The 65,638-nt window shown below is 46.4% G+C and overlaps 1 long non-coding RNA gene across 1 annotated transcript; it reads right to left on the minus strand.

Annotated features, from left to right (window-relative positions):
• Nucleotides 1-47,928: 47,928 nt before the first annotated feature.
• Nucleotides 47,929-51,328, minus strand: LOC144145315 (uncharacterized). The gene is made up of 3 exons (XR_013317474.1): nt 51,215-51,328; nt 50,203-50,289; nt 47,929-48,988 (listed from the first exon to the last, which is right to left on the minus strand). It is a non-coding gene; the product is annotated as an uncharacterized LOC144145315 (long non-coding RNA).
• Nucleotides 51,329-65,638: the final 14,310 nt, after the last annotated feature.

The raw sequence follows: 65,638 nt of genomic DNA on the forward strand, positions 1-65,638 counted from the left end.
CAATTCAATTCAATTCAATTCAATGGCTTCAATTCAATTCTCTCTGGTTTTATCCTTCGCCATTGTAAGACCTTCTTATATACTATAAGCGCAAACATCTTTTGCTCTTTGAGTAATTATCATGCTCAAATTACTGTTATGGTCATCAGTACATATATCAAACATTTTTATGTCGAAGGCTGCAACACAGTTATAATGGTCTTCCTCTATGAGATAGAGCCCAAGACTTAAAACTTTGACTTTTATTTAGCTAGACCTGGAGATGACCCGTGGTGCAGGGGATGTATTGTGCTCCTATTCCATAGGCTGCGGCTTGGAATCCCGCACCCAACTACCTTTTATTGACTTGTATCCTCTTTGTGCCGTCTGCAGTTTTCGGAGCCATCGTTTGGTCACGGCGACGTTACAAGCTTGTTAATGCTTTCGCAATTACACGACCAACTGTGCGGCAGAGGTGTATCGTTGAAGATTGTAAACCCGCATGCACAGACAGTGGGCAGGAATGTACAAGTAAGCGATCACGGGTGCAAAACAACTTCTTTTGAGAGCAACAAATATGTTCACTGCACTTGACTGTGCACCATAACGGCAGAGTGTAACACTTGCTGAACACGCTGCGACCTCTATTCGTTGGTGTCTCACTGTTATATTTTGTTCGGATGTATAAAGGTTTACGCTCAGATTTCAAGACCGGAATGAAAGCAGCTCTTAATTTGCAAGAATTGGGCTTTATTCACATCGTTGTTGGGGCACAGATGTTGAAGATAGATGTGGTCGTTGCTAATGCGGCAAAAGATAACGGTACAGCAGGGGCTGCGCTATGCAGACACAGAGGACGCTGTCGGCTTTTGCCTTGTCAGCCCGCCTATGCGGCACTTTTTTTCTATTCTATCCCGGAAGTACACAGTATAGACACTAATGCCAAGGCCATTTAGAAATTCCGCAATACGGAATAACTGGAGCCATATTGTCACGGAAACAAACACCGACAACGGATGTTATTTGAACACGTTGAAATTATCGCTAATGTAAACAAGACGTCTTGCTCTTATTATCCCTCTGAAACAGAAATTGAAAATAATCAGAAAAAATGGAAGAGATGAAGAGAAATGTAAAGGCATTTACGGCGATAATAGTTTGTTAGAAACTTTTGTTCCCGTCGAACAAGCCTCTGCAACTATTTCCTTACTGCAAGCAGGTTACTAGCGTGTTTAACGTATACAACCTGTTTCGGTGTCTGCGCTTGTGTCGCGCGGTGGTGTAGCTGCGAGCTAGCACGTCAGGATGGCTAGGTTCCGCGTTCTCACCCTTCGTAACACGCTCCTCTCCATTTTTTTTCTCCCCACTCACAGCTGGGCTACAGCGACGGTGCCACTCTAGTCCGGCCGTGGCCGACGCTGCTGCGTTCGGGGCGCCGCCCCCGCAAATTCCAGGTAACGGCTGGCCGAATCTCTGGTTTTGCTCTTTGTGGAGCCACGTGTGTGAATTCAAGTGACGTCGCATGTGGAATTGTTGTGGGGGTCGTTCACAGCTTTGCTTTCCGACCACGTTCACAGCGTGGATAGGAGCTAGTGTTTTTTTCTTATTACCTATAATAACTTGGCTGACTCTTCTGTCACCTTTCATTAGCCTTAGATTTTCCACCAGTGGGGCAGACGCACAGGCACGTGCAGCCTATAGCCTCAGGTAGGCGTCGTAAGAAAAAATACGTCTTGCATTTGCGCTAGTGTGGACCTACTTTGACTTTATAGACTCTAATAAGCTTTATACACTCTATAGAAACTAACAAAATAAAGTCACATTCTTCAGTGCGCAAATATTTTCGGGGCTGAGTTCGAACTCGGCGAACGAATGGCGACGACCCACGGCCGCCGGCCCACTGACTCAGCCTGAAGGTAGACGAGGGGCGGAGTAGGGACAGTCAAGCCAAGCCCTCTAGAGTAAGCGTCATACGAAACGATACAGGAAACCGGCAACCAGGAGGCAGAGAGGAAGACAACAATTTCTAATTGATTTTTCTGCTACGTAAAGTCGCGCAAACGCACCTAGAGGGGGTTAAACATTGCACAGGCACTCCAGACTACAATTTGCGCAAGTAATACCACAACATTTACAAATAACTTCCGCGTCCCTTTATTAAGGACGAACGAATCGGGAGCTTTACGTTCACTTAAAACTTATGTGATCCTAGAACGAGGTGCCACTTAAAAACAAAAAACTTTAAAGGAAAACCCACAAGGAATACTTTTTCGGCGATCTGTTTCCTTACGCTCCCGTAAAAAGTTCCCGGGAGGACTGAAAGAAAATAAACCAGTCTCTTGGACTTCCTCCAAACCTTCAAACCTTACTAAACCTTCTTCTGCAAAACTACGCAAGCTCCTGGCAGGAAAACTTCTTTGACATGAATTGAAAAGCTTATTAGTGTCGCTCACACTGTTATACTTTGATTCTGACACACCTGGCGGAGACGCAACGTGTCTAGAAAGCGCGTCTAGAAAGCGCGATATAATAAATATATTCGAAAACAGAAGAATGTGAAAAGCTTATGCAGTTGACCGCTTCGAAATAACATCGTCTGTATACATGGCCAATTTTTCGCGGATAAATTACTAGGTTACATCATCTTGTTTGGGGTACAACATCAACATGGGGTACAACCTTGTATGATGTACAACATCAGCAACAAACTTAAAGTGTCTCTTCCTACTTCAGAAAAAAGCAATTCAAATAATTTCCGACAGAGTGTAGGATTTTCCCACAGAATAACTTTTCAGTGAGCTCAGGGTATTAAAACTTCTACACTTATTTGTTTATCGTTTGGCATTACTGTACAATAGGGAACAAAAGAATAACCTGAACTAGATTTGTAATATAGCTTCTCTGGAGCGTCATAATATTTGCTACAACACACTATCTCCTGATTTCTGGGAAATTCCCCAACCAAAAATAAACTATTGAGTACAAATGCTACGCCACAGATTACAAACCTTGTTAAATTACTTTATTCATCAAAACGTAAATCCTGGTTCGCAATCAAACCCCCTGGCATTTTACCTTCAGCAATGAGGTATACTTCGTCTGTCATTATATTTCTTCCGATGTATTTTTTTTTTTCAAATCTTACTTCTGCCACTTTTTCCTGCTGCTATGCGGTGACAAAGGTGTCTGTTTATATTTTACTACATTATAGTGGTGATTCTTGTTTATATTTTGTTTTTGTGGTGACAAATATGCCAATTTTATTTGATTACTTTGTACTGGTGATTCTTGTTTATATTTTATTTTTATTTCTTTCCTCTTTTCTCTTTTTTCTTTTTTTCTTTTTTTTTTTCCTTTTCTCGTCCCGCTGTCTTGCTGCCCTGTGTGTTCACCGGGCTTTTGGGCTGGCCAAGTTGCCTGGAAGCAACTTTTTCCCAAAGCGTTCGTCGCAATGTTTTTGTCAATTTTACGAGAAATAAATTCATTCATTCATTCATTCATTCATTCATTCATTCATTCATTCATTCATTCATTCATTCATTCATTCATTCATTCATTCATCCTTATGGCTGGTCGTTCAGACCTGGTGTGTTTTCACAGATCATACTGGTCCCTAGAATAACGTGTCAGACGTTTCGCTGCAGTTTTCAACAGGCTGAAAAATTCATTTGCAACGTTCGTGTCGCAACCTCATAAAGCCAGTCGGCTCACTCAGACGGTCAATACGAGGTTTAAAAAACAACAACGTGGGTTCAATAGCGGCCGCGGAGGCCAGTTTCTGCTGGAGGCGGAAACAAAAACGCTCGTGTGTCGACATTTTGTCGCACTTTAAAGATCTCCAGGTGGTCTAAATTATTCCACAGCCCCCTACCATGGCGTGCCTCCCGCATGAGTCTAGAATCGGGAATAAAACCACTCAAACATTAAAATGGGTCTCAACAGCAATAAAAAACGCACACATAAAGAATTCGAAGAACGTTTTCGTCTAGCTTATACATGTGGAGATGTTTTCTAATGCATTGCTATGGACACGGGGTCATAAAAGTGCGAGAGGCGTTGGTCTTTCTTCAATCGATTCATACCTTAAACGAATACAAGCAAGCCTCACTAGCAATGTGAATTTTTAAAGTGTACTACCTCAGTGGAAACAAAATTTTGGAATGTTTTTTGTTGTTTTCTCAACAGTTGTTTAAAGTGCCAGAAAAAAAAAGAAGTGAAACGTTAATATTTTGTTATTATTATTAATATTACATAGCATTATTATTCAGGACAATTGATATAGCCAACACCACGAGTTCTTCGTACAATATTTTTTTTTTCTGAAACACTATCTGGGAACAACACTGATGTTGCGAGCAATTGCACACACAAAAAAGTATGAACGATTGAATGTTACCCAAGAGGCACGTTCTCTTAACGATTGAATGTTTGAAGAGGCACGTTCTCTTAGTATATCTACAAATTGTCCTACACCAGGCTCCCCATTAGTCGAGATCTAGCTACTGGAGCATGTGAGATTGCAAGTATAGGGTGGCGCACACATACCGGCTTATACGTCCTGCGGTGGCGCAGTGTACTTTTCGTTTCTCGCCTGTATAGAACAGTGCCAATGCACCTGTCAGCTAGTCAATATATGTTACGTAGTCAAGAAGGACACAAGATTCTTGGAGTAATTCAAGTTTACTGGAGTGAACTTCTACTCCACAGGCAACTGCAAAGGAAGATCTAACGTCGAAGAAGTATTAAAACAAAGTTACGAGATACATGGCATTCGATTTGCCAACGTTCGGAGGCCCAGCGTTGGTAAATCGAATGCCGTGGCATCTTGTTCTGTAGGCACAGTTCTCTTTAGAACGATTTAGTAAGGCCGATAACGCTGCCTATGAGAGAAGAAACGTCTAGAAAAGTAAGGAACGGATCACACTCTTTCCTATGAAACGAGATAGCCGCTAATGGCGTAACGGAACAGAAGTTGACAACAATAAATTTTAACGCGGCAAGAAATTTACGTCGTCCTTGACTACGTGAGAATATTTCAAAAGTAGTCGTGAATGACTTTGATCTTTCGCACTCTTCTTAGATCTGCAGTGTGGTAGAGGAAATTTGTCGTGTTAGGTAAATGTTTTGAGACTGTGCTTTTCTGACCACTCAAAAATTGCTGATTCGCTCTTCTATTGGCTGGTTTGAAATGTAGGTCTTTCAGTGTGTGGCCGATAAACCTCTAGGATTGCGTAATCTGTACCTAGCACATGATCCGCCTGCTCTTCGCGCTATATGATCTCTTACAATTTTTCTTAACCCGTTTACCGTTCTCAAACCTAGAAGAGTCGTTCCGGAGAACTTGTATTTTGTGAAGACCAAAAGTTTAGCTCGCATATTAAACTAAAAAATGCTTTTCTGGCACCCCAATTAATTTATTGTACTGGTTTTGCAAAAATACCTGCTATGGAATCACGGAGGATGGCTTCTAAATCTTGAAATTGTTTAGAACTGTCTTGGAAATATGACACTCAGCACAAACTTCACTTCATTCTCTTGGAGAGTGACATGGACAAACTCTGTGAACTTCAACCCTACCTACGCCAAATATCTTGCATAACGCGCAGGAACTCCGGATTAATCAGTCCCCTTTGTGGTCTCTACCTCCCAATATTCATAACTTAGGCCTTACACTAGGCGTGCACTCCTCCGCACTGCGAGAAACCACAGTGGGTTCGAGCCCTACTGCGCCCTACTGCGCCCCTACTGCGCAGGTGGGGTAGGGGGCGACAGAGGAATATGCCGAGTGTACAGAGAGAAGACTTTTCCTTTACGCCATGCAACCTCCCAGCTACATGGGTTACATGCACGTGCTTCCCTTTAGGTGAGAGGGCCGAAGGGTGATGTGGCGCAACGAGGAAGTGAGCGCGTCGCAGCTAAGCAGTCAGAGCGAAATCCGGGGCGCGGCGCATCCATGTGCGCCCGCATCGCCGCGCTTGCCCGATTGGCTACCAGTAGCGGGAGGTACGCAGTCCGTTCGCTCCCAGTCGCGTCCCGCACGGCGTGATCGTCAAGTGTTAGGTACGGCCTATATGTAACCGTCAGGACAAAGTAAGCAACCTAGGCACGTGCCAGCAGCCGGAGAGGCCGGCGAGCTTTCGCCGGCGCAACAGATGTGCTGCCTGACTGTAGGGAAATCGTTACATACCTAGGCGTCTTGGAGAGCGTCTCCGCGATCCGTCTCCGGCGGAAGGCGTGCGTTGCGCGTCCAGGGGAGAGGGGCCTCCGGTACCGTTAAGAAAGGGCCAATGAGGTGAGGTTAACTACGAACTAAGGCGGAGCGGGCGTCGCACTGGCAGTGTTTAATCGCGAAATAGCCGCCGGATCTCACACCTCGGTAGGAATTTGAAAGGTCTGGCTCGCAGTGGCGCAAGAGCGAGCTCACCCTTAGCGAAGAGGGGGGGGGGGGGGGGGGAGTCGCCGCGCGACTGTACCAAACGGAACGATCGCGCAATGGCAGCGGACGCCAGGAATCCAACAGCGTCAAAATAGTGTTGCCCACGGAAGCTGTAAGTGTCAGTATATCTCATCTCGCAATGCAAGACAAAGCAAGAAGAGAGAGAGAGAGAAAGAAAGCTCTTTATTAGAGGAAAGCAGAGAGGTCTGCAGGCATGTTAACGTCGACATGCTACCCTGCGGGGTATGCCATGGAGCAGAGAATAAAGTTGCTATAAGAAGAAAGGCAGAAGGGACAGAAGAAAGAAGAAAACAAAAGTAAAAAAAGGAGGTAGCGTGTGCGTTGGCGACCGTCAGTGCGACGCGTGAAAAGTCTATAGACGGTTGTACAGTGCAAGGATGGTCTGGTCCTATATCAGCTCAGCGACGCCGATGTCATTGAGGTATTCAAGTAATGCGGTTAGCACTTTACGCTGAGAGGAGGGAGATGTCCATGGTCCCAGAAGTGCTTTTAAAGCCAGGGAACTGTGGTTGAGGCACTCGATCTTCTGTGCGAGGTCGTTCCTTGCTTGACAGTATGTAGGGCACTCCAGTAAAATATGCTCGACGGTTTCTGGTGAACCGCAGTTGTCACAATAGGGGTTCCAGGTTAGGCCAAGGCGACAGCCTTAGGTATGTGTTAGCGCCACGTTGAGACGTAAGCCATGGAGCAAAGTCTCTAGCCGACGTGGAAGTCGCTCCGGTAAGCTCACTTTTTACTTGGCCACAACTGTGAAGTTAACAATATAGCGCGTATACGTACCAACCGCGGTGGCTTGTGGCTGGGGTTTCGTCTTGCTAAGCACAAGGCGTCCAGTTTGATTCCAAGCAGCAGGAGTCCTTTATTAGGGAAAGTGAAAAAGAAGGGAACGCCATCCTGTGTGCCGTTTCGGACAACGTTCAAAATTCCTACGCGGTCAAAATAATTCCGCCGCATTCCAGTGCGGCGCCTCTCGTAGCCCGGGTACTCACAAAGTGCTAACGGACAATTTGAAACCCTGGGAATTTTCTATTATGTATGACGGCATAGTACGCGTGGGCGCGTGCTTGTCGTGTCTGTTTCAATAGTCCCTGTATTTTCTGCACTGTTTCCATTATAGTATCAACTTGCCAATATGACTGCCCTTTAGAATTTTTTTTTATTTTGTTGGACTATATTAAAATCTACAATAGTTCGGAGTCAGACCTGCATACTCCTCCCAATTCGAATCACGCCTTTGCCTTTACCACCACAGTGGCTTTGAGGGTCAGTAACAGCAAGAGAAATGCACATGGCGGCGCATTTGGACGCGGCGGGAAGTGATACGAGGGCAAGTGTGCGGGCGAAACGCGATGCTACAGCCGCAGCAACCTCGGACCAAAAAGCATTACTGTCGCGCGTTGGCCGTTGCTACGGTCATCGGCCGATAGCAGCTCGGGTCATCGCTTTTCATTATGGCACCCGCGCCTTGACTCAAATTGATTGCCGTCTACACTAAGGCTTTGCTTTCTCAACTCCTAACATAAACCTCCACGGTAGCTGAATCTTGATCTTTCCCCGAATGAAACGAACCCGTCACGGCCAGTCCAACCCATGCCGCGAACGCTGGTGTGGGTTTTGATTTTATTTTTCTGGTTTTTTTTTATGTTGTTGTTTTTTGTGGCGGAAGGTTGACCAAGGGTAGATGGTGAAGTTTTGTCACCGCAACCATACACTCGGATTGGCCAATGAGGGGATCGAACATTTCCTTTTGAGGAGTTCCTAAAAATTCCCTTCTTTAAAGCTTTGGGGTGCGACCCGAAATGGCTGTGATGCCCGACTGGCGGTTGCATAGTGCCCTAATTTATTAGCCCACTGGCAGTTTTACGCAACTGTACTCATCGGCAATCTCCCTTTTAGTTTCCTGGATACTGGTAGGGGAAAAGATGAGCACAGCCCAGCTGGGAGCAGGAAACGCCTAGAAGGCCAGATGAGCACCAACTGACTTGACTCCGGGGGAATTACGCAGGGGGAATTACGCAGGTTGCCGACAATGCCCACTTCCAAGAAACGATCCCCCCGGCGATAGAAAAAGGCTCAGCCTACGCTATTCTCCTTCTCTGCATGGTGTATCAAGACAAGCTGCCCCAGGTTTCTCACCACCGTGATACCTGCATTAACTCACACGTACATCAGTTTGGAAGTCTCAAAGACGATTTTAAAATAGAAATGACGAACGCATCCCACGGTGGCTGAAGGGCAATATAAGAGGTGCTGAAGAACGAAACCCTCGTGTTTTAACTTGTTATAGCGATGGCAGTGATCGAAGCGAGAACGTCTTGTTGTGAGAGAGAATTATGTGTCTTTGTGTTCATTTAATCACAGATAACGCCGTTATGATAGCACAGTAGAGACATGGCGGAAAATTTTAAAATCACGCCTCGGGAGAGAAGCGCAGTATTATCCGCATAACGACAAGGCAGCGTTTACATACTAAATTACGCCGGTTAATGATATTGTAGCGGAACACAGGTGGGCAGTGCGTCACAGCGCCTTGAACCAAGAACGATGACGACGATGACAACTGTCTGGCGCGCGCCTTGCCCGAGCCCTGTCAGGGCCGCTACGTACATAAGGGAAATAGATCGCTTCCCCACATCTCATCGTTTGTCTCATCTTTGTCCTGTCTCCACGTAATATTTTGGTGGAATGTGCGTGTTCGTCCCCATCCTGGCCTCCGCAATGCATCGTCTCCGCTTGGGCGAAATCATAGAGGCACCATCGGCCGTTTCGGGCAGCCCCAGCCAATTGCAACCAGCTTTCGACCACGTCCCCCACCCTCTGTCCCCAGCCCGTCCCCAACCAAACCAGCCGTTTTAAGCTGAGAACAGGCCTACCGAAGATACCGTGTTCTTGGCACTCTCGTCCGACGTGGTTCGAGTTCGTCAGACGGTCCGCTTCTGCCTTCAAGACACTGTTGAAGGGCCAGGCATCATCAAGGCATCATCGTCATTTGTGGCGGCAGGCACATCTTCACTGTACGTTTTCATCGCATTGCTCATCCGCATCGCCATCCTCACGTTGCCTCGGCCTCACGTTGCCTCGGATGGTCGTCCTCGACCCGGGGGGTGATGTTACGGAACCCAGGTGGGCTTTGAACCCAGGTGCGCCTTGAACCAAAAACGGTGACGACGACGACAACTGCTTGGCGCGTACCTTGCACGAGGAATGAAACCAATGAAAGACTGGTAAACTATCACGTAAAACAAAGGCGTTCGGTAAAAAACGCACTAATATGACATCCAACGAAGGAACGAGTACAATTGGTTGAGCTTACCGAATTGATGTACAGAGGCAAAATATCTGTTCAGACAAAATAACTATGTTCAAATAGCAATCAACTGGGAGGTGGGATATTTGAAATCAACCAAGGAGAAACTAGCTTTCGGCACGGACGCTTTGTATGCAGTTCGGATTAAAGGGAAATACAGCAAACGGCACATATCATATGTTGGGAATAGGGATACGTTTTATACAATTTTTGCTTGTTCTAACTACACGTCAGAAAACATATTTACAATGACTCCCAATGTATCTGAGCCTCGAACCATACTCTTGTATGGGGGACCAAAAAGCTCCATGGCCCGAAAAAAATGCAGTGTTCGTCCACTACGTGAAGTCTGACCAGTGACGCTAGGTGCCTGGCACGAAGTGGACGAAACAAAAGAAATATGTTTGCAATTTGCGATTGAGCATACCTCCTAGCTCATTAGCTGAATAAAACTTGGAAGGCCTAGCTTTATCCTAGCGGGCAAACGTATGACTGTCAGTTGCCCTCCAGCGTCGTACACATCTAAGTGTCACCAATCCGAAACGCTCGACAACAGCGGTCAACAGCCGCGTCACACCAGGCCGTCAGACGTTCACGTTGACATCTCCCACCAGCACAACCGTCATGTAATCGGTGAGCACGCCCTCCCTCCTCTTGCACCCTCCTTCCAAATCCCCACCCACGCACGTATAAAGAGGCAGCCGGTAATGTGCGCGTACTTGGAGTTAAAAAGACAGCGACCAAAACGTCGCTATAGAAGCCCTTCAAGGTAGGCGGGATAACGCGCAATTGAAACATCAACACAGGACCCCCTGACGAAGGAGAGGAATATAAACATCCCGGCGTCGAGGCGTTGTTGTGCCAGACAGCACGGCACAAATTCGCTGCACCTGGCGATGCGCCGACGGCGGGGACGATTCATGCCTTACACGAACGGCCCGCGGCAGACACGCACCGACACGCCTGGGAACGCCGCCGCTGAGTCGCCATCCCTTTCCCTGTCGCGATGGCTTCGGCTAACGCAATCGCTTCGCCTCCTTTCGTTGGATTGAAACTACGGCTAGATAAGAGTCCTGATTGGAAGGATTCGAACTGCTCGAGACACGAACGGTCACCCGGGGGTATAAAACCAGCCCGGAAGAAGCGGCGAGGGCGGCACTCATCGGAAGCACCAAGTTGAGAAATAATGTCGCTTTTTGCGAGCCATGTAACTTTCTATTACCTTTGTACATGCTGTGTATAAATCAATATTATAACTGCGCGGTAACACGACGACACCGAAACAGGCACGTATAATACACGACCCGGCGAAGGTTAACAACTTATTTATTATTCAGGAAATATGTAATTTATAGGAACAGCCAAATCCTCGCGCCTGCGCAAACTCACCGCGTCGTACACTCAAATAAATAATGAAGTTCAAAATGTCACTCTCAGCACAGCTGCCGAGCTTCGTACGCGACAGTTATAATATGGTTCAATACCAACTCGCCCAATTCACTGTACTCCTATTTATATAAATGTTGCTTCCACTCACCGTCGGCTTTACAACTTCGTCGCTCAGCTCTGCGCCGCGCTGGCAGCGGCCTTAGCAAGGGGAATCACAGTAGTGACTGCGCTCGGATGGCCAGTCCCAACTGTGGATGGCAGCTGCGGGATCGACCGGCAACGACTATCTGGTGTGGTAAGCGCTCAATGTTTGCCTTCAGTTCGCCAGGCTCCTCTGACACATGTTATCGTAGTTTAGAGAAGGGCTGCGTGAAGCACTGTGGAAAGCTTTGATTGTTTCAAGCCCAGAGAGTGTGTTGAAGCCAGAGCTAGTGCTGAGGGTGTAAACAAAGCACTGTAGGGAATTAAGTTCGTGTACCCTACTATTGGCTCAATAGTATGGGAACGGCAAGACAATGCTAACGTGGGCAAGCAGCAAGAGGCCAGTGCAAACTATGGAAGAGCTTAGAGGGCAGGAACTCATCGAAATTTGTGAAGAGCTAGGCCTTGCCTTCGGCCGTGCAAAACGGAAGCATGACATGAATTTCTTGAGATTATGGGGGAAAAGAACGTAATGGCTGAAGAATTAAATGAGGACAGGGCTGAAATCAAATAGCGCCTTTACCGCGAAGAGGCGGAAAGGCAGGAACGGAGAGAGAAAGCCACAAGGCAGGAATGGCTCGAGTTGATGAAGTTAGAGTTGAAGCTGCGGCAGTGCGTAGCTTCTGCCGCAGCTTCAGCGTAGCTTCTCCAATGTTTCAGGCGAGCGTTCCAAGAATTCGGACCAACTGCCGCCGTTCGTTGTTGACAAGTCACGGCCGAAACATGGAGCGTCTCAGGTTGAACGCGAAGGGACCGCAATCGTATTCTTGGATATTGTAACGGGTCAGAAAAATGGGACGGGCGCAGGGGAAGAACAGCAGCCTCATAAGAAAGCTTTTGAAATGCGCAAATAGTCTGCGAGTTGTGACGAGCGCATGGAACTCACGAGATTGCAAGTGGGGAATGTCTCGCAGAAACGTGACACGTCCCCATCGTGCGAGACCCAAAAGGACGCCGAGTAGCGTAGGCCGAGCTGCGAGACGACGGAAAACTCTCGCGGTGGCTAAGTCGCGCCGACAGTGTCTGAAGCGGGTTGAGTCAAACCTTTCGGTGAAGAAACCCAGCCGACGCAGTCGGGCGAGACGAATGATACGTTGTCCCCTGTCTTAGATCAGCTGTTGCGCGAAGACGGGTTCAATGTCGAAGCGCTGCCGAGAAAGCAATTCAGTAAGCTCGTAGCGAAAGACGCGAACAGGAAGAGTACCGCCACCTCGGAGAGCAATGGAGTACCTAAACGAGATAACGTACTAGCTCACACTGTTGAGAGAGGGCCGTACGATTCCACGGATTGCGATAATGTCTCGTCCTCGGTTTCAGCGATCGCGGCAGAACGCACAGAATCACGGGAGGCTTTGGAGACGGCTCCAGACCGGTACATGCGCAGTGCGCGAGATAATGAGGATTCCCGCGAGAGTGTGAACAATCTTGCAAGCCAGACGAAGAAGCACGAGTCTGCTGAAGCAGAAGGTGTTCTGCGGGTGCGAGCTCAAACTGTCCCGCTCAGCATGCGAGCGGGACACAAACGACGAGCGAGTAACAAAGCCGAGCGGCGAGAGGACCGAAAGCCCAGGCCGTAGCTTAGACGAACCGCCAACGGCCGAAGCGGGTTACGTCATCGTCATAGGCTGGGAAGCCCAGCTGGCCGCGCCGTGCGAGAACGTTACGTTCTCCCCAGGCCTCGATAGCTGGCGTGAAATCACTGTGGGGCCTGATGATGATGATGATGGTTGGCGTTTTTATGGCGCAAAGCCAACTGGGGTAAAGGGTGCTAAGGGGAGGGGGGGGGGGGGCAACTCTTAACTTTTACTCCCATTGCAACCCAGTAGAGCGAATGTTCTCAGTGGGAAAGCGGAGGTTGATAGCCCCCTGCTTTGAGCGAAAGGCGATTGGGAGGCATATCGTGCCTGCCGCTATGTTCGCTTTGAAGTCAGCTCCACACGAGAGTACGGGCATCAGCCCTGCGAAGCTTGTATACGACCGAGGACGAGGAAGCGGCAGATACTCGGCCCTCTGCGGACCTCAAGTGAGGCATTTCAGAACTCCTGCCGGAGCAAGTGAGGGTAGAGCCTTTCTAAGCGAAGCGCAAAAGCAGGAGCATATAGAACACTTACAAGTCGTGCTGATCAGGCTCAAAGAAGCAGGCCTAACAGTCAAACCGTTTGTCACCTAGGTTGTGCTGAAGTTTCGTATCTAGGGCATGTGTTGGGTAGTGCGGCAGACGCAGACCGTCAGAAATCAAAGTAGCCGCCGTCGTTAACTATCGCGGCCAACCCCTAAGAAAGGGATAACGGCTTTTGGGGCTATGGTTCAAATTATGTGAAAGATTACTCCACACTCGCTAGTCTTTTAACTGGCGGTCTTAGAAACACTGAGCGAGTAAAGGTGGAATGGGACTCATGGAAGGGGGACGCGTTTCAAACGTTGAAACGAGCCTTGAGCGAGGAGCCAGTTCTCATGGCCCCCGACTTTTCAAAAGGTTTCGTGATTTAGTGTGATGCGAGCGATCGTGGCATGGGAGCTCCACTAGGCCAAGAGCATGCCAAGAGCATGTTTTGTACTTAAGCCGCAAGCTTACTTGCAGAGAAGAGGCGTACAGTACATCCGAAAAGAAATGCGGCTGCATCGTGTTGGCAGTGCCGAAGTTGACCTGCTATGTAACGGGTTCCCAGTTTGTTGAAGGAACGGATCATTGCCCGCTAACCTGGCTAAATAATACGCCGCCTGAAAGCGGTCGGTTGCAAAAGTGGAGTGATACTGCAGCAGCACAATCTTATCGTTCGCTATAAGAAAGGAAAGTTGAACGCTAACGCAGACGCACTAAGCCATGCGTTCTAAGTAATGCTGCCTTCGGCTTCCCCGTGGCTTCCATTTCGTCTGTTCGTGCACAGCTTAGCAGGTAGATGAGAGCAAAATTATTGCCCTTATTTGCTGTCCTTCTTTATTGTTTGCCCACCGCGTTATTTTAAGTAATCAACCTTAGTTCTGCTCATTTTATGTCATGTGTTACCTTTGACGCATAGTGTTAGTTCTTATTATAAGAGTCTAGCGCACCACATTGGCCTATTGGTGTAGACGGTCCAAATTGGAGATGGACACTTAGCTAGGAGAGTTTATTATATTTTGGAGTCTGCTGATCTGGCGGAGGATAGAATGGGATTGCTTGCGCTGGGCCTGCTGTCGGTCGGTTCAATGCAAGCTGCAGAACGATTAACTACCGGTACTCAGAAACGGAACCGGAAGAACCAGTCGAAGCTGGTCGAGACACCTGGCAGCACGACGATGTACCTGTGATCCGGGCCTAGCAGTTATTACCTGTTCGTGGAAGAAGTGCGGACCCATCTCTTCTCTGGAATACTGGAAGAGAACCTGGAAGAGTCTGGCTAACGAGTGCGCCAGGCATCCGAGCCACGAAGAAGCAGCTCGTCTTCCTGGCGCATTTTCTGGCGTCAGGGGTGCCATTGTGTCAGAGCGCCCGGCATACATTCACTTCACCTGGTGACGCGCCGACGGCGGGCCTGATTAATGCCTGGGACGAACGGCCCGGAGCAGAGACGCACCGACACGCCTGGAAATGCCGCCGCTGAGTCGCCTTCCCTTTCAACTTAGCGGCGGCTTTGGCTAACGCAATCGCTTCGCCTCCATTCGTTGGATTCAACCTGCCGCTCTACGAGAGTCCGGATTGGGAGGATTGGTACTGCTCGCGACTGCAACGGACCCCCGGGGGTATAAAACCAGCCCGGAAGCAGCGGCGAGGGTGGCACTCATCGGAGGCACCCAGTTGAGACGTGATGTCGCCTTTGTGCGAGCCATGTGACGCTCTTGTTATCTCTGTACATATTGTACATAAATGCTGCTTCAACGAACTATCAGCTCGACAACAACCTCATCGCTCAGCTCTGCGCTGCGCTGATAGCGGGCTGAGCAAAGGAACATCACAGAAGTTGTGACAGCGGTGGGGTGGCCGTGTCGCAACAGTGGTGACTGCGCACAAATGGCCAGTCTCAACGGTGGTGGCAGCGGTTGGATGCCAATTCCCAACAGCCTGTTAGTGTGCACAATATTCTAGCACTTCTAGATTACTTCAGTCGGCTCGCACAGTCTGCTTCCGGTGAAAGTGAACATTCTGTTTCGTCTCAGCCCTTGCTTACACAATTGCGACATGTGCCCTCAGAGGGCTATAGCGATCTTACTCTCCCAATGATCAGTAGTGGAGGCGAGGAGGTTCTGGGGAGCGTGAAGCGCGGCTCCTCACCTCGTCCTGATGGTCTGCCGGCAGTATTCTACCAGGCCTTTCGGGATTTAATCATACCGCATCTAACAAATGTCCTCCAGCACTACTTTCTACACAGTGAACTCTTAAAGTCATTGCATGTTTAACGCACCGTCTTAATTAAAAAGAGGCGTATTACGTCCCTCACCAGGAGGAGTGACGACCTATCACTGTTGTTAACCCAAATTTCAAGGGTTTTGCGGGGCTAATAGAACGAAGCATGCGACCATTAGTAGCATCGTTAGTTTCTTGTCGTCACGCCTATTTTATTCCCTGGTGCACCATACACCTATTTGGCACGCTAACAGCGTTCGGATATTCAGCATCCTTTCTAGATTTGCTCTGTAGCATGTTCGCAGCCATAACGAGCACTCTCTTTCTAGATGGCGTAGAGAGTTAAAAATTTTGCGTTACCCGTAGCCGGCGTCAAGGCTGCCGGCTATCGCCTGTTCTGTTTATTCTTGCCCTAGAGCCCTTTTTGCAGGCCGTATTGAGGCATCCTATTCTGAGAGGCCCTCTCCTCCCACCCAGTAATATGGTAGAAGCTGCAGTCTATGCTGATTATGTAATGCTATATATTCGCAATGAAGATAGCTTGCGATCAGTGTTGCAGAATGGGCATTCTCATTCCATTCCATTTCCATTCCGAGGAATTAGAATTTTCCGCGATTCCAGTCATTTCAATTCCTCGGAATGGCAGAAGTTAACCCATTCCCACTCCTGGAATGAACGGGAAGTTCAATTCCATTCCTTTAATTCCTTAACGTAAAAACAGCCTGAGGTGTTTTATCGAGTTACCGGGGAACACAACATCAATCTGACGCTATCACACACATTGAAAGCTGCAAAAGTATGCAAAATGTGTCACTTGTCATCGAAGTTGCGAGGTAGTAGTAGGTTGTTTACCTATCTCGTTCAGAACAACTACCCAATGCAGAAAATTACCGTCTGTTCCTAAAGCGCGAAAGCTAAAAGTGCGTCTAACGTTCGCTAAAAGTGCGTCTAACCGATGGCTAAACCTTCAAACACCCCATTGGCAAGGGGAGAACGAACACGATTTTTCGCGCACAAGTAAAGGCAACTACGAACTATCTAAATGTACACCGTTACGTGGTTTATGAAGTAATAAGGTTTACTTTTGTACTCCTTTTTTTTATGATCGACGCGTGTGTTGTCTTATTTAGCACCGTTCGTTTTTTGCGATTTTTAAGTAAGCGTTTTGACGCAGTAGAAGCCCAGTTTCAGAGAGACAGAGAGACAGACTTAATCTGCGATCCCCGTTTTCGCGCACGCGCCGGGTGTGTAAAGACCTTATCAGAGCTTTTGAGTCCAGCAACCGGTCTAAGGGAGAATGCATTAGTTTTCTGAAAGAATTCCATCGGTCCCACGAAAACAGCTGTCTCTTTAAAAATACTATTAAGTTGATACCTGCTTTTTCCGTTTTGTTGCACAGTCTGTGGCGTGCTATCTCGCTATCTGCTTTGCCTACCGTCATACCAGCGTAATTAGTATACTGTGGATAACTCACAGGCATGTCGCGCGGAGCTTGCTCCCATTTTCACGCATTCTAAAGGCTTATTTAAATTATTTCAAGCGAATTCACAGTATTTTTCACTAATGCTACTGTACCAAAAAGAGAGACGGGAGGGCAGCATCACCCGTTAAGAGTTTCGAATTCACCGGGGGAAAGTTGTCCCCGCTTCCACGTTGACCTCCATTTCGCTTATTTATTGCCCTGGCCCTACCTCAGCCCAATTCGTTCAATTCAAGACATTGTTAATGACCCCCCCCCCCCCATTTAAAGTGACAGAACCATATCGTGACGGGGTACCTGTCAAAACAAAGTATGGTCAGACAATTTGTTTCCATGAACGCGCAACCAATGTGCACCAGGACCTTCTCAAAATTTTGAAATGAGACCTTCCTGCCTGAATGAGAAATGAGACCTTTTGAAATGAGACCTTCCTACCCTTTGGTTTGAAGCAAAGCACGGTGTCGCACTGCTGAGAGCTGTCAAAGCACTCGCAAAAAAGGGAGCTATTAAGTCGGAACTGTTAGAAACAAACTCCTTTCCGCAGCTGTGTGTTCTGCATTGTCTTATATAATATCTGTAGCGTAATCGTATATCCCAGCTGCCCACTACTGTAGCCGCCGTAGCAGAGCGTGGAGGTAGTAAGCTCAGTAACATATCCGAAGCTCGCTTGTTGCGCTTGTTGCGGGGGCCGGCCAAGCAAATCCCTCACCCGAAATTTTCTGTTTGGTGTCTTGGTCTTGATTTGCTGGAGCCCTAGGCCCCGCTGCAACACACGGACTGTGTGTTGCAGCGGGGCCGACAGGTTGGCGCCATATTCCCGCCAGATACCAGGTTGGCTTACAACCTACAAGGCTATTCGCAGCGCGCCGGGTACGGAGGGTGAGAGGAGAACACCAAGGAGACTCGCTGTTTCATGTTTCATGCGAGAACGCTTTATATCGTTAGCTCCAAGATTTCGCAGCATCAGCTTGCGGTGAGAAACGCCGCGGCTTCAGATGCGCGCCATTCGTATCCCCCCATGCTATTCCACGTCTGTTGGCCTAGCGACGCGGCGCCCACCACTGAGAGAGCTAGACGCCGTTCTGCCATCGGCGCCACGGACAGTTGTACAGAGAAAGCTAAGCCGCAAAAAGCCTGCCCAAGTGCAAAGAGCCGACCTTACGGTGTCACCGGCCAGACGCGCTTGCACCGCTCGAAGTTCATTTTCACACGCCCTGCGGCAGGCTGCGCGGATTAAGTAGCTCGAAATGCCGGTTATGCGATGTCGTTTTCGTTGCCGGTGCTCCTTTTGAGATATACCGACGCAGTCGTCGCCACACGCTAATTCAGTAGCCTGAAGGCGCCACACGTGGTGACGCCGTCTTCTAAAAATCCCCATTCAGTTTTCATTCCATTCCGGGCAAAATGCCCTTAATTCCACTCACATTCCACTCCTCCAAGCTTGGTCATCATTCTATTCCGGCATCTCGAAAAACTGGAATGAATCCGGAGTCATTCCAATTACGGAGTGTTAACTCCGCAACACTGCTTGCCACATGCCTTAAATATGGTAACTTCTCTGGAGCTCTGTTGAATTTGTCGAAATGGGAGTACCTGTCTATAGGCTCCTCTAGTACCTTAATATCCGCTTCTTACCCCCTACACCTACGATCTAATGTATATCTATATATATATATATATATATATATATATAAGAGAAGAAAAACTTCGAACAAGGTAAAAGCACGATTGTGGCCTACGTTTCAGCAAAGAGAACTTGCTTTCCTCAGGGCCTGAGGAAAGCAAGTTCTCTTTGCTGAAACGTAGGCCACAATCGTGCTTTTACCTTGTTCGAAGTTTTTCTTCTCTTGTGTTCTCTACCATCTTCAAAGTTATATATATATATATATATATATATATATATATATATATATACATATATATATATATATATATATATATATATATATAATATATATAGGGCGTAGTAGAACTTTGAAGATGGTAGAGAACACAAGAGAAGAAAAACTTCGAACAAGGTAAAAGCACGATTGGGGCCTACGTTTCAGCAAAGAGAACTTGCTTTCCTCAGGCCCAATCGTGCTTTTACCTTGTTCGAAGTTTTTCTTCTCTTGTAATATATATATATATATATATATATATATATATATATATATATATATATATATATATATATATATAAGGTTAGTGGAGACAGAGACAAACGAGAAAGACGTAAAGACGTAGAAAATAGAAAAAGGTTTACTGACGTGTCAGGGAGAGATACTAACCTTATTTTTTTCGCGCTCTGTGTGAGTTTTTATCTTTTCAGACTATATATATATATATATATATATATATATATATATATATATATATATATATATATATATATATATATATATATATATATATATATATATATATATATATATATATTCTTGGAATATAACACAGCTCTGGGAATGACACGTGGGACGTGATTCTCGCAGGAATTCTCCAGAATGTTCAGAACGCACAGAGTTTTGCAGTGTCATAGTTGGACGGACGTTATCTAGTACAGTCGGTATATTGTGAGAAGTTAAGTCACGTATGCCAGATTACCCGACCACTTTTAGAAATGTTAACTAGCATTTAATCTTCGGTCTGTTTTTTTTATGGGGCGTTAACACAGCAGTGGTCAATAGACAACCGCAGGATCGCGGAGGGTTCTCATTCCTTTGAGTATCTGTCTTCTATTCTGCACTTTGGTTCCAATTTTTGCTGAGCACACTTCAAGGAGACGCTTGCCACGCGCGTGTTTTTGCAGAATACTTCTTCGGTACACAGCTGCGTGCATTCATGCCTGGGGCAGCTCTGATCCGCCGGCCACAGGCTGAATGCATGCCGGTGCTCTATAAGGTATCTGTAAAAGAGTCGAAAGTTGGGCAAGTTGGTATTGACGCATTTTAAAAATCCAACTGCGCGCAAATTAACGAGGACGTGAACACACTGAAGACACCACAAGCGCAGACTCACAACTGGTTTATTGTTACAAAAATCAGAACATTAAATACCCAGGCGCCCCACATACGTCACATTCTCAGCGCTATCGGCTGCACACACAAATAAATAAAAACTCAGAAGCACACGAATGACAGATAATTCCGCGACGATAACACCATCACACATGAAATATCCTCCCCCTCTTCACCACGCATGCACTGAAGAGGCTTCAAATTCATGTTTAGTGCCCATCTATGTAAGCGACTTCGCGACTAAGCAAGGCAATAGATGGGTGACTAATACAATCTGAACCAGCTTTTAAAATGTGTCTGGCCTCGACAATTTCTCTTGTCTGCTGATTCTTATGCCTGAATAAAATGGTTGTGCGCTCAAACACAGGGGTACATTCAGGAGTACACTCAGGAACGCATGCGCGGCAATGGGAAGACATGTGGCTCAGGTCCCGTTTTTCTGTCGAATAGTTATGTTCCTTAAGTCTTGTATTTAAACAACGCCCGGTTTAGCCAATGTATACCTTGCCGCATACAAGTGGTATGGAATAAACAACCCCCGTGGCACATTGGACGAACTTCTTTTTGTGATTAATACCACATGCTCCTTGACGTTTTCCTGGCCTTTTGTTCACTTTTGGGCAGATCTTACTTAACTTACTAGGAGCTGAAAACACTATTTTTACGTCATACCACCCGGCCACTCGTTTTATACCGTGTGACATCTTGTGAACATAGGGCACCACGGCAAAGTTTTTCGGCTTTTCTTTTGGTGGTATGGCCTCCCTATCCGACTTTACCCACTTTACCAGTTTTTCACTTGCTCTAGAAATAACATGATCAGGGTACCCGGATTTTTTTAGCTTCTCCATCTGCTGTAAGACACTATCGGGCATAGAATGCTCACACGATTTTGAAATGGCCGACTTCAAGCAGGAAAGTGCAATACCCTGCTTCACCACTTTCGAGTGCGCCGACTCAAAGCTTAAAAGGGCTTTTACAGACCTGGGAGTGTACGCGTAGCACATGTGCCCTTCTCCGAAAGTCATCCTTAAATCCAAAAACTGGAGCACTCTATCTCTAGGTAATTCGAAGGTAAATCGAAGACCCTGACCGCACTCTTTGAAAACCTTTAGTACGTCGGGGCAAATTCTGAAGGAGGGCCTGTCTACCACCACCAGAAAATCATCCACATACCGGAACACTTTTACAACAAGCTCCTCAAGCTTCTCATTCAGACACCTATCCACACCTCCCAAAAAGATATTACTGAGAACAGGGGCCACTCGGGACCCTATGCACACGCCACTCCTCTGAATAAATGCTCCTCCTTTCCACTCGACCACAGTGGAGGCCAGGTAGAAGGACAACAGTTCTAAAAAGGAATTCAGCGACATCCCGCGCCTACCAGCGACATCCCGCACCTACTTAAGTCTTGTTTAAATACAAGACTTAAGGAACATAACTATTCGACAGAAAAACGGGACCTGAGCCACATGTCTTCCCATTGCCGCGCATGCGTTCCTGAGTGTACTCCTGAATGTACCCCTGTGTTTGAGCGCACAACCATTTTATTCAGGCATAAGAATCAGCAGACAAGAGAAATTGTCGAGGCCAGACACATTTTAAAAGCTGGTTCAGATTGTATTAGTCACCCATCTATTGCCTTGCTTAGTCGCGAAGTCGCTTACATAGATGGGCACTAAACATGAATTTGAAGCCTCTTCAGTGCATGCGTGGTGAAGAGGGGGAGGATATTTCATGTGTGATGGTGTTATCGTCGCGGAATTATCTGTCATTCGTGTGCTTCTGAGTTTTTATTTATTTTTGTGTGCAGCCGATAGCGCTGAGAATGTGCCGTATGTGGGGCGCCTGGGTATTTAATGTTCTGATTTTTGTAACAATAAACCAGTTGTGAGTCTGCGCTTGTGGTGTCTTCAGTGTGTTCACGTCCTCGTTAATTTGCGCGCAGTTGGATTTTTAAGAAGGTATCTGTAGCTTTTCATTGGCGCTTCTCATCGGTATGCCGCAGAGAAAATGTTTAGCAAATGCGCGTGGTTGATATCATGGTCGCTCTTTCATTGCCACTAGTGTACCCTTCTTATAACAACGAGATGGGTAAGGCAAGTTGGGGCACATCGACCTCACCCTTCTAACCTGGTAACTTGCGAAATTACATGTGGCGCCTGCTATGGGGGGTCTCCCCCAGAGCTAGGGTGTAACGCGCAGCTCAGTGTGCCCCCATTGCCCATTCCTGGAAAATAAGCATGTGTTCCAAAAAGGCGTCGTGGCACAGTAATCCGGCGTGTTGTGCGCTGCGGACTTCGAGGCCTAGGAAGCGGGCATTATATAAACGAACGATACTGTCCCAGAGGCCGCTTTGCGTGCCCTCTCGTACAGAGGCGAGTTCTCTTGCGTTATGGCGAAACCGCTGCGAAATGGTCGATAGTAGCCGCCGTTGTCAAGTTGTGTGTTTCATTGTAAAGTGCATGCGACGGGAAGTTCTGCCTTGCCGGTCAGAGGAGTTTTTCTTCTTTTGAGAGGAGGAGTTCCTCAGGATGTGGTCATGTGCTTTTGTTTCTCTACAGGCAGGCGAGTAGCCCTAACTTTCAAAACAGTGTGGCATAGCTGAATCGTCTTTGTAACATTTATTCGAAGTTTTTTGTATATAGCTATGTATGTCATTGTGTAGTGTTACAATAGCATTCACGTACTGCCCATAGTTAACGTGATTGGGCTGATTATTCTCAGTGTCTGTATATACCTGTATGCATCGCACATGAACACTCTCTTTGCTGGTTTGTTGTGTATGGTTTTGTGTGTATTGTCAAATAAACGTTTTGTGAAAGAACAGCTAGGTCTTGGATGCGAAAAACTATATTTCTACACGGATTTGTCCATGCAGACCATGTGTGGAAACTCAGGCATATACAGCTTCGCTATACAAAGGAAATCCATGAGGTACGAATAGAGTGAATACTTATCTACTACAATGTGGTGGAGAAATTGTATGGAAAAACTCGCCAAATTACTCTTACAATTCCTGAGAACTTAGAAAGTACTACTAGACCGAAAAGCGTGAACTTCGTCGCAATCCCCAAGAAACGGTGATAGTGAAGGAGCTGAGGCCTGCAAAATTACAGGCCAATTAGCCCACGGCCTTTTGCATATACGTTGCTCACTGAGATGAGAGTTATTAGCATAGCTGCATAAGTTTTTATAACAGAAAGATCATGCCGGCCCTAAGAGGGCCACGAGGACGAAATACATTTGTTTTATTCGACAGACTGGGTGGTTTATAGTGCCCCTAATGCTTGTTCGGTAGAAAATGATGCTTTATTCCCCGAGAAAATAAACTTTTTAAGGCAGAATTTTAAGTCTCCCGCTGAATTGCGTGTTTCGTGACGTCAGCGAGGATGTCTTCAGGGAAGGTACAGTCGTGAGCTGAAGTAAACGGACCACGGGAGCGGTGGCCAAAACTAATCGCTGCGCCGTCTGGTTGCGCGGCGCCTGCTGTCGAGACCGCGCACAGCGAAAGCGCGGCCTCTCAGTACAGCACGCATGCCACTATCCCCTGCTCCTTCGAGACTGCTTGTCGCTTCGATAAATCAGCGCCAGGGGAATCACGCCGCGTAGTTAGGCGAACGCTGCCCAGCACCGCCCTATCTATGGTAATCATCTGATATGCCGCAACGGTTCTACGCTGTCACTTTCAGCGTGCTGTGGCTGCGTCGGGCTCATAGGCTGTTTATCTTTCTTTTTTCTTACTTGTTGCATCCCGGATAAAATATACGGGCTTAGGAAGTTCGAACAGAGTGTTTTCTTCTTATGTATACCAGCGGGAAAAGCATTGCAGTAAATACATCCGAACAAAGCGGCCAACCAGAGTGGGGCCTTTCTTGTAACTCACGGTGGTGTGCGGCATATTTTGCTTGTTTTGCTATATTTGCCCCGGCTGCATTGAAAACTTGTCTCCTAATGAAAGAGGCTTCCCATTACATTACAATGAATTCCAAGCAATTCAGCTTCCACACCTAATCACACCCGTCACCAAACCCCGCAATCGTGCACATCACACCTTGCTATAACGCTGCGATTTTCGCGAAAGATACCCACCGGGACACGCATAGCAGCTTATTCGTGACCAAATTGTCGGTGTATGTGCGTGCGCCCATGCTTGGGAGAGTTCGTATATTTCCCACAAATTTAACACAAGAGTGTTAACACGAATTTAACACGAATGATTGGTCAGATAAAACGCAGCCTATGTTGTTTTTGAAGGGCTCAAATACTACTTCAAAATTCTAAAACCACATGAAATAAATGCCGCCTTAGTAATTCTTCAATAACACGAACGCTTCAAACGAAAATGACGTCCCACGTTGATTTTTTTTAAATTTTAGTAAACATGTTGGACTAAGACGTAGGATATACAATCACGACTTCATATTTTTTCTATTTGTTATGAAGGTAATAAGCAAATCACCTCGAAAAACTAAACGCGAACAGTTGTAGTTGGCGTAGGGTAAACATACTTTAGTGTGAATTAGATTGATGAAATTTGGAATTAATACATTATTATCTTAGCAGACAGAAATGAGGAGTCTCTAAGCCAATTTTCGCGGTTGTTTTGCTGAACCTGCTGAGGCTGTTCGAACTGATTTGGAAGTTGTATCTTCCCGTTATCGTATTAAAACTGCGACTACTAATTATCTACGAGGCCGACTAAGATCTCGGTGATTGAGGAGTCCTGGAAGCAGACAACTTTCGTATAACTTGACGTGGAATGGTTTTTTTAAGTATGCCATTTATGACCTAGAACTGTTCACTGGAATGATGTATTGACAGCTGCCGATATTTCTGAACGTTTATAAGTCCAGTGTGAACTGACTGCGTGGAACTCCGCACAGTGGTCTTTAAGTTCAAATAAAGTGCATTTGTTTCTTAGATATATTCGCCCGCATAGGCAGGTCATGGGGCCCCTTTAAAGTTGACTTGGTAGCAATGCGTGTTTTGGGTGACAGACGACGGCGACACGCGATATTCCAGGTGAGGTACCACTAACAGATTTTGTTTTCTTAAAGCTAGACGTCAATTATTTTGCTTTAAAGAGGTGCTTTAGAGATTGTCTGTCCTGCCTTTGTGATCAATGTTTCGCAGACATGCATCTTATGCAAAGGAAGTATTTGGGCCTGTTGGTTCATACTTCAAACAAAAAACAGCGCTCAAGACGGGACAGAAAGAAGGAGGCTACACACACAGCGCTGTGTGTGTAGCCTCCTTCTTTCTGTCCCGTCTTGATCGCTGTTTTTTGTTTGAAGTATGATGCATCTTATCATGCCCCAGCACAATGCCGATAGTCAAGCGCATGCAGGGTGCGAATTCGTCTGCCTTTTTGGGCATTATCGCACGACAAGTGACGCAATAGGTAATAGGTAATTTGTTTTTTTTAATTTTCATGGCTGGGATTTCTCAAGTGACATAACGCTCGCTGCAACCCAGTGATATGGTTTCTGTCGTGTGATTGGACAGAAACATGCATTTAAGGGGACTGCTTTGCTCTTGCTGCGTCTTCTGCGAAGATGCCACCACGAGTGCCGCACGAAGACAGGCTTCACATTATAAAGCTTGCTACAGAAGGTGTTCCGCAACGGGAAATCTGCCGACGCACCAGGAGGTCGAGAACTTCAGTGAGCCGGATTATCCAGGCTTTCCGTGATGAAGACGGACGAGTGGAGGATGCGCATCGTAGTGGACGGCCAAGGGCTACGGGAGAAGATGAAGATATGTTAATTGTTGCTTCTTCCGTTGAAGAGCCATTTATGAGTGCGCCGGAACTGAGGGCTGAACTAGACCTTAACGTTTCGTGCACCACAGTTAGAAGGAGACTCCGGGAGGCTGGCCTAAAAAGCTGCGTGGCAGCACAAAAGCCGTTCCTCACGGAGTCTCAGCGGCAGCAGAGACTGGAGTTCGCCAGAAGCGTGGAAAATTGGACAGTCGAAGAATGGAAAGAAGTTATTTTCACCGACGAATCCACATTTTCTACGCGAACGGAGCAGAAGCGGCCCGTCTGGCGCCCTCCTAAGTCGAGGTAAGAACACAGCTGCAATTCACCCCAATATTAATCGTTTATAAAATATCATGCTGGGTTAAAAACTGTTACAACTCGCCAGATAAAGCTACAATTGTCCTTGTTAACTGCCCATCGTATTGAGTGACTTATCTTTACTATAGCCGTTTCTTTCAATAATTAGCAGCAGTTCTTTATGGGGACTTCTTGTGAGCAGCACTATGATTGGTTGTTTGGGTTGGAACATATTGTTGTAAGTCACACAATTGCACGCTTTTTGTTGCTCTAGAAGTCGCATTTAAAGGGTAATGACTCTGGAGCTATAATTAACTGGCACCACCGAATTAGTATTTTTTGCACCTATTGACGCATTGCATTTATTTCTATGCAGATACAAGCCGGGATACACCCAAAAGGTGCTCTCCAGTGGTCGCTGTGCAGTGAGCGTCTGGGGAGCCATCAGCAAAGACGGACTTGGTCCCCTGGTCCGCATTAGCGGGCGTTTCAATGCGTCCTACTACTGCGGCATCGTCGACGACGTGCTTCTGCCGTACGTATACGACGGACCATTCAAGGACGGGTGCTTCCTGCTGCAGCACGACCGCAGCCCCATCCACAAGGCGCGCTGTGTCATCCAGCTTTTGGATGACAGACAAGTGCCCCAGCTGGAGTGGCCGCCCAACGCCGCTGACTTGAACCCCATAGAAAATGTTTGGGGTGTGATGAAATCCCAACTAGCCCGTGCAAACGTTGTCCACACTACGGCGGACGCTTTGTGGGATGCCGTAAAGGAGGAGTGGGAGCGCCTTCGAAGACGCGCAGATGTGGTGGCCCCCCTTTACGGATCAATGCCAGATCGTATTCGCGAAGTAATTGCCATTGACGGCAACCACTCCGGCCACTAGTGTTGTGTCAACCTATTGATGAACATTTAATTAAAATGCAAGCTACGCCTATTACTTTTTGTTTTCATGCGGAAGTTATCTGCAGTGCTTTTATTTTTTTATACTGTAAGGAAATCATTACCTTTACATTTTTAATTTTTGCATAGACAAATGCAATGTTGCACGAACCTGCTGTTATGTTCGAGTGCTTCACTTAAATCCTGAAAACCGCCAGAATCTCATTTATTAGTGCCGTTTACCTTGTTTGGTCTTTTTTATTTCCTCGATTCAATGCCGGCTGGGCTGATGGGCGGTGCGGAGCGGTGCGCAGCGCGCGCATGGGGAAGCGTTTCGCTTTTCATCGTGTGTAGGAAAGTTGGGATGTCCCACTCTGGCATGCACGCTACATGAAAGAAACAGGCGGAGGGGTGCTGGCCGATAGGTAAAATTGTTTCCACTGTCTTTGAGGGTGTTATATGGGTCATGTTTGATAGAAGCCACCAGAAGAGAGACGAAAACTGTGAGGTCAGTCGAGAGGTCAGGATGTTTGAATGGGGAGACCGTGAGGGTGGGTCTTTGGGGCTGATGTTAAAACTACGCAGCCGTGTTTCGGTTTCTCGGGGGTGTAAGGCTGTCGCCACGACGGCAGATATATGTTGACGAGTGAGTACGTGATGGATCGTTTATAATTCGTGCACGACGCGACTTCTTGGAATACCGGAATGGGCTATCAAAAAAGGAAATCTGCGCTAAACATCATTTTCGGCGTGCATTGCTTCGCTCTGCTTTACACTGAGAACACGAGGTTTGATATTTCAACGCTGCGAGTTTCTGAGTGGAGTTCTGTTGTTTTGCTGTTTGTTCGTTAGCTTGTTTTCTATAAACACCTTGGGGGTTTCCGCATGAGAGTGAGAGAGTTGCGTCACGTGGCTATTCGTGTGCACAGCAAAGATTGATTGTCGTGGCCGATCAGCGGTGTGGTATGGTTTAATCGATAGGGCCTCCTCCCTCTCTGTTTTGACGTGCCTTTGGGAGGCGGGACTTTTGTAATGAAGCTAAAGTGTTCAGTGTTTTGAAGAAGATAGTGGAGCCCACAGGACGGGATATTTGTACTATCTCTGATTTTTTTATGCCAGTAGTACTAGGCCGTTAGCGTGCCAAGACCCCTTTTGGACTTGAAACAGTGATGCGGTACACCACGACGGAACATTTTGATGCGTGTCGTGTTGTCCGACAATGAACCCTTGCAACCAAAGTCGTTCATTACATATTTCTATGCCAGCCTTTTGTGTGTGTTTTTTCTCGCATAAATAAAACGTTGTGTAAAAAAGCCAGCTTTGACTTTTTTTTGTTCGAACATGCCATGCGGCAAATACACTTTTCGAGTTGGCGACAAGGTTAGAAAAAACAAAGTTTGACAGTGCCGCGGGGGCACCCATGGACCCTCCGAGGTGCCCTCACGCATCTCTTTTTTTCTGCGAACCCTCATCTGAGTATGGCTGTTCTGTGCTCTGTTTTGCAAATAAATGTAAAAATAAATTGGGCTTTTTTGAATTATAACGTCGTCTGTTTACCGCATGTCACCGACCATGAGGTAGTCATCTCCATTTGTATCACATGCATCGATTTCAAATCCTGTTACTGAAAGTGCGTACGAACATATTGTTTTTATGTGAAAATAAATCGAAATCAAGAATGTGGTTTGGCTGCGTTTCGGTAGTCACTGTGTATCCAAAACCCCGTTCAATGGTATCGCATATCGCAATAGAGTTTTCGAACACTAAATGTATGGATGGCTGCCTTAAACTTAAAATTACGATACTTGATTTTCCCGAGCGATTGTGAAATGGCACATATGCTGCGTAAGGCAACGAAGTTTCATAAATGAATGCAGCACATACGTAAACACTACAGTATTTGTTGAAACCTTAATGTGTAAAGATTGGCAGGAATAACTTTTCAAGTTCGCTTATATTCTCAGAGCGCTAAAATCTCGCAACTATGCTGAAAGACGGGAAAAGATGGTGTTTTGTCTTCCTTTCTTCAAATACACTGTGATTTTTTTTACTTCATTTGTTGATGGGGATGAGTCGGTGACAGAATCTACTAGCACGAGATAATCAGTGGTGCGCCAACTTTATCAGCGGAGCAGCGTTGTCCGAACTGCTGCCGCCGATTGCGAGAGCATGCCGTTTCCAGAGAAGGCGGGTTGATCTGCAGACAGCAAAAAATCGGCGATGTTCCCCTGGCGCCAATTTATCGGAGCGCGATGCCATCGCGAAAAAGCGACCGATGCCGGCATGCGTGCTGTACTGAGAGGCCGCGCTTGCGCTGTGCGCGGTCTCGACAGCAGGCGCCGCGCAACCAGACGGCGCAGCGATTAGTTTTGGCCACCGCTCCCGTGGTCCGTTTACTTCAGCTCACGACTGTACCTGACACGGTAGCTAGCTTGTTGAATAAAAGTGCTTGGAACGGCGAAAGGTGTCTTTTCTTTTCTGTTTTTTCTGTCCGCCTTGATAGGTGAGCCCACAATACCTCTGTAAACCGCTCTCCGAACTTTCTCTGTACCTGTCTTATTTTAACACGAAAGTGTCTCATTCCCGGGTACACGAACATTTCCCATACGTCATATCCATCCGCGAGGCAAGTGGCCTGTAAAGGGTGCACCCCTGCACACAGGGCCCTCTTGAGGGGAAGCAACCTTTACCACTAAAGAGGCCTTGTAGTTCTATCAGGTCTTGAAGTAAACCAGAAAACGGTAGGACGTTTGGCCTTAGGCGCGCATGGAAAAACAACTAACGAAACAGTTCAGGGATATATGGGCTGGGCGTCGTTTGAAGTTAGAGAAGCTCAGAGTAAAATATGCTTTCAGATGAGGTTGAGGGCAATGGATCAACGAAGGTGGGCAGCTAAGGTTTTTAGGTACCTATACTTGAAAAGCCTGGACACGCAGTGGTTAAGAAAGACTAGAAGGCTAACGATGAAATACGGAAAGAACAGTGGAGAATCCAAAACAGCCAAGGTAACCAAAAAAGAGGCAAGGCAGGTTGAAACGAATAAATGGAGGGGAAACATGGAAGCTAAAACGTCGTTAGAGATGTACAGGACTGGGAAATGAACATCAGAAAGGAAAATTTCTACGATAATTTCCAGGGCAGGGCTTTGCTTTTTGAGGCTAGAGCAGGTTGCCTGCGAACTAAGAGTTTTGTGGGGAAGTATTCACAAAATTATGGGGTATGTGTGGTCTGCGGAAAAAACAGAAACTATGCGGCACATAGTGTTAGAATGTGAGGGTATCCATCCAAATCTACATGAAGGGAATATTGGGCTTCCAGAAGCCCTAGGATTTAAGGGTATCAGAGAGGAAGTTAACTTCAAGGCTGTCGAGGGGACAAAAAGAATAAAAAGAAGATTAGAATGCTGGTGGACGAAAAGCAGAGAGGGGAATAATGCCTAGGACAGTTACCACCTGTAACAGGGAAAAGAAAGTATTTCGGCCCTAATAAGCTTTAGTACCTGCCCTAAGCAGCGCTAGTATTAAACCAAGAGTGTAAAACGTGGTTATATTAGTCCTTCTTGGTAAGATGACAGGTCATCACCCCGCTTCAAAGGGAAACCAATAGCAATCATCATCAGGGATTAGATGAGTTTATACAGTTCCCTATAGCAGCCTATATAGACAGTAGAGTGCACCTTACACGGGAAGGACAGAAATGCGCCCAGCAGGTCAACACTCATCGGGGACTGGAACAGGATTCACTTTGAGCATAATACGGTTTATGCTTTACATGGCAGGGTTAGAAAAGAAACTGCAAGAAAGTCAAGTAGTGTTCAGCCTAAACCATATGCTGCAGGGCGAAGTGGCACAACACCGTATTCCGGGAATGGTATACGCAGACAACATTCTTCTTTTAGCTGATAACTAGACCGATATGCAACGGCTCTTAAATATTAGCGGCCAGGAAGCCACCGACCTCGGGTTAAATTTTAGCGCAGAAAAATCGGGAATGATGGTTTTTAGTGACGCTACCACTGACGCAGTGTATACCCTGCAAGGCGAATTACCCAGAGTGAAGGAATATAAATATTTGGGAATGCGGATAAACGAAGGGGATAACTACTTAAGAACTCACGAGGTGCAACTTCAGTGTAAGGGAAAGCGAAACGCAGCTATAATGAAGCATAGAGCTCTGTGTGGGTATAACAAATATGAAGTAGTGAGAGGAATGTGGAAAGCAGTAATGGTTCCCGGTCTCACATTTGCGAATGCTGTACTCTGCTTAAAATCGGACGTTTTATCAGGCCTTTAAGTGAACTAGAGAACGGTAGGCCATTTGGCCTAAGACGTGCACGAAAAAACAGCGAAGCAGTACAGGGAGATATAGGCTGGGCGTCGTTTGAAGTTCGAGAAGCACAGAGTAAAGTATGTTTTGAGACGAGGTTGAGAGCAATAGATAAACGAAGGTGGGTAGCTACGATTTTTAGGTACCTATACTTAAAAAGCGCGGAGACGCAGTGGTTAAGAAAGACTAGAAGGCTAACGATGAAATACGGAAAGAGCAGTGGAGAATCCAAAACAGCCAAAGTTACCAAAAAAGATGCAAGGCAGATTGAAATGAATAAAGGGAGAGAACAAATGAATGCTAAAACGTTGTTAGAGATGTACAAGGATGAGAAATTGAACCCCAGAAAGGAAAATTTCTACGATAATTCCCAGGGCAGTGCTTCGCTTTTCGAGGCTAGAGCAGGTTGCTTGCGAACTAAGAGCTTGTGAGGAAGTATTCTCAAAATGATGGGGTTTGCGTGGTCTGCGTAAAAGGAACACAAACTATGCTGCACATAGTGTTAGAATGCGAGGGTATCAGTCAAATCTACATGAGGGAAATATTCGGCTTGCAGAAGCCCTAGGATTTAAGGGTAGCACAGAGGAAGGTAACTTCAAGGCTGTCGATGAGACGAAAAGAAGATTAGAATGCTGGTGGACGAAAAGCAGAGAGGGGAATATTGCCTAAGACAGTTACCACCTCTAACAGAAAAAAAAAATGTTTTTTCGAATCAGCTTTTTGTGCCTGCCCAAAGCAGCGCTAGTTAAACCAAGAGTATAAAGCATAGGTATATTAGTAGTTTTTGGTAACATGACATGTCATCATCCCGCTACAAAGGGGAAACCAATAGCAATCATCATCATCATCATCATGATCGAGTAAGTTGTGCATAGGTTGTTAGTTTCCGGGTTTTATAGTTTCACACGAAAGAGTTTTATGCCGGGATACACCAAGATTTTACTGATGTCATATCTGCCACGGAAATGACGACAGTACACCTTTGCAGAAGCGACCCGCCGGCGAAACGCCACTCGCCAAGCACACCCACAAGGCAGCCGCCGTCCCGCAACTCATGCTCAGCTGCAGATTTCGCTGCACATTTCACTTTCGTGTTTTACCGATTCATATGACAGAGGAATCAACGACAGTTTTTTGTTACGCTTGATACTAATTGTTAGGGAAAATGTGGGTGTGTTCGACAAACAGTATCACGTAGGTGGAAATGTCGCTAATGCCAGTTTTCGAGTGTCCTGTCAGATAATTTTTCCAACACACCCGACGGCTGTTTCTTCGTCCGGCATAGTGTGCGTCGTACGCAACGGTGTACGTGTTTGTTCGTAAGTTTCATTTTTTGCCACACCATTTTTACGGCGATAAAAAGAACGCTCATTAACCTTATTCTCAAATAGCTCGTTCTGTAAGCTTATAATCCCTGCTTATTTGTGTTGGGTTTTCCGGCTTCAGCCAATCGTAATGAGCCGCCCGTAATACGCCATGATTTCGGTGTTGAACAGAGCTAGGATGTTCCACGCGTATTTTCTCTTTTCCTCATTACTCATGTTATTTGGGTGAAGATTGCCAGCTAGCCAATATTTGGGCTGAACTAAACTTGTAATTTGTTTTCAAGGCCTCTTTAAAAGGCGCTGTTAAACAATAGATCACACTCGAGCCCTGAACCAGGAAATCGAAAATATGCGCAATTTATTGAGCCTTGCATTTAAAACATACATTATGAAAAAGCAATTTACCCTGAACCCCACCCCCATAGTGGTGCAGTTTTTGAGAGGTCCCGGGGTGTAGGAGCCATACATAACATTGTTTGCAAAAATTTATAAAGGATGCAGAGGTACCATGCTTTTTTTAAAAATTGCGAAACGTTCTCTTTATGAAACGTGTCGCACAAGAAGACAGTGCCTGCGGAAATATTTAGAGCCCGTCTACGAGAGGTACTTACGGAAATTAGGAGGAGTATGGGTTACCAATAAACGGGGACCCCCTTAAACAGGGGAAATTTGCAGATTACATTAATTAGTCACTTATTTGGTCAGGGCATATAGATTGGGCTTTAGGACTATTCCACAAACCATTCCACAAAATCTATTACAACTCAGCACTTCACAGCACTTCACATCTTTCATAAGTAATTTACCGCGCAGGAGTTATCCTAGCAAAGTTAAACTCCCATTACGCCTCTCTTCCCCGTGAGCATGACTAGGACGATTTACTAGCCCTTATTGCGACCCAAACTGATGCCACTGAACTCCAAGAGCTCTTCCGCACTATTGTGATGCATTGAATTGTAGTGTTTGTTGTATTTTATTGCTGCACGCCGTGCTTTTTCTCGTTTCCTTTTTTTTTATTTATGGTCTTTTCGCGTGCACTCTGTCACCGCGGCGTTGTTTCTGTGCTTTTTGTAACTGCTTTACTGTGCACGTGCAATTTACTGTCTTGTTTAAATTATTTTCCTAAAAATGCCTCGCACTCACCATATGTTTTTTATGTGTGGAAGATTTTGCCCATCCTATTTTATTATTCTTTTTCTGCTCCTGCTGCTAAACATGTGTGAAACGTACAAAGTCTCCGTATACTCCCTGCCCCCCTCCCATGTAAATATTCTCCGTTGAGAATTGGCAGGATACTATGAAAGAAATAAAACTGCACTTATTGGTTGTGCGCGCTTGCTGAAACATTAAATACGGACGTGCAGTGCTCCTTTTTAACAAAAGAATGTTTACGTAACATTCACGATCTACAAGTAGGTCTGTTATGAACCAACCAGGCCTATGTTATCTAACATTTTTCAGCAATCACTAGACGTCGGTGAACTGCCATCGGACTGGAAAATAAGGAAGGTGGTGTCAGCATTTAAATCAGGGTATAGACATTCACCTTTCAAATATAGATCCATATCAATTAGCAGCGTTCCGTGCAAGATCCTTGAACACATACTTTTTTCTAACATAGCAACTTTTTTTGGATCTAATTCATTTTTTCATCCAGCACAACACGGTTTTCGTAAGACATTTTCATGCGAGACGCAACTACTGCTATTCACTCACAAACTGCATAGTATTCTTGACCGTATTTGTTCTGCTGATTGCGTCTATTTAGATTTTGCGAAAGCGTTCGATAAAGTTTCGCACCGACTACTCCTACTAAAATTAAGAAATTTGGGTCTTGATACTAATACACTAAAATGGATTGACAATTTTCTCAATAACCACCGACAATTTGTAGTGGCTAACGAGAAAAGCTCTTCATTTGACCGTGTGCTGTCGGGTGTCTTCAAGGGCGCAGTATTAGGGCCACTACTTTTTATCATCTATATTAATGATTTGCCAAACTGTATTTCTTCCCCAGTCCATTTACTCGCTGACGACTGCGTCCTTTTCAGTGAAATAACCACAATTAATGATGCGCATGCGCTACAGGATGACATTAATGTTATCTCTTCCTGGTGTGGTAAGTGGCAGATGACCTTAAACGCTGACAAGTGCAAATCCATGCGAATGTGTTGTTCCGCTACTAACTCGTTTTCATATCACTTAAACGGCACCTCTCTGCAATCTATTTCATCTTAATTTAGGCCTTCATGTTACATCCGACCTGTCATGGAAAGTTCACATCGAATTTATCGTCATCAACGCTAACCGCATGCTTGGCTATTTAAAACGCAACTTTCATTCCGCCTCGTCGTCCGTAAAACTTTATTTTTACAAAAGCATCGTACGCTCGCAACTTGAATACGCATCATCCATATGGGATCCTTCCACAGAAACTCTTACTCATTTGCTGGAAATGGTTCAGAACAACTCGGCACGTTTTAGTAACTCAAACTACCACCGAACAACCAGCGTAACCACAATGAAAAACAATTCGGGCCTTCCACTACTAAGTTCACGTCACAAAATCACACGTCTCTGCCTCTTTCATAAAGTTTTTTTACACAGCACTTTGGGAGATTGTTTAATCACTTCGCCATCATATGTATCATCGCGTCTGGATCACACGAGCAAAGTCGATGTCATCAGTTGTATTACTAAGGCTTTTCATAATTCATTCATCCCGCGTACGTCCAATGACTGGAACCACCTTCCACGAGACTTTGTCAATTTGTTTCGCTCTGCATTGTGTAGTGTTACTTGAATAAGTCTTGTTTTGTGCACGCGCAATTACTTACGCGTGAAATGTATTTAAATTACTGTATTACTCCCGAAATGTATGTACGTGTACAAATTTGTATGCCTGTAGAAATGTCTTAAGTATTTTCTTCTACATTGCTCGAGCCAGCTTGGTAATTGTTTTAAATACCTGCCTGTTTTTATGCTTTTTTCTCTCTTAAACCCACTCCCATCTGTAATGTATTACCCTGAGGGTACCAATAAATAAATAAATAAAGAATAAATAAATAAACATTGCTTGGCATTTCTCGAAGAAACCATTGTATTCGAGGAAGTATTCAAGTCTTGTGTACCTCCTCGAGTGATTCTGAACCAGTCATTTGTCTTCAGTGGATGGAGCCCAATGAATCTGTGAAATGTTGCTTAAAAGGTTTTTCAGTATGCTTTGGTGCGGCCACTTTTAAAATAACAATTAGCTGTCTGGGTTATCCAAAAAAATATGGAAAGAAATAATGTGTTCGATAGTAAGTGTGGTTAACCGTCGCACTGTGCACTGTACAGGGCCTGCCTTCCTGCTGGACAAACCAAGAACCCAGCAGCCAGCGCTTGACCAATACACCGCAAACCAGCCTTTGTGTTTTCTTAGATTCACCTTTCAACATCTTGCGAACGGACACCATTTAGGTACGGGGACTCGTGGTCCGCGGTGTTGTTACTTAACGTTAGCGGGATACGCCAGCAGCCCCGTGCGGAGGTATCACCTCTAAAGAATGGGCCGCTTCTTGGGAGGGAGCAATAAAAGTTTCCGTTCAACAGCTCAGATTACAAACTAGTTTGCCGTGCTTTATTACGCCTACTACAGTAAAACCAACTTTATAGACCGATGGAATATCGCGTCATCGCTACAAACCTAGTAAAACGATGTTCTCCATAAGTGAATGCTTTTGCTTGCAAATAAAAAGAGTTGTCTTTGTCAATGTACAAAACACGTTTTTCAAGTATCCGTTGGCTGCCGGCTGGTTCTGCATCAGACTCGTAATTGCGACAGTAACACTGACGCCGTTGTAACCACCAGAATTGGCGGATATGCCCCAAGCGCCTGACGGCAGCTGTCATCTTCCCTTGCCAACCATCCGGTGTGCATTTGCGGGTGGATATGCTGATGTCGTAGCTAAATGAGAATCAGTGAAGCTGCAGTAATTTTCAGACAGGGACTGCTCCTGTAGTTGGTAATTCCGGTCGACTGGTTGTGCGACCAGTCCAAAAGCGATCCGGTACTCTATAGCCAGAAGCTACGAACCTGCATTATAGGTGTGCAATAGAACTGGCAATGCAAATACGGGATGCAGCAGTGGGGTATCGCCAGGGGGAGCCTTAATGCGTTCGCTTCTGCAGAACGTACGTTGACTTATATTTACCTCGAAAACATTGTTTTGTGTGGCGTATATGCGGTGTCGTCCCTGTTGTCCGTGAGGAGTAGTGCACGAGCCGGCCCGTTCCTCGGTTCAATTCCCGTTCCTACCACGTTTTCTAGTTAAATGTACGTGACAATTTTGTGTATATACTACTCTTAACACCAGTTATGCTTACCTCATGAAGTACATAATGTTTACGCACAACAACACTAAGCCACATCATGCCATTCTCATATACTCACAACTCTTTACTAACCCCCCCGTCGAACCTCAAAACGGGACTTCGCCTGCCCCTTTGGAGATTACATTGCCTCCGACATTCTCGCCCATACAAACTTAGATAAAGCTAATATAATGATAAGGATATATCTCGTGATCGCCCCAAGATTTAAATACATCGGACTAACAGTTAAAAAAAGCACGGTGGAGGTGCTCGCTGCATTAAACAGTTGCCAGTCACATTGAATCAGTGTTCAGTAACACACGAATCATTTGGGTAGCTTACATAAGCAGGTCTACCATACCCTTTTTCTTAAATTGCCACTGGCAACCTCAGTGCAGCACTTGCTTAGCCGATTAGTAGTAACTGCGGTTTAGTTTCACTCAAGGTATGCAATCATGTCTCAAGCTATGCAATGATGGGCTAGAACCAGCTTTCCTTTGTAGCGTGTTCCCAGAAGATATCAACCTACCATTAGCCTTCAACTTAATTCTAATGGGTATTCAATCCATTTGAAGTTCTCGTATCCCAAACTCAAAGTCGATAAATCATCATCAAGCATCAGCTTCCGTCCCTCACATGAATGAATTTTGCAACCACTTGCCTTCTCTAAGCAACCCATCATATTGAGCTTACATACACAGCCCCTGACACCAATAAAGTTCTCTACTTGCAATGAAGCGAACAGCAGCGAAATGAACTGAGAACGCAATACCAGGGTTGCGGAAATGACCATTTAACTCTAACTCCGTTTGTGGAAGTTTAAATGTGCTGTAAAGACATTACTTTGAAGTCCTCTGAAAGCAAAAACTTAGTCCACTCCCACTTTAGTAATTGGTTGGTTGGTTGGTTCCAAGAGACTGGCTCATAACCACTCAGCAGGATTGGCCAGGAAACGGGGGTAACTGAGAAAAAAAAACTGGGCTCGTAAATAAAAGAAATATAATGATGCCCTTGAAATACTTGTTTAGGAAATAAAGTGTATATAAACGGGAATACAAAAATAATAAGTGAACTGCCAGAAATTCTGGTACGACATGAGAGAGGAGGACACTCCAACTATAAAACCAACACTATTGTTAAGCAGTTCCATTCTATGTCTTTACTTCCTCCTTACAACGGCTTTGGTGTTGATAGCCTTCTCAAGTTACCGGAAAACAACATAAAGATGCCGGTAACTGCGAAATACGCGAAGCGCGCCTCCAAAGGCTAGGAATAGCAGCGCAAAAGTACTTAGCGGCATGACTTATGCGTAACTATCTCACGCGATCATGAGTAAATCACTCTTATGCAGCCCGTCAAAATGCAGTGTCTTAACAACGCTGTATTGCTGAGAACTTCGTTTTCATTGGCGTAAGTGCACATCAATTGGACGTTTCCGTAATATGGGCGGGCTGAAAGAATCAACGAAGGTGCACATACGCTTGTCCAGGCATTACGGGTAGACATTACAGGTGACGTGTGCGCTACCTCAGCTTCCGTTGTCGTCCGAGAAAAACAAAATGTTCTTCAACGGGATTATTCTGTCAGCTCACCTAAAACTTGCACTCACTTTGCGGCGTTTCCCAAATATGCTTGATGTTTCTGGGCCTACATTAACGTAATAACTGCTTATAATTCAGATGCATTCCGCACTGCGTCCTGTGCGTTCTCTTAAACGATTTGGTGCTCCGGACTTCAGCGGCCGCTACTGTGCTGTGGCGGTGGCGACGGCGTTGTAACTGAGCGAGCAAAGACAGAAAAAAAAAAAAACACGGAGAATTGTGTGGCGAAAGTTTGAGGGGAAGGGCTGTAAGCTGAGCCCGCCTCCTCAAATTGGGCCTTTCACAGCATGCACTCATACCATAGATATTGGGGATTGCGGTGGTAATATAAACACCGAGCTTCAATTACAATTGTCAGACAGGACCCGCGCACTTCGAAGAATGTGATAAAAAAAGTACTTGGCAGAAAAATGCATACTTTCAACACTAATTGGTGCTCCAAGCTCCGACAACCTGCACTGTGGGTGCTTCAAGCTGCTTCTATTATCCTACAATAGGGAAAGAGCTACTCTTCAACTCAACTGATGAAACTTTTTTCTGTTCGTAAAAACGCTTTTAAGCTTTTGTTTGTAACCACAGCCTTGTCCTGTAAGCTTTAGCACAATTTTGCCCAATCAAGTAATTTCGCTTCTCCTATGCGTATGTGAAACATCCTTTTCTATAGGCAGACAATCAGGCCCGAAAGCATCAATATTCCCACAATTGTCCTGGTAGGCTGCGCTTTCTTTTAAAAAATAAGCAATTAAGCACAGCATACCACCCAGTGTAAAACGTGCGCCACCTAGAATTACACTAACATTTTGAAAGAGCAATGCTAGGTATTGGCAGACCAGATTAAGTGGACTAAGAATGAAGTGAAGACAGTCGTCCCGGCCCAATCTATAAGAATGTTCCTTACATTTTGGCGTGCTTGCCTTTAGTACATACATCGCAACTTCGTTGACTAGGAAGCAAAGGAACACTAATTTGTCAAAAACAGTGAAAAAATATTCATGCTCATCATTATCATCATCATCATTGTCAACAGCCTATCTTGGCCCCCTGCAGAACAAAGGCCTCTGCCGCCGACCTCCACCCGCTCCTGTCCTGCGCTGCTGGAGCCCATTTTGTGCCCCCGATTATTTTGATTTAGTACCTTCGTGGAATTACTGCATGCTAGCGCCTACCGTACTCTTCTGAATTGTGTCTATGTTTTAAGGCCGGCTCCTGCCGCGCGCACGGCCTCCAATGAACACACTCAGAGCCGAAGACATTACAATTTGTGCGACGCCACTGATGAAAGCGCTGTAATGTTTAGGCTTAGGCTTCCTGATTTGCTAAAAGCAGAACCACCGACCGAGCTTCGGTGGGCCCCACAACGATAGGATTAAGCCATTAAGGGCACGCTGTCGAGTTTGAAAGGGATGGGTGCAGCGCTAGCGCACAGAATAATTAGGCAACGATCGTATTTTCTCCGGCATTCGGCCATTTTAAAACGAACAGACAATGTGCAAGCATTAACCTCCAATGGAGTTAAGGTGAGCCTGGCATTCAAACCCTAAATCCCGTAAAAGTGCGTGCATAAGTTTTTCATAATTAAAATGTATGGTACGTCATTCCTTTGTCTAAAATAGCAAAGCAATAGAATAGTTGGGTTGTGCGTATCTCTGAAAGCCCATTTGTTTGCACACTTGATTTCCGGGAGCCATTAGGGCGATACACGCACACGTGTCTTACTCCAAGTTTTCCAATATGGGACCAAGAGTATTTCGCTCCAAAGCTGCCAAAAAAGCTCCATTTGGGCTGCAGTCCCTAATGGTAGCGGCAGTTGCACCAGATGTATGCTTATCCACAGGGTGTTTTATTGCTGCTCCGAAGAATAAAGACACACATAAATAGTTTTGTGGCGTCGCTGGTATTTTTGTTTGTCTACTCTAAGTGAATGATCAGTGTCTATTATGCCTTCTACGCATTCGCAAGTGTGCTTTGAAGTTAGCAAGTTCCGGCAATTTTAAAACTTGGGCACTAAACGTAAATGATAAAACCAGATTCGATGCAAAATATGCTCTCGCAAGACTGACATACGAAGTTTTATATAAGAACATGCGATGGAACCCTGCGATACCCAGAAGTGGCAATATACCGCCGGGTATAACACATATTGAATTATTCGTTTCTTCTCAATTAGTTCACTGCGGATAGAAAAAAACCCTAAAGCAGTTTCTAAACATTCGAACGGGTCACCTATATCATCGAAAGTCAGTTTGATATCAGAACGCCTGTCCGATATGATCGGGAATTCATGAAATCACCTTTTAACCTCAGTCACTGTCAGAGGGGCGTAATTTTTATAAACCCAGCCAAGCTAAGTATCTCGAGCATGGTTAGAATACCTTCCAGCAATTCCAAGCCTCTAGTAAAAGCAGCTGGACTTGATGAAAGCAGCTGGACTTGGACTTGACCTGGAGTTGATATCGCCTGTTAGGCCGTTTTCGATGTATCGATGTTTGGATATTTGTTTTAGATATATCGAAAACAAATTCGATATATCGCAAGACAAAATAGATAAGGATAAATGCGTACGAACGCACAATTTACTGCTTACTTCAAGTTATTCGAACAGAGATTTTTTTAAGCCGAAACCATGAACTCCATGTTAGATGCTTGGAGAGATAACACATACCAGCATGGACCACACCGACATCTCAACGGGAAAGCAAGCTAATCACGAAAAACACAATTTTCCCCTTTTCCTCCTTTTCGAATATACTTTTCATGAATCCAGCCTGAGTCAGCATCTATAGCTGTCGGTCGGTCGGTCGGTCGGTCGGTCATTCGGTCTATCGGTCTGTCAGTCAGTGTCTTTATAGATATGTAGCCATTTCTTGTTTTTAGTACGAAAATAACGAAATGGAACTCAACTTATGCCTTACGGAGTGATGAGATGTCTGCTAGGCAATATAAATTAGTATTTGGGGATGCTTGCACGTTTCCTCCGGACATATACCCGGCTAGGCCACCGGCGCTGCTTGCCGTAGCATTCCACAACGCATACTCCTGAAGCCTCTGTAATCCTATTGCCGCGGCCGTGGCGGCCGCTGTTCTGATGGAGGCAGAAAGCGAAAAAGCCTGTGTGTTCGAGATTTCGGTGCACGTTAAAGATCCTCAGGTGGTCCAAAATTAATCCGGAGCCCTTCGCTACAGCGCGCCTCATCACCTATGTAGCGCCGGCGCGTTAAAACCTCGTAATCAATCCAATCAATGTAATTCCACTGCGCAAAACATAATCTGGAATAGTGCACCCCCTTCGCTATTGCAACGTTGAAGTGTCACCGACTTACCTCAGCAGAATCGCCAGACAAGCTTACGCTTATGAGAGTCTTCCGAGAAAGTTTCTGCTTTCTTCGAAGGTCTCTTTCGCTCGGGATTTCGCTCGGGATTTCGCTCGGGACGTTTGCTAGTTTTTCAACCCTGGTCTTTCTTTTCTCCGCGCGATGCTTTCGTCGTTACCTCGTTTACGGTCACCTTGCCGTAATACGTTAAATTGAAACCGGTATGTGGTGCGCCAATCGCTCAGGAGGTGGGCCACAAGCCCGCTGTTGCCTTGGACCTTTGGGCCCTCCAACTGCGACGTGATGGTCAGAGTGGAGTGACACGTATGAATTGGGTGGTACCATAATGAACGGGGTGAAACGGGGCGACCCAACGTAGCCACAAGAGGACCCGACATCTCGTGATGACCAGAATGAAAATGATGATGATCAGGGTCGTCTGCTGAAAGGCGTGATAAAGAGGAAGCCCCGACAGTCTGTATAATGGAACGGCAGCAGCAATCCTACTTCGTATGTAGCCACATACAAAAGTGGCTCTTACGCCAACCGGCGGCACGGTTGCAGGGGTTCCCCTCTTCATGGTACAGATGCCCGCGGTAGTGAAAGTGTTGCGACAGCGCGGTTGCGGCCCTCGTAAATGAAGGGGGGCGTCGTTTGGGTGTGCTGCGGCGTGCATTCTGGCGCCAGAATTTCTCGGGGAACATCCCAGTAGAAATTCCTGGCGCAGTGGTAGTGTTGCGTAATGGAAAGTGGGCTCATGGTAGAGGACATCACTGTGAGCCTGCATTCAAGAAGAGGTAAGGCGAGCCGAAAAGGCTGCGTCGCAAATATCTTACTTCGCATACCCATGCAGCCGAACTACTGTGACCTAGCATAAAAGTAAATTCTTTGCAGGTGATGCCTACCGTTGTATGGTAGCGCATGATCGCGTGGCCATTTCTCGGTCCCTCATTCGCCGTATGTTCCCCGTTGCAATGGATCTAAGAATATATTTGCCCCGTTATTTTTCCGGACATACGCTCCCTGGAAATTACAGCTCTTTTCGTTAGTGTATCACCGGCAAAAAGTGGTCACGCATGCAGTGCTCAAGTACGCAAAGGAATGTGTGCTCACTTACCATGTGAGGTGATCCTACTGAGGGAGATATCCTTTCTACTGGGGAGATGGGCGCATCTTGTTCATGCGCGGGAAAAGTGAGGCCCCTTGCAAAAATAGCATCACTTGAAGTGCCTGTGCAACAATCATGCCAATTGCGTTTTTACAGGACACGGCGCGCTGGGTCTAATAAAGCCAACAGCGTTCTCCGATACTCCATCATGTATGTGCTTATTTCTGAATTTCGCTGGAAGTGTGCATGCTTTTTCAGATGTTAACGGGAGTTTTAAACTGAGTATACAGTGAACACATTTTGTTCCGCAGCTTTTCCTCGACGCACCCGCCGCGGTGGCTCAGTGGCTAAGGCGTTCCGCTGCTGAGCACGAGGTCGCGGGTTCGATTCCCGGCCGCGGCGGTCGCTTTTCTGATGGAGGCGAAAAGCAAAAACGCCCGTGTGTACGAGATTTTGGCGCACGTTAAAGATCCCCAGGTGGTCAAAATTAATCCGGAGCCCTCCACTACGGCGCGCCTCATCGCCTTAGTTGCGTCGGCGCGTTAAACCCTACAATCAATCAATTTTCCTCGACGTTTCGACTGGAATTATCTTCAATTTCGTCCTTTATTTTTTTTTTATTTATTATTACTGGCACTGACAAATGGGCTGTGTTTTAACGCAACTCTTGTGTGTGACGGAAATTTATTTCTTACTCAGCTAATCTTTGCGTTGAATATTTACGATTTCATCAGTCACTTTTTGAAATATTTTGCTGAATTGGCCTTACCTCTCTCCCGAGCTGACAGGTTCAAGTTCACAATCCCTCTCCGTAGCAAAACTGACTGGCGGCTGTGTCAAGTGGACGAAACCGATTCCTTTCCCTGTAAAAAGCGTGGGATTCTTCTTTTTCATTTTTGGTGGTAACGGTGAAACGCGTTAAGCCATTGCACAGATAACGTGGCACAGATACGTGGGATAAGTTCTTGTGCAACCTCGGCCTTTGATAAAATAACAGCACCTTCTCGCCTGCTCCAGTATGGGCAATAATTTTCTGCCGCTTGTGGGTGATAATAGTGCCGCGAATTAGATTTGTTTGTTTGTGTTTTTGCTTTTTCTGCCCCGCTGCACCGGGCTGTGTTATCTCTGTCCCAGGCATGTTTCTTTTTTTCTTTCTTATGCCGCATGGGTTATCTCTATTGATAGGGAGAATATTTCGCCATAACGCCACTAGCCTAGAATAGTCTTCTTTTATCTACGGTGTTATCGATGTAAATCGACGGTTCGAGAAACACCCGCGCCAAAAGATAAATGCCAGCAGAGCAGACGTAGCGGCATTCGATTCACTGAAACTTAAGAGTTCCTGCATATCGCTTAGCGCAAGAGTTGCGCGTCTGATTGCCACATGCCGCGGGTTCCAGTCCGACAGGAAAGCCCGCTTTCAGTGCTGAGCACAATACCCCGTATATAGTCAGTTCCGCTCAACCGATCATCGGCAGTTGCAGATGCGGCGGTAACGGCGGCCGCTCAGCTGATAAGCAGCCGAAAATCCTGCGCCAGTTTTTGTCTGTGCCACTCCTGGCCACTCCTCCTCGCATCTGCCGCTGGCGCGGCGGCCCGGCGGCAGCTCCCACATGCGAGACGGGTGGCTTTCCCGCACGACCTGGAAGTCAAGATGCTCCCCCATAGAGTTTCTTATGGTATCTTCGGCTGGTCGTTTTTGGGCGCTCTAACGCGCTCTCGAATGGGGCAGCGTATTCGGCTGGTTGAAATGGGGCGCTCTGAGAGCGTTCGGCTGGTTCTTTGAGATCGTGCGCCTCTCGCTCAGAGCGCTCCAATGCGCTCCGACATCGACTGCCAGAGCAACTGCGCGCCCCCGGCGAGATGAGGTCACGTGACCGGTTTTGCTGGGTCACGTGAGCCCATCTCGCTGTTGCATCATCTCTTTCTCTATTGCATGGAGGACATGCGACGTTCGGTAGGCGGTGAAAGGCTTGTGGTGGGCTGCGCAGACTGCATTCCCCTTGTGCTTCGCGTACTAGCTGTGCCTCCAGTTCTTGTGATGTCGAAGCGAGTGTGCTTAGCGTTGGGGACACCGTCGGTGCTTCTAGCTAGCACGGAGGACAGCACCGACACTAGCTCGGACGACGACGACGCTCGGATATACGCGACGAAGTTCGCCGAGTTGTTCACTGTGCCGTCCAAGATACCGAAGGTGAACAACTACGTGGACACGGCAGTGAACTTTTACTCGGAGAAAGAGGTAAGAAATCGCCTACAACGAATGTATCAAACAGTAACATCGGTTTTATTTTTTTTAACAGTTTCGCAGGAACTTCCGCCTACCACGAAAGGCGTGCTGTGAGCTGATTCAGAAGTTTGAAGAGTCCATCTTTTGCCCGTCAGGCAGACGTAGTGGTGGCTCGCCTGCAAAAAGACCGGACGAGCACATTCTTTCGTTCCTTTGGTAAGCTTGTAAATTGTAGATATGCAAGGAGTTACGATTTGCGTGTGAGCTAGGAGCTTGATAGCTTCACGTGGTTCGATGGTAATGGGCTTTTTTTTTCTGTGCTCATGTTTGCTTACTGCTGTTGTTCGGCTTGAATCTGCGATGCCTGATTCTTTTGAAAGAGCAACTTCGCGCAATGATCTCCGCAGCATCAATTTTTTTCACTTCCGTGTATATCGGAGTACAAAACCCCCTGGTAAGCCGCGCCTGTGGGAGAAAACGAAGGCTGTACAACCCTCTTTTCGCGCTGTGCACATTCACGCTTCTTTTTCGGATTACCACTGGAAGTGGGCACCATTTTAGAGGTCGTGCAGCTTTCAATAAACTGTAGCGCTAAAAAGGCGCATGAGCGATGCGGAGTGATTGCATCATTGTACACCTTTTCTTTTTAACTGACACATTTTATATCTAGAATTTAGGGTCTTTCAGAGCAGAAATCACTTACCCGCAACTCTGTAGCAAGCAGGCAGGCTCTATTCGCGGTGGTGTGACTACGCTTTATGCGAAAGCTGGCTCATTAGGCAGTTGGTAGCCTGGCAGTTTTGGCGGGATAGGCAATGACGAACGTAGTGCTCACCTGTGTACATTGACCTGCCAATGTGGTTTTTTTTTTTTTTTTGCTAGGTATGCAAGCAACAAGGCATCAATGCGAGAAGTGGCCATTCTCTTCAACATGGCGGAGTCCACGCTGCTTGCAGTAATTGAAAGAGTTCTTCAATTTCTTTGCTACATCGCTCCAGATGTTATCAACTTTGGCAGCGACAAGGCCGCTTTGGCTGAAGCTTTTGAGAAAGTGAGCACCTTTGCATGATCTATATGTGTAATAGGTAGCAAAGTATAAGCTGGCAGGCTCTCTCGACTAGAAACACTCAGTACAAATATATATGTGCGCCACAAGATTCCACCACACTTGGCAGTTTATGCAGTGCTTATCTGCACAGCAGGGACGTACCAGTGCATTACACGTACCTCTTACAGAATATTATACCGCACAATTTTTTACGTTGTGGCTCATTCAATTTTCAGATCGCTGGCTTCCCCAATGTCATTGGTTGCATCGATGGAACATACATACCTATGCGTTGCCCAAATAACAAGGTGAAGTCAACCTATGGAAACAGGCACAATCAGGTCTCATTGACTATGCAAGGTATCTGCGATGCCAAAGGCCGGTTTCAAGATGTTTTTACTGGAACACCAGGAAAAATTCACGATGCGAGAGTTCTGAGGCTGTCCTTGGTACATGAAGATCTGCCAACAATATGCGAGATCAACAAATACCACCTCCTCGGCGACGCTGCTTACCCCATCAGAGAACATTTGCTCACGCCTTACAAGCACTACGGGACCATGACACCAGCAAAACTCGCATACAACCACCGCCATGCTGTCACAAGAGTGAAAATTGAAAACGCGTTTGGTTTGCTGAAGCAACGATTCAGACAACTTCGATACGTAGAGTTCACAACGGTGGACAAGATCACACAGTTCATTGTTGCCTGCTGTGTTCTCCATAACATTTGCCTAGAAGCAGGTGACTGCACTGTGGACGACCTCCTGACTGATGCGGAACGAGAAGAAAGAACCGAGGACCTTGATGTGCACAACCGAGGCAACCAGGCGGAGCTACAGGCATCTCAGCCAAGTCAAACTGCACGTGAAGGTGCGCTTCGCCGCTTGGGAGAACTGAAAAGGGACAATTTGGCCCAGCTGTTCTGAGAAGGCAGTGGAAACAACCTGAGGTGTGCATTGAAGGACAGTGTACATACTGTTGAGGACAATTAACAAAAGGGTGTGTTTCATTGGTTAAAATAATTTATTGCATAGTGAAGCAAAAATTCAACAGCAAACATTGTTGTATTTTCATTGATTAAAATGTATTGCACAGTGAAGCAATAAAAATGAACAGCGAACATTGTTGTATTATTTGCTTGCAGAAAAAAAGTCACTCAAACAGCTTTTTAATGGCCCGGTCTTTTTGTGGCCATCTAAAGCTGCTAACCAGGACGAAATGGCAATAACGTATTAGATTGAATAGTTCATGAAAGTAAAAATGTACTACACATTGAAATGTAGGAACACTGCTGCAGCATCACAAAAAATGGAGAGGTAACATTGCAACAACCTTGTAAAAGTAAAATATATTGCACATTTGAATACTAGCGCAACTGAATACTTGAAGTGCAAAACAAAAAAGAGTAGTCAAAATTTTAAAACATTTGCTGCACATTAACATGGGAATGCAGCTGTCACCAGAGAAAAGTAATCCTTGCATAACAGTGTGCAAACTGCTACAAAAAAAATTTTACACAGTAAAATGTACCCCACACTCAGATATAGGAACAAAAGTGCAACCTCGAAAAAACAAAATACTCCAGAACGATAAAAGCACAATACTACAAGCTTATAAAAATAAATATATTGCACAACTGATTATAGCCCAACTGCAACACTGAAGAGGAGAAAAAAAAAGTGACTGTGCTGCATAATAAAATACGAATACAACTGCAACCACAGAAAAAAACTTACAGGAGCGCAGAACATCACAACTCGAAACTTCCAGGGAAAAAACAGTTTGAACTAAAAAATGTTGCACATCTTGCATTAGTACACAAGTGCCATTTTTCAGATCAAATTTAAAACTAGTAAATAAAATAAAACCAAAGCACTGGAAACGAATGTCTTATGGTGCACAATCTTTCTTTAGGAGTTCTTGGATAGCTGCCATGTGCCGAGCATGTGCTGTAAGCAACTCCTGGTGCCGCTCTTCCCTCCTACGTTCTCGTTCTTCCTTCCTCTGTTCTTTTTCTTCGTTCATCTTTCGCATCTCTTCAAAAAACAGTGCCATGTGTTGTGTCCTGGGCAGGCTAGCACGCAAGTTCCTATCAGCTTTTCGCTTCTTCATGGGCATCTCTGCAACTTCTTGTCCAGTCGAAATTTCTTCAGGGGACGCACCAGGGGGAATGTTCGCAGCCTCTCCATCATTCTCCAAATCTGAATTACTCTGCGTGCTGCGACATGACCTCCCGTTGCTGGCAGTTGATGAAGTGGTTTTGTACAGGACCTTGTTTACACCCCTCAAAACCTCTGGTTCTAAGCTGTCGTCGATAGCCTTAATGGCAGCAAATTCTTCTTCATATGACACATGGCATGGAGCTCTACCTGAAGTTCTGTTGTTTTTGTCTTCGCTTCTTTTCCGTTTTGCCAGGGTCTTGAAACGAGTTTCACACTGCACTGCTGTGCGCGATACACCGAGTACACGAAAAATGTCCCGAGCAATCTGGCCGAACATGTCCCGCTTGCTTTTAAACTTATTGAGTGGACCTACTTTGGGCGAGTAGCGGGCATAGCAGTCCAACAGCAGCCTTGTTTCTCCAGGGGTCCATGCCACTGTCAAGAAAAAAAATGCGTGAATAGGAATTAGCCACCTATCAGAGGAAGGTGAGTGAATGTTTTATAAAAAATTAACCTATACTGAGCACGGACATAAAAACAATGGAGTGTACACTGTACACTCAGGATGAAGATCCGCGTTTCGAAGGGGTAAAGGCGATGAGCTCCGTAATGCAGGATAGGCAACAAGCATGTGAATCGTTAAAACATAGAAGAAACCCAAAACTAAAGCGCTGGGCTGGCAGGCAAGCTCTGCGGGAAAAAAAAAGAAACCCGGACACTGCAACTGCTGCAAGGTGACTCGCGCGCATATATATTTATCTGTTTAGCTAGCAGTGGTCTTTCGTTGAATACCTGCAGCTTCGTGTCAACCGTTACTCCTCGTCTTCCATAGCACACAGGGAAGATCGTTGGGGCTTACTCTGTGCGCCTGACAACCGTTCTCTTTTTATTTAAAATAAAGTGTGCGCTGCATATGCCCCTTTTGCAAGGCACTGGCTGTCACCATTCCCCGCTTGGTCTGATAGCGGACACACAGAGAAAAACAATAACCAAAGGTACGCTACAGTCGCACAAAACAGCAAAAAAAAAAAAATAAACGTTTATGGGCAGAAGTCGGCATTGTTTACATCGCACGTCGCGGTGCGCCGATCCACTGCTGACCTCTTTCCGCTTCGTATGGTCTCCAAGGGAACCAACAAATAATTTTTCGGAAGCTTGCCTTCCGCGTTTTTTAAACGTTGTGGTAGCCATATACACAGCAATACACACATGTACGCATTCAAGCTAGATTTTTTCTGACTGCGGCAAAATCTCCTCCCCGTAATAGGGCTCCTTCAGGTGGACCAACATATCAACGGCGCCACTGTTAGGTGCCGCTACGGTCTCGAAACAACAGTACAAGGAGCCTATAGGGTGATCGCTTTCAAGAAATATGACCCAAAACTAAGTTAGTCGACCTATATTCATGACAAAAGGAGATCATTTTGTGCAAGCATGTACCGTATTTATTCATGTATAGGGCGACCACTTTTCAAGAAATGTGAGCCATTACGGCCTCCCATGCCATATATTTCAGTAAAACTTTGCACCTTCACCTCGATTATGGCCTAGGGATCAACCTACATCGAAAAAATAAAGCACCTATTGATCTCCAGTCTTCATGCATTTGTCAGCAACGCTAAAAGATATTTGCTGTGAGATCGACATACCTTTTGACACTGCACCCGGGCTCGTCGGTTCCTCGTTTGGCACATCTGCGTCGAGCAGGTCGTCGAAGCTTGAGCTTTGCCCACCCCCTGTTGAACAGCCATGAGAACATTATAAAAATGTGAGACACAGTTTTACTAAATAACGGGAACCTGACGTGTGCGCTTTGTTAACGTTGTACACTAAAATTACTTGTTGCTGTAACTGATGAATACACGTTTAAATCCAATGGACAGTTACACTGAATCAGCATTGACAATGTGAAAAATAATTTCATGTACTGCAGACAACCCACGTAACTGACTCAGCTGAGTTCCAATTCAGGTTAAGTAATCGTCATGCCTTCGTAATCAACAAGCACGAATGCTAGTCGGAGCATATGCATTTCGTGAAAATACAGCTCAAGAAATGGTCAATACACAAATACCAAGTTGACAGAAACGAGCGCTGTCCGTTAATTTTGTTTTTTTGCGCAGTATTTCCACAAAATGCCTCCGTAATGCCGCCCGGCAAAAATAAACAAAGAAAGTGCATACATTTCACCCGTACCGATGCCGCTTGGCTTCCGTACAGGCGTAACAAACAACTTACTTAAGGCCATCTGAATTTTCAATGTTTACAGTATAAATTCTGCTCTGAATTGCGGATAAGCGCCCCGCACTAACGCAACAACCGCGGTGGCATGGAGCAAAGCCGCAGTGAGCGCCAAATGCCTCAACCATCGAGCGCCACTGTTATTCGTTCGTACAAGTTAAACACGCAGCCTGTTGGTGAATAACTGGTAATTAAAAAAGCGTAGAAAGACTGGACTGAGCTAGAAACGCACAGTACACCACGCGAATATTACTTCATCACACCTACGATTTCCGCATTCCGGCGGCAACGCTGTCAGGCAGTACTTCAACTGTTGGCGCGCTTTTCCCGACGAGCGGTCTCGTGGGTTCACTCGCGCCTATGCGCTCTAATACACTACTGCGAGGCTTACGCTTGCAAACAAAATAGCCTTGAACTTACCGTCAACGAGGGTGCTTAACAGTCGTTGTGCTGGCGATGCAGTGTTTTCGGAAGAGATCATTACAAACTGCGCACCTGTAGCAGCGTCGCTGAAGGCAGCCATCTTCTTTGTTGACGACCGGCGTGGCGGGGACGAATGCGGCGGCGCTAATATCGACGGCGTCGCGGAAGTTCCCTCTGCCACAACTTCCGCCCTGTCACCGCTCTCGAAAATGTCCAAGTGTTCGGCTGGCGCGCCGTGTCTCCGACTCGGACCAAGAGGAGCCTCCGGATCCAGCCGCTCCGGCTCGGAGGTCCGGAGCGCCCAGCCGAATATACCATTAGTAAGTATACTAGAGAGGAAACTGCGTCTCGTAAACCATGTCGACATGGGGGTTCATGGGAACACCCCCTTTATGGCTTGGGCTTGGCATGAAAATTGGATTCTTAAGGGGTTTTTGGGATTTGCTTTCTTCACTATGCATTAACACGTTTACGAGCTACAAGGAAGCCGAAATCCTCCCGTTTCTCTGGTAGCCGTGTTCAGTGAAACAGCAGGCAATGCGTGATCGCACCTGACATTGCTCATGCCGCAGTCGAAGGACGTATGACTGAGCGGGAATATGCCGCCGCGATATTTGTAGCCGACGAAAAGAAGAAACAAAACATACTTCGACGAAGACAATATACGGCAGATACGGGCGCTTGTATGAATTCTATCTTGCCATCGTGCACGACTGCTTAACGCCACGTTTTCTTTTTTTGTTGTTAAACTAGCTGGCGGTCGCCGTGCACCGGTTCACCACGAAGGCAACGTTTTCATAGGCACGCTCAAAAATCATTTGAAGCTCTTCAAACAACTTGTGATTTGAACTAATGGTAAAAGTAATAAAATCATAGTTTCTAATGAGTTACCCCCCAAATATTAACATTGTTCGTAACTACAACCTTGGCCTGCGGAATAGCAGGCACAACCGCTCCGGCAAAAATACGCTTTACTTCTTTTTTCTTTAGTTTTAAAAGAGCCTGTTTTTGTTTTCCGCTTACTTAATTGCACACTATTCTTCGTGTTTTTGTGGCACTTTTTGTGGCAGTGTTTTTGTGGCGGTCACTAAAACGTTCCAATCCAAGCCAATGATGAAACTAAGGCGAGCGCGATGTATAATGGCGGCCCATGACGACACAGATGACCTTGATGTGAGCCGCATAGACGCTAGCGCCAAATTCCTCTCTAGCGTATACTATAAGAAATTCTATGCTGCTCCCCTAAGGGAGCTATATACAGGAACTCTACCGACACTCGCCTGTGCAGGAACTCTACCGACAGGAACTCTATATACAGGAACTCTATATACAGGAACTCTACCGACACTCGTTGGCTGCTGCTTTGCCACCTGTGTATTTTTCGAATTGTTAGGGGAACACAAGTTCCCTCCAATAAAGTTGTTTTTCCTTAAAGACAGCTGCGTCGTCTTTGGCTACGTCACCATAGTCTCATGCTCAAAAATCAGAGATTTCTTGTTTGCGTTACACGACTTGGCGGGCAGGGTTACAAAATTTGGCAATTTCTCGCCAAATTGTTGAATTTTTGGAGCTCGTCGAGACGAGAACGTTAGTGCGGCGACATCACACGGCTATTTTTGGCTCCTTATAGATATGGTGAGTTTAAATATTTCCACGCCCTGTCCGACACCGTATATGTTCCATATAAGATGCCTAATTCTCGTTTCTGCCTGGGTGCTGCGGAAGGGATACGGCGCCAAAGAGATCTTTCTGGTAGCCTTTCATTCACTCCAGCCGCGCAGACGAAAGTGCAGGAAAATCAGAAAAAGATTCAGGAAGGCGGTCAAGATCTGGCAGAGTCAAGCATATATAGGGCCCAGCGAATTACATTCCACAGTGGGTGTTGATCTTTCCTTTCTGACCATGCTCCAAGGTCAGCGCTCCCATGAGGTTTCTTGGGTACACCTTTTTCTTCCTACATTTCACAATTTAGTGGTGATAAGGATCTTTCCTACCAGCCGTGTCTTCTAAAGTAGAAGCGCAAACGCATATTAGGTGCGGCTAAGCCCCATTTTCCCTTACACCGTCATTTAGGCAGCGTTGTCCAGCGCTGTAAATTTTTTCCTTGTGTAGACAATTTGTGCTTGTACTTGTAGTACTTTGTGCCCGCTGACAACCGAGCAACCATACAATTTAAAAGGCAGAGCCAGAAATATACGAACATGCTTGTACAAAATGTTTCAGCTTGAATATGTCTGCGCCAAACAGCCACACTAAACTATTTCATTCAAAAATAAAGTGACATCGCGTTATTTGTAACGCTGACACGAATTAAATAACGTGCTGGCACCAAGTTCAATGTTTCAGGTGAAATAACCAGCCGTACAAAGTGTTAAGAGCGTCCTCTAATTTCGAAATCTTCACAATCGCAGACTTAGAACGACGCACTTATGTCGTCCACTGTTTCTGCTGGCCAGAGCAACGCGTGTGGACACTTCACTCTGCTCCAACTCGAGCAAACTCTGTACCAAGTGGAAATGCCGAACTGGGCATCCTGCTGTAATGTGATTATTGAGTGTTGAACATATCATTTTCTAAAAAAAAACATTTAGTATTCACCATCTTAAAGCACCAAGCACCGACTGCACCTGGGTTTTATGCTGGATGTGGATTCAATCATGATGGCTGTGACAAAAACACTAATAAACAGATGCTTCGAGTCATGAAGCCTTGACATATTTTAACAGCGCAGTTTTCGTAAGTCTGCTCTAGATCGTGCATCACGTAGGCGGCTTCGAAGAAACTGGTTCCCCGACCCACTAATAGAGGGTGCAGTGGTCTTGGAGGGGCGGGTTCCTCCTCCTCCCGCTAAGGGAGAACGAGCGCCCGAGTGCGTTCTCGGGCGAGCGCACGTTGTCGTTCGAGCCGAAACAAGAGTCCCGATGTTTTAGCAGATTTCCCACTGGGTGGAGCTGCGTAATTTTGTTCTTTTCCAGGTCACATAATAGATATAGAAGCCCTTAGTTTGGTAATATAACTTCTACATCGGAGGGCTTTTATTAGGACCACTTTTTCTCAAATAATATGTAATCTTTGTCCAATTTCTAAAAAAATTCCCCGCATTTCCCCGAGGGGAAGAATGTGAAAGTGCGAATGCACGAGTTGAATTTGCGCGGTTCGGTAATGTTCGCGAAAGAGAGATCACACACACACACACAACTACAAAGAAAGAAAGATGCATTTATTCACAGACACCTATTAGTGTTGTCGTTGTACTTGATTGCTAGAGCGGATCTCAGCTTTGAAATTTCGTGTCAGTACTCCTTTAAGCGGGTGCATTAGCCCTTCACACGCCCGATTCTTGGCCAATCCCCCACGTGGGTATGTGCCATGTCAGCGGCCAGGCAGCGTGCGCCCATCTCCCCCCGTTGCCAAGGAAGACGAGGAGATTCCTGGCCAATCCCCCACGTGGGTATGTGCCATGTCAGCGGCCAGGCTGCGCGCGCCCATCTCCACGTGCGCGGACATCGCCGGTGGACGCAGGTTCAGGGTCGCTTAAGAAGTGCATTCGCACTTAAAAAACTGCAGTATAAAATTACCGGAAACTGTACCTGCCACAACGAATGCACTACAATGCCGACGTAAGTTTCAGGAGCTGCTTCAATTACCGATCGCTATAAATGGTGAGTCATGAATAAAACAAACCAATAAAAGCATTGACGAAAGTAAAACGAAAAAAAAAAATCCCGCGCCTTCCCGCGAGGGGAACACGAGTAAATGCAGAGCATTGGGGGTCGTTAACGCTGCGTGAAGTCGCGTTAGGGTGGGTAGTTGGGTCGTAGTTGCCTTGGTGTTGGTTTGGGGTAGAGAGAGGAGAGTAAAGCCGCGTTAAGGTGGAGCGAGCGTCAACCAAGGAAGGAAGGAGCAACGCAGTGACTGAAGCACGAGCGACCGCTAGCCGCTTTGTTTTTGCAGCGCGCGCAGTTGAGGGAGAGCAGTACGGGGGGGGGGGGGGGGGGGGAGAGCGCGCATGCGCAAGCAGCGCGCGCCCTTTCACGCCCCACCGCGGTGCTATCACGCGCCTGTTACGCCGAGACCGCGACGGAGCGAATGGGCTGACTACGACGCATGCGCGCGCCAGCTGCTGTTGAGAGAGAGGAGGGAAGGAGGAGAGGCGCACCTGCTGCGGACGCGGAGCTGTTGACGCCGTCCGACGCAGGAAGAGGCGAGGCTAAGAAATGCTCTGCATTTAAAAACATGAATCTAATCACGCATTTCGGTTTTTGACCGGACACTAGCCTAGGGCTATCGGATCAAATACTTCTTGCATTACTCCCACAAACACTCAATAAAGTTGCCTTATGATGATGATGATGATGATGATTAATATTACAGTCCTTTGGTAAACGATTTCCTAACTTCAAACGTGTAACAAGAAAAGTAAAGAAAATAGTTTCATGCAACACTTGTATCACTAACCTCTAACCATGTCGGTAATCACGTTTACTCGCTTCACCAGTGGTATTGGATGCGTGTAACTGATTTTGTTGCCCATCAGTATCAAAAGTTGGCCTTTGACATTCCCATTCCTTGCGATTTTTATTCGTGCAAACTCGATTCCATAACGCGTGCAAGTGGTGGTGGTAGCACGACCATCAATTAACTGAAGTGTGATTAAACACGAATTCCCGCGCCAGACGGGTGCTACTAGCGCCCGAGCACGCACTGCAAGCGTAGCCGCTGCTCGCCGCAACAGCAAGGTAAATATAACTGGTAGCGAAGCTTCCATAGAAGCCCATACGTTCAGAAAATGGCGGCTCTTAAGCTGCTCATGGGGCTTAGCGCCATCTGTGTGAGGAGGGAACACTTCCGGCGGAACAAAAAATAAACAGGATGTGACGCAAGATCCGGTCAGAAAGTGACGTCATTTTGGTGGCATTAGCGGGAATATTTGACTTCAAAATAGCCTTAGCAGGACTCTGATCGCTGAGGGCTCATGTCATTGCCATCTGACGCAAGTTGGCGAGCCCTTGGCGTGCGTGCTTCAAGTCAACGCCAGCTTATACTCGTGACTAGAGAAACGCACTTTAGCATACTGTCGTACGATTCGCCTCGGTGTTTATAAAAGCATCTTGCATCTTCTCTGAACCTTTATTCTGTATTCATGCCTTCCACTGCTGTATAAAAGCAATCAGTTGTTTATTTTGATTGCAGCGGGTGGCAAACGTACACCGCCCCCCCCCCCCCCCCCCGACCGGAATTTTTTTCTGCCTTGGGATACAGAGCCCAAAATGACACTTGACCACTCTCCCCGGCCCCCCTTTTATATAAAAAACGTGCCCACTCCTTACCCCGATACCAATTTCTACCAACGCCACTGCTAAGTTTAATTGCGTCGCACATACGCAGGTAGGCGTGCGTGCCTTAAGTATAGATCAAGGTTATATAATGCTTGCTCAGTTTGTGTACTTCTGTTCTAAGAGAAGAAATAACGCAAAGTCATGCTATAATCAAGACATTTGAATTTTATTCCAAGATGAACATAAAACAAATTTACCACACTGCACAAAATGAGCACGTATACAATAAGTACAAAATATTCGTGGGCACTACATGCATTATGATTTTCCTTACGCGCCGAAAAATTTACTTTACCCGTAACACATAGCATTATGAGCAATGAAAGCGTCAACAGCAGAACTACTTCGAAACAAGAGAAAAGAACTAGGCACTGCATCTTGACGTAGAAAACCGGTCCGCAGGAATGCCGATTCACGAAAGTGCAGCGAGCACACTGCAGCTGTCCCGGCGTCTTATCAAGTAGACAAGGGTTTCTACAGAAGTTCACTCAGCATTCACGACTGCAATTTCCTGGTTGCATTATTAGGCAAGTGTCGCAACAGATAAGTAAAAAGAAGAAAAATTGATCAATGCAAACGAAAGCGACGGCAGTATGTAAAAGCACATAGCAGGAAAGATCTGGCAGCAGCGCAGCACGGAGCAGCACAACACAGTACTGCGATGGAAATAATACCTGCGCATACAAGTGCGGGAAGCAACGAGCACTACAAGCGTTGCAATGCAATAGAGAAGACACTGAGATAGACAATTAAAGCGACTCGTTTAAATTCGAGTGGTACTACGCCGAGAAGTCCTAGAGTAATTGACACAACTTGCTCTGAGCCAGCCTGAGGTGAAATCAAGAGATAACTGTGACATAACAAAGCTTTAGACCCATTTTTTTCGAAGCACCACCACGTCCCCTTACACAACCCCCGTGCACATATTAACAGTACAATAGTTTCGCGTTACCTGTGGAAATGAGAGGAAAATGGTGCAGTAAAACGCCAGGTGTACGGGAGTTGCTGTTGCAACTTGTACAGCACATCGTTTCCGTAGGTACCGACGAAAGCACTCCGCTCCAACCGTTGGCAGCATCGTCCCGTAGTTCACCGTGCCTGCCGGGCACGGTACTACACGTGTTCACCGACGATACAACGCACCTCGCAACTCCACGCACAGCAAAAATTAAGTGCACACCAAATTAACAAGGAAAAACGAATGCAAATGCGCACCACCAAAACACGCGAGGGGCGTTTCCTAGCAGACGAACTTTAGGAGCGCCTTTCCGATCATTACAAGGACTGCATCACAAAGCAATGACATGTGCCATTCTTCAGAGGGCGCTACAAAAAAGGTTTTTGAGAATGAACGGCATTTTCATAAATTATTTATACACTGTGCCTAAATAAATGTGATTCAGAAATAAATATAGTTCGTAAAATACAATTGTTGTTTTGTTGTTGAACAAAACTTGGTTTTTTGTTACTAGTGTTTGTTCCCTCCTCACCTAGTCGCGCTTCAATCGCCACTCCCATAAGCCCCCATGCTGATGTCGCTGGCAATAGGTTCTGAACCGCTTTTTGCCCGAACCTTCGCTACCATTTATATTTACCTTGGCAACAGTGCGTAAAAGCGCCCCTAGCGGCCGGGCGAGAAACGAGACTCGGCGCAAGCGCTTCCATAGAGCGCCGCTGGCTGAGCAGGTCCGATGTAAAGTTGGTCGTGGGTGGTAGCCATCACATCCGTCGAGACAGAAGAAGCTGACGAGAAATTCTTCGACTTGCGGTCTCTATGGCAACGTCTCCAGCGTTGTGAACGCAGCTCTGTTTACACCCTGTCTCCACTCTGCCCTTCGGTTCTCTTCCATTCCTCCCTTCGCTGACAGAAAGATCCGAAAATGAACAGAGCATCGCAGGAATTAGGCGGACATGCACAATCTATTTCTCAAGCAATAAAAACCTCCTCATCTAAATTCTTTAATGCATCGAGGACTTCCTATATTAACGAGCTGTTGACCCAACTGTCAAGAGCATGATTGCGGGCTTCAGTTTTCCTCTTGCTTAAGTGCACTTACTAACGACGCATACGCAGAAAGAAAGAAGTCACAATTACTAATTCGCTTACCACAACTAACTGCCCAGTGTACTCCTGCTGGGGACCACCAAACAAAAGCGTTCTCGCCGGACATAGTTGTCGAACTCCGCTTCCTGGAGCGTGAACTTCTGCAAACAAATTCCAGCATAAATCTCGGCGCAGTGTCTGGACGAGACGCTTCAGCTCACAGAATCGCAAGCTCCCTTTAAACTTATCTCCTCCGCTATGGGAATCCCTTTCATGTCGTTTCATTATTTCTTGGTGCTCGTAACTACAAACTCAGATGGCATTTTTTGCCAGACAGCTTTTGTGCGATTGCTCGAAAATTCCTAATGCCCCGCCATGACGGGAGAGCGCTCCAGTATTGTCGCACTGCTCTCAAGTGGGCTAACTAAAAAGTGAACCCGAATTACAGATATAGGCGAAATACAAAATCAGCAGTGGAGCTGGCGGATTAAGGAGTTATACTGCTAGCGGCAGAAACTTTGTCGTGTTTAAAAGTCATTCCTAGTAAAACAAGCAGATACGCTGCCACATTTTTACGTGGAATTACTGTTCCTTTTGAATGCTTCTCTGGAATCACGGTGATACACTGCCGCGCAGCACGGATGACAACAACTATACCGGCATTTTTGTACTCGACGGCTAACGCGGAGTGTTCCTTACGGCACTTCTCCGTTTCACAAGTCTTACGTGGTGTCATTGGGGGGACATGTTTTTATTGTATTTTTGCTGTTTTTGTTAATTGATGGTGGTGCTTGAGGAAATGGATCCTTGTGAATTCTATTCCTGATTCCCAATTCGTTTTTTTTTTATTTTTGCCAGAAGACCTGGACGGTGCTGTGCAAGATGGACGCGCGGGGTTTTGTTATTTCATTTTCACATTTTTTCAGGTGTATTTTTTTTTTGTTTTTGTTATTCACCTGAGAATGGCGATTTAGGTGGACAACCTCAATTTTTGAATTTTCATACTGCACTTTGCTTAACTACTTAGCGCAAATGTGTTGCTGAGGAAACATTTTGCACTCAATATATGAAGTGTGACAAGAAAGTATAATACCCTCAGGGCGATCCCTACTATCCGAGCGGAGGACTGTACACCGACTCCGTTGCAAGTGTCTGCTCCACTGCTAGCCAGAATAATTACCAGCGCACCGCGTAACGCGTTTTAATTTAACTATACTCAAGGTACCAATCATCCACGTTTATACTATCCTAGCTATTGCATGTTTAAACTGGAATAAATATACATTCTTTTACGGGTGTAAGGTCTCACGTTTGCGGTGGAGCATACGCCGAGCGATGCTAATGCACAAAAAATTGACCGCATATATGCTCACTTCGCTTCAAACGTCGTCGAAAGATGACAGTCTTGTGCGACCACTGCTACATAAATGCCTCTCTTCTCTCCCAGGCCCATCTGTCACTGTTTTCCACCACCATCTCTCTCCCCCCACGATAAACAGGGTGGAGTTTTGCTCCAGTCAATTCAATTTTGCCGCTTTCCACTGCACGCGTGCTCTCTATGGGAACCTTTTTTACGGTGAGATTTATTAAAATACCAGCGTGAAGCAACAGCGATGGTCGCTAGCGCTTTTTGAATTTTTGGATTAAAACATCGTTTTCAACGCGTATTTTTTTTCGATCCCAAAAATCAAGCAGCCAGGTATAATTAAAAGAACACGGCAAATACCATTTATGTATTATTGTTTCGCCTCAAATATGTCTAATGTTTTCTTTTTGCTCAAGAATGTCGACAAGTATGAAGTTTGATTCTATATTTAGTGGTTTGGAAAAGTTTAGCCTATTTAAAACTCTCGTTCAAGAAGTCTTTTAACTTTTATCCGGAAGCTCAATCGAATGTCACCGACAGACAGACAGACAGACAGACAGACAGACAGACAGACAGACAGACAGACAGACAGACAGACAGACAGACAGACAGACAAATTTTTGGGTTTAAGTAGCCCAAGAAAGACTTCCGTTTTCCAAAGCGTCCCTGCCTCAAAACCCCAACCAAGGCAATTCCCCCAGCGCCTGCAAAACATGGTTTTAACGCGAAAGCTTTCTTATAGTGCTTTCCATTGGGTGAACAGGAGCACTTCTAACTGCACCCAAACTGCTCTCGCGAGTTCTGGCGTCTTCCAGTGATCGCGCCGAGAGCAGCCAAGAGCAGTTCTCGGTGCTCCGTCGCCAGCGGCGGAGTAACAGGGAACGCCAAGGAAGTCACATGACCTCTTTTACGTCATTTCTGGTTTTATCCCCGGGTGGCGGAGGAAAAATGGCGGAATCCAGCAGCCGCGGTAGCCGCTCAGTGCGTACGGCAGCAGCTAAGCGTGGCCGACTGGACGATGCTGCTACTTTTAGATGATGAAAGCACCACAGATTCAAGCGCAAACTCATCATCGGACAGCAGCAGCAGCAGCGACGACGACGACGATTTGACATTGCGTGAGTTTATGTTCGAGCACCTGTTCACCCCGCCGGAGCAGCGACCGAAGGTAAAGTCGTATCTGGAAAAGACGGCGGATGCTGTTATCGTTCGCAGCTAATTTTAGGGAGGTACGATAGTGACCCTATCATGGACATGAACATCCGCTCGGCTTCTTCATTCGTCGCAATGCGGAAGGCAGACACAAAACCACCGGCACGTATTTGGCAAAACTGGCGAGGAACAACGTGCGGAAAACACGAGCGCGCGAAATGCTCCGGGAAGCGAGAGCGGGAAAAGTTTGGTCGCACGACTCTTGACATCCCGCCCTCCCCCTCTTTTCACTGCTCCCGGAGCAGCGCGAATGTTTCATTCGCGGAACGAAAGCACACGTCCCCGTTACTCCCGTGTGCTGCTCTGGCTGCTCGCTCCACTTGCTCCTGTTCTCCCAATGGAATTCGCCATTAGTGGGCCCGATGTAGTCCTGTCAAGAAAACAATGCATTCTCTCATAGACCGGTTGGTCGACGTAAAGTTTCCTGGTAAGATCTCTGGAGACACAGCGCGTGCATGAAACCGCGGTTCAATCGGGTCAAAACGATTACTTGAAAGTGCGAAAGAACAACGGTTCTAGACAAGACAACACACGCATCGATCATGAAGGAGGAATACAACAGCATACCTTAAAGTCAGAGACCACGCATCAGTATACATTTAGATCGCTCGTAGATGCGTTCACTTAGTGCGCGAATAATCGTCGCACGGGTTCGCTCTTCATTTGCTATTTGGGGATTGAAGGCTTCACGATCGATTGGACGCACTTTCCGCGAAGGTTGGACGCACTTTCAGCGAAGGTTTTGACGCACTTTTCGCGCGGTTTGGTGCCAGCGCGGTTTCGCGCTTCTCTGAACTTCTTTGAGGAAGGGATGGTGAAGTTTTGCGTGCGGCGCCACCATCATGCATGCTCAATTAATCGGTCTCAATGTGCCACGCTATCAACACAAGTGATGGGTTGTACGCGGTAGCCAGCAGACCTGCACTGAAGTGGGAAAGGGTGCGCTCGCGCAATGTCCCCTTCTCTACAGCAGGTACTCTTCCGTCGGACAGCGGCGCAGTGCAGTTTATTCGCTGGTGGCACATCGGATTGAATTCTCCGGTGGAGTGCGCACGCGTACAGCTGGAAATCAAATAAGCCAGGGCGCGTGAGGGGTTGCAAAACCCAACACTGCACAGTTGAGACGCAGCATTTTAGCCGTCGGGACTTAGCAGTGCGTGTGCGCGTTTTTGTAGGCTTGCCGCCACGCCACTCTCTTTGCTTGCAGGGTAAAGGCTGAGTACATGCGGCTTTAGGCGCTGGTGCTCGCTTTTTTCATTACTGTTCACCTGAAGAGCGCAGTTACGCCGGTCCCGGCAGGCTAACCGTTTGGTGCTTTATTTTCCCTTATTAGACGGGTAACGCATTGCCGGGAGATCTTTTATTTGTTTTTAACATTGTAGTGTTCACCGCTGCTGAAATATGGCGTTGTTAGCGTATACGACGTCCGGCCAGTTGCGGTTTTCACTTCGGCTTGACAAAGCAAATTGCTTTGCGAGATCGTGATAATACCTGACATTTGCGTCGTTCCTCTCACAAGAGAGAGAGAGGTAGAGCGTCTCTGTGTGTGTCCGGCAACCAAGCAGAGCACGTCGCTAATGAGGCCAGGAATAGTAAGAGCAAGAATCAAAACCCAGAAAGGCTAGCGATTAAGGCACCGTCTGACACGGTGAATAAAGAAAGAAACCTTAGCACCAAACGCTGCATGTAATTAGCTTGTATGCAGCAAACGAGTAGTATTAGGGTTAGCAAGCATGAAAAGAGGCGCAAGCACAGTGAGGTGTCTCGGCATCACAAGTGCGTCGTTAGAGGCCGCGGGGATGTTTTTCGCCACCGTTGGCATGCCCCGCCTTATTAATGCGCCAGCGCCTTTGCCCCGTAGCTGAGCCGCCAAAAGTGCAATGGATGTGTTTTCAGGAAAATGCTCAGTGGCTCAAGTTCACATAATTACCCGTTATGGTGGTATAAATTTGTTTATTTAAAATTAAATAATAATAGCTACAGTAGATAGTAAAGAGTAATAGTAAAGCGTAAAAATAAACAAAATAATCTAACAAACTCTATTAAGTCCCTCCAATCTAATGCGCTGCTCCCACGATAAAGACAAAAATGGCTGCACTTTGGATATGCAAAGAAAAAGCTTGGCCTGGTCTGGTTGAGTCTTGGTTGCGCTTGGTTAACCTTTGATGTAGCTGTATTGCCGACCACCACGGCTCAAAGCCGTTTGGTCCCGTGCAACGCAATCATAAGGAGGCACGGCCTTGCTTTCATTCACGGCGAACGCGGCGTTCCTCTTTCACGGCGAACGAGGCGCAAGACGAGTCACGTAGCCAGAGACGACCCAGCGGTGCATGCGTGGGACGTTGCGGGGGTGGTCGGCTGCCGATCAGCTGATCGGCCGCAACCGCCGCTCCCGCGGCCGCTCATGGTTGATCAGAACGAAAACAGGGCATTGAGCGCAGCGCCGAAAGCGGGCCCGGCGAATCATGCAATGCGCTTCGAGGGGTGTGTCGCAGGGTGTGTGTCTCCGGTCAAAAGGTGAACTTGCGCATCCGCGACGAAACAACTGGACGAAAGCAGCAAAGCTTTGCTTTGAAAATAAAATACCGAAGCCAGCTAGGTGGCTTTACGCGCCAACTCGTCACGAGTTCTGTGATATGTGCCTTCATGATGGACTCAGGGTTAACTTGCGCCGAAATATCAGCCCTCAGGTGTTGTCTTTTCCCACCTCCATTCGAAAACCTGTCGCTGCCTCTGGGATCAAACCCGCTTCCTTGTGCTCAGCAACGCAATGAGAATACCGAAGCACCCACCGCGGTGGCTCATTGGCTAAGGCGTTGCGCGGCTGACCACGAGGTCGCGGGTTCGATTCCCGGCCGCGGCGGCCGCTTTTCTGATGGAGGCGAAAAGCAAAAACGCCCGTGTGTACGAGATTTCGGCGCGCGTTAAAGACCCCAGGTGGTCAAAATTAAACCTGAGCCCTCCACTACGGTGCGCCTCATAGCCTGCGTTGCGTCGGCGCGTTAAACCCTACAATCAATCAACCAATCGAGAATACCGAAGCAAAAACAAACATTAAATAGCCAAGTATCACCAACCGTGTATCTCCTTGTATCGGCACAGATTTGAGTATTTGGCACTTTAAGAAATTCTATGGTCGTAGTGCTCCAAATGTTGATCATCTGTCAGAAAGCAAAAAAATACGAAAAGCTACAAAAAGAACTGATAAAATCCCACAGATCAAATCCAGCGCCATTGGCGTATAGGAAACACCGAAAAAGCGAACATAAGAAAAAATCCGCCAAAAAGCAACCCACACTTTAATACCTCACATTTAGCCAACAAAATTCATAATTCGCAAATTTAAGATATTTCATGGTTATAGTAGCCTATATGTACAAAATGGGTGAAAACTCCTCAGGCTCGAATTTAAAGGGACCCTGCAACACTCTTTGAGCAGTGCAAGTAAACCTGCGCGACGTTTAGATTACACTGCCAGGAATACCTGAGCCAAATATTACACGTGCGCGTGAAGCGGTGAGCGCGCAAATCGATGTGGAAGACGCGGAAAAACAAACCTCTCTCTCTTCAGTTGTCCTCATTATGCATGGCCTAAGGGACGTCACATAGGCCATGGCTGCCCGATCGGCTGTCACTGGTCAACTTCGCGGGTAGATTCTCCCATTTCCGTCGTCGTCATCGCTGTGTACGAACCTCTTCTATGCCTGAACCTGTAGGCACAGTTTTGCCGTTTATTTTGTGTTTTGAGTGCGCGCGGAGTTTGAGTGATGAGCTCAATACTTCCCTTTCAACGGGACCACTCGACTACAAACGTTTATTGCTTCAAAAACGCCCTACCAGCCCGAGCGCGCACTACCGAGCAGGCACCCATGCCTGCTTTTTTGTGGCACCAGACCGGAAATAGGCCCCTCCGCGTTGCGGAGAAAAGGAGAAAACTACCCGGCATGTGCTATATCGAAGGCCGCCGAAGAGAACGCCGCGAGCCGCCCCTCTCTCCGGGAGAGAGCGCGCAGCTTTCGTCGCCTTGTCCGCGTTCGAGTTGAGAGGGAACGATTATGCGCGATTTCTCATCGCGCGTAGTTTCGTTAATTGTGAACGGATTTTCATAATTCTTGCGGGAGGAGATTTCTGGGACAATAAACTTTATCCCAAAATACAGTACTAGTAGTCGATGGCAAGTGTTGCAGGGTCCCTTTAAGTCATTTTTTCAGAGGGACACGTTTCTCGCGTTATGTGAATATCCCCATCCACTGTGATTGTCCTCTCGCTACAGAATATATATAGAAAAGACACTATGCACTTGTCGCTATTTTCAATTCGGAAGGTTGGAAAAAGGAGGTACAGTCCTGCGAGGACTGTACCCCCGACTAAATATAGTTACTTCCGAACATTCCCCGGGACGAGGTATGAATTTGGCGCTCAACTACTTTCTAGAGGAGTGAAGCAGAATATGATGACGA

Source organism: Haemaphysalis longicornis, unplaced genomic scaffold, assembly GCF_048455015.1.
Source record: "Haemaphysalis longicornis isolate Haplotype H1 unplaced genomic scaffold, Haemaphysalis longicornis Haplotype H1 scaffold_7, whole genome shotgun sequence".
In the NCBI taxonomy this organism is placed as follows: Eukaryota; Metazoa; Arthropoda; class Arachnida; order Ixodida; family Ixodidae; genus Haemaphysalis; species Haemaphysalis longicornis.